Consider the following 71,296-nt stretch of genomic DNA (forward strand, 5'->3'; position numbering starts at 1 on the left):
CATCAGCGTCCGTATATATGCCCTTTATATCTGAAGCTGTTTCGATGATGATTACTTATGGACCTCTGTTAAGGATTTTCTGCTAGAATATAAGTGTCTGCGATCTTGAAATATTCCTCTGTATTTATTTTCTCCCGTTTTCTCCCATGAATAACAGCTATTATTTGTCGGGACATCCTATGTTTCCCCAAATGGTGGGTTTATAGGATTAGGATATAATGCGGTATAAATAGGACTATTTATAAGAATGCTGTTGTCTGGATGAATCGTTCGTAACTGGTCGATAACAATAAGTGGGAGCAGCGGGCGAACTATGTCCTACCCGGTCAGGCTATCTGCACCCTGTGTTATGGCATAACAAGACAAAGTCAACCGAAACTGCCAGAAGCATCAACCACAGTTCACAAACAGCAACATCTGACTCAGCGCGTGGCTGCAGCAATAATCAAAGAATTTGTCTAATAAAAAGTAGTCGTTGGTTAAATATTGCAAATCGATACTGTGGAAGTGGTAATGCTGAACGGTCAAGCGCTGACCGTAAAACAGCATGTGACGTACCTGGGAGTTGAAGTCGACCATCAGCTGAAATGGGATAAGCAGTTCCAGAAAGTGAAACGAAACATTAATTTCGGTATCCAGAAGATCAAGCGAGTCAGAACCGGTCTCAGCATCCCTCAGCGAGCCACCCTTCACCACGCCTTCGTCGAGCCGTACATAGATTACTGTGCACTGGCTTGGTCCACGGCGTCTTCGGGAGAGCAGAAGGAGCTGAAGAAACGGCAAGACGCGGCCTTGCGGACCATCACCGGCGGCAGTTGTCGGATAACACCGCAACTGTACGAGCAGCTGGGCATCACACCAGCGACCGACCGATGGCGGCAAAGGAAGCGGTATGGCTGTACAAGATACGTAACCGGAGCAGTTTTAATGTGCCGTCTTACATGACCAACCTGCTGCCATTCAAGGAAACGAGTGCGAGGTACGAGCTTCGCCGTACAGAGCGGATCGATGCCACCACGCGGCTGTGCATCGGGAAGACAACCCTGAAGATGAGGCTGAAACAGTTGTATGATAAAATAACGGGAAAAATGTTTACTAAAATTGTTGATGGTAAGACTAAAAAACTACGTGGGGAAGAGGTGTTCGGTTGTGGTTCTATTGAACTTTACCTGGCTACTTTACGTTCAAATAATCTGCTGTAGTATTATGTGACCTCGACTGTTCTACCATCTGAATGTTGTTATGTATTTGTTATTTTTTCTATTATTATCTGACCAGACTAGCGAGTGCCTCAGGGTTTGTCTGCTCTTGAATAAACTAAAACTAAACTAAGTGCTTTCGCGCTTCGATCTAGCCTTAATTGCTTCACTGTATGATACCTATGTATTTTTTTCGCTTATTCGTAACGCACAATTTTGTTTTTATTTTCTTAGGTTACTTCTTTGTTTTGTTCGAATTTGTTTGATTCGAATTGTTTATTCGGACAATGAGCAGTTTAATGTTACAGTAATTTACGGTATTGGGAAACTATCAGACTGCCGGAGACGAACGTTCAATAAAGAGCCTGCCGATGACATACAGATAAGAGGCGTCAATGAAGTACTCGTACGGTAGTTTTCTCGTATCGACAACTCTGAGCAGTAGTAAGTCTCAACCTTGATGACCTTGATACAGCGCTACCGGCTTGGCCACAGCGCAGCATGGCTTAATTTACACGCGGAACAAGACTGACCCTGCAGTTTGGCTTTTTTATCATTTATAACTCTTTGGCAATTTCGCGTGGCACGAACTGATTTCTCTGGAATTCTTGTTGCTGCTTTAGGTTCCGAAACAATTTTTCTATTACCGCTTGCACAAACTGAACGCTTGAGTTCCCACAATTTTTAATTACATAAATAAATACAAATATAAAACTATTATTATGTATTTATGAAACTATGCGTGATAAAAGCTTGAAACGTTAAATACCGCAGTTGCCGGAAACTCTACAACCGAAGATAACCAAACGCCACGCAGATAATTTGCACGAAACACAAGAAAATAACTGTTTGTACAACTTTGAAAGAAATTAAAACATTTATGTGCGACGGACTGGTAGCCGCTTCATCACTGAGCTTTTTCCTTTTCTCTACTTAATAAATCGAATAATATTCGAATTGTTTTGCTGATCTGCGGTGCTGAAAATTGGAAAAAATAGTACCACTGCGTAAACACTGTTTTATACCGACAATTTTGCAGCACGCAAAATTAACTTGCTCTCCTAAGTTGGGTATACAGTATTTAAACTGGATGCATAAATTCAGTTGGGTTAGATTCAAACGGCGGGGTCCGAAAAAATATGCGACTATGCAAAAACCATGCAATAAAGAACATTTTTGCGACAGGAATACAATGTCACGCACGTACCTCTAAATGGCGCATGTACGGCGGAGATCGGGCCAGTCCGGCTGGCGATGCGCAGGACGGACGGTGTGTGTGGCCGCAACGGCCACCGGGAGCTTGACCAAGAAACGGAAGGACGGCAAGGACCCTACATAAACCACGCACAGGCTATTGAACTAAGACGCTGTCTGCTGTAGTGTACAACGAACCCCAAGTAACAACACTGACTAATAAACAAGCAACAGTTTGTTATGTGCGCCCACACGGTGTGTTGCCAGTCCGTTTGATGGATGCTGTGTGCGGCGGGACGACCACACTACCTCCTACCGACCAATCGGAAACAGCAAGTTAACCTGCAACTGCCGTGATGCCTAATGGCCACGCCCCGGCCCGCCGAACTTTGGTCAGCGCACGACACGATGCGTCAGCCAGATTGCATTATTCTCGACGCATCTACTCGATCCCAGCCGAAAAGGAAAACAACGCTAAAGTTATTACAAAATGTAACAGACCTTACTGACCTCAAAGATACAGACTTGTCCATATAAAACCGAAGGAATCCCGATATGCAACTGCTGATTAATGCTTCTAATAAAATTTAAAACAATGTTTTAAATTTTATTTAAAACAATGTTTCCGATAAAATTTAATTGAATAGGTCGATATTAAACTGCGGCCCAAAGTACGAGTAAGAAAAGAGTGCATGCGTGGTGACACTACATGAGCCGCATTTATTATTTAAAAATTTAAAAAAAGGCAACATTCCTATTTACATTTGCTACAGCTAAGGATACGCAGCTTAATACTACCACAGCAGGTTTTCTCTGGCAACCTGCAGAGCACAACGCTGCGGAAGCTCATCGGACGCGACACCCTATTTTCCGAATTTTCCGACCAAAAAAATCGGTTGATATTTATTATTAATAATAATTATGGCGAAATGCAGCTGGTGTAAGATTAACAATTTTTCGCTTGCCTCTGACTCAGAACGACAACGATAAAATCTCTGGTTGCTCCAGATATCTCTGCAGCTCTAATAGAAAAACTTGCCGGTGCCTCGATTCTCCCAGGTCGTGTTTGTATCAGCGGCGGCCAACATCACGCGTATCGTGAGCAACGCTGAGTCAGCTCCATTAAGCGTCGGTAATAGCGTTCACCGCAGCATTCCATAGAAAACAGATTCCGATCAGCAGTGAATTCTTATCAGTCAGACTGCCGCCTAAAGATCTGCAAAATTAATGGTAGAAAGCATCGGTGGACGAAAATATCAGCCGGCACTTTTTCCTGGATGAGCTTACCACACAACCGACAGCGAAAGTGGGAATTAATTGCTGATGATATTTCAGTTTAACTGGCCATCAAAGCTCTGTAATTAGGCCGCAAATTTACTCGAACACCATTACAAAATCGTTCGGCGATAGATCCGAATGAGGACTGTTTTTAAAACAGGATCAACGTTCATACTGTTACTGTACATTATTATCGTTTATTTGTACGTATAATATTATTTTTACTTTTCGTTGATTACATTAATATTAAATTTTCGAATTAAATTGGTGCAGTAAAAGAACAATTATCAACAAGGCGAATGGACGCCGACAGAAGAAGACTCGCACGATCGTACGCATATTACTGTAGTGGCTCGCACATCTTGTACCACAGAGTTGGTGTACGGGAAAAATGTGCATCCAATATACACACTCTAACCGGGCAAAATGCACGCCTACGAAATAATGCGTGATTTGACTTCAAGATGAATTCTCCTTCTGAATCTGTCCAGAATCAAACATTTGCTTTAAAATTGTAATTCACCTTAGAAAAGAAGCTCTGTATCTGAGAACTCGAATTTTTCTGTAGCTGTAGAATGTTGACGCTGAACGTACCCCTCACTCTGCAGGGGCACCCCAAAAACCACAACAAATCAGTGTTTGAATTCGAGCTGACAGCAAAGATTTAAGTGAATGGCTGCTTTTGAGCATAAATTTAGTTAATAATTATTAGAGCTCTAATTTTTTTAATATTCAAGAAGGTTCTCCAGACCAGAAGTTGAGAAACATCAGAAATTTATCAATGCACGCCAACTGCGAATCGTGCGTTTTGCCCGGTTATAGTGTGTATATTGGGATGCACATTTTTCCCGTACACCAACTCTGTGGTACAAGATGTGCGAGCCACTACAGTACCTTATCGGCTAGCTTCAAGCGTACCGGTACGTACCTGATATGACGTGCGTAGTAACTTGTACGTGCTTCCTACGCCGTACGCGAGCGTACGGATATACTTTGTATATAATTCAATCAGGCGGTTACCTGTGCCGTGTGTTGAAATAGACACAAAAAACAATTATCGTTAATACGTAGTGTAAAGTTGACTCACCAATATAGTGCACGGCAAGTTTCCCCGGGATCTTGCGGAGATTCAGCCACTCCAGGTGGACACCTGGCGGTGAGATGGCGTAAACTAACGCGGCAGACGCCGTCACCACACGGATGATGGTCCAATTAATCCGTCATTTTCTTTGGGCCGTAATTTCCGCAGCGACAGTGGGTGACGACAAACTAGAATCGGCATTAGCGCCTGGGATGTGGCTATAACGCTGCTCAGGCTTTGCTGCCATTTCTGATTTGACGGCCCGCTCAGTTCTTTCTCCTCATCATGTTTCCTTACGGCTTAATGTACGTCTGCAAACATTGGGGAAGACTCAAAACACACAATTATGGTTTTTGGACAGATATGAGTGAAATGTTGCTGCACTGGAGAACAACGCGCAAAGAGCGAACTGCCGGTACAAGCCAAATGATCAATTGCAAATAACAGCAGCACCCAAAACCTGCCGGTGTCGGTGAGTAGCGGGAATGGCGAGTTCAGCAGTAATTTAGTTTCAATTAATTCTGAAATAATCCAAGTATGCAAATGCTGTATGCGTTTCCAGCAGGCATAACTGGTGTGGACAACTATGCTCACCCAAGGTCACCTTGAAAAACACAAGAAATAGTTATTCCTCAGCCGTTGGCGTCAGCTTTATGCGCAGATGTGTTGAGAATTTAATATACATTCCAGCTGACATAATATTATTCTGTATTGCGTGTAATGTTTATAAGATGCACATTATTATGTCATGACTCTTCTATACGGAAAAAAATCAACATGATAATGTGGAAAGCTAGTATTCAATCGCAATAGTAAGAATCTGGCTAATTCTTGAGCAAAAGACACTGTAACAATTTATCGACGTTTGATAGCCTCACCGATCACAGCGGTGCAGGTTTCGATGGAGGACATTTCTCGTCTTCCGCCGAACCATAGCCGCCTTTATATCGCTTTTGAGATCGAACCGTTACAGAAATTTCTATTTATCATTAGAAATCTGAACAAAGGTCACGTTTTCTGCCATGTAAGCAGGCAATAATGCTGTATGTATGGGGAATCTTCATATACAAAAGTGAACTGTAGGAAATGATCGCGGCTTCGCAGTGAGACTTTCTGGGCAGCATGCTGGCATAACAGAACAACACATGGCGCTGCAGACACTGCTCCTACAAACAATAAATTCCACTTACTTGTTAAAGTACATTATTGTCGTTATCGGAAACTTGCATTTATGTACCGGAAAACGAAGCCGTACATGTAATAATTCCATTGCTTTTTGCAGAACAACTGATTCCGGATAACTGAATAATTATCATAAGTGGGAGAATTGGCTATACATTGTTTGACTATGCATATCGCTATTTTCCGTTTTTTGTCCTTTTAACTGCGTGGCAAGAAAAAAACATTTGACTAATGTTAACTGTAATTATTTTCATAAATTTTATTGAAGCTAACATTATTTTGAATATCCAAATGGCGCTGCTTTGAATTTAATTGATCCCTGTACAAGGAATTATAATCACTGGGTAATGTCGAATCACGTATTTTTAACAGGCATTCATACATCAATGTATACAACGAAATCACGCACGGCTGCTAATATACTACTGTAGTATACTGTTTGTACTGTTTGTATTGTACTGTTTGTACATACCGCCGATGCCGGTTATGTTGTGTCGAAAATTAATGGAGTCGACAAATCTAATTGAACAGCGATTCGCTGCATACCGATTTTCAAAGAGGCAATCTGCACGTCATATTCACACGTTCTGTTGCACGTTAAGTATTTCTATACATTTGTTTTATTATACCCATTCCGCTTATAGAAAAACAAATAAAAACACATCGAAGTTCACTCAATCAGCACAAAACAGCCTCGGGAGGTCTAAGAACAGAGAACAACTGATCTAAATTCGCTCCCGGTGGAGCCGTTCCCTGAACGGAGGCCGCGTTCCCGCGCTGGATTTCTATGCTGATCCGTTGGCGTAGATACTCTAATGCTCGTGCCTCGGCAGGGGATAAAAGGTGGCAGTGGCACCTGCAACTGGCAATTGCCACTGGCAGTGGCAGCTCACTGGCAAGCGATAAAACATGGCAGATGCCACAAATATGAAATTCCTTCTAAAGCGACTCGGGAACATCAATTTTAGCAAGATCTCAACGGCAATATTTCAGAAAAGGTTATAAACTGCTTGATGTATTGCCGCCCCCACGACCAGGCCCGCGTTGGAGGGTGCGGTAGGCGACCACCCTCTCCCCTTTTAGATTTTGCCGCCGGGGGCGGCAGTTTCGAATTTTCACCGCCGGGAGGGCGGATATAAAGTATAGCGCCCCTTCCGCCCCACTAGTTTCTGGCCGCCACCCTGACGATTTTTGGGAAAACGCCGCCCCCGTACTAAAAATCCCCCAGCGCGGGCAGCTGCGGCCACGACGACGCGTTTCCTAAGATTTTTATGGTTCCTGGTTCTCGATTTTCCTATGTCATTCTTAGGTTTTCCTAGATGTTTTGAGTTTTCTTAGGTTTTCTTAGGTTTCTTAGAAATTTTACGGGTCTGTGCGTTGTTTGCCTTAGCTTTCTATGGTTTCGTGGTGTGTAATTCTACAAAAAGCACTCCAAAAGTAATTTTCCCTAATTTCCATCTCCTGTCAGAGAGGCATGCAGCTACATCTACCCATCCATAGCTTCTGTCCATCTTGGTACAGACTTACTTCGTTAAGGAACGGAGGAACCCACACAGAAGATGACTTCAGTTAATGAAAATCAAACAGAAAAAAATTCCCGAGGTGTCCATTTGTGCTTTGTTTGATATTAGATAGAACTATTATATAAACCCATGCTTTGCTGTGAATCGTAAGGAATCCTCTTTGGAACACGAATTTTTTAACGCCACCAATCGAGCGATAAAATTCTGAACAGTAAGAAACCGTTTGTACCTATTAGTCTTTTCTCAGAAACTAAGAAATCGTGAAAAAGCCTCAGTAACGCAAGTCGACCACAAAGTAGAAGGAAAAATAAAACTGTATAAGAGCATCACCATAATAGTTAGCCCTCTCATTGTCCTACAGTACCACTTCAAGCACCGGTGCCAGTGCCACTACCAGTACCATCAAATAAAATTACCATTTCTTACTTTTTTTAAATTTCTAGATTTCAGTTCTTCATATTACATTTCGTAAAAAGAAAGCACTAACGTTTCTGGCAATTGCCACGTTTTATCGTTTGCCAGACACCTAATGGCAGATGCCACTGCCAGTGGCGATTGCCAGTGGCAGGTGCCATTGCCACCTTTTATCCCCTGCCTCGTGCCTCGCCGGTTTCTTGCCGAATCCTCCTACCCACTTCCGTGAGCAGGCGCGTAGCTTCCGGTCCGTTGTGTCCTAGCGTCTCGAAGCCCAAAGCGCTGAACAAGTAGTCATGGGTGATGTTCTGGTACTTGGTTACCTTATCCAGTTCAGCTTTTGCTGCCGCTGCTCCAGCTCGCACGGATGTTGCCGCAATATGCGATAGGGCCACCGTACACACGCAGGTTACGTCCCAAGTCAGCATTCTTCTTCTTTCCCACGGAGCCAACGTGACGCCATCCGGTCGTTTGCCATTCGCTCGGCACAAGCCTGCTGGTTCAAGTTCTGTTTCGATTCCGGCTGATGCGAATGCTCGTTTACAGACAACGTTCAGGCTACTGTGCCTGGGCTTTCTGCCGCGGCTTTTCTTGCAGCTAAGGCCATGGTAGCCTCGGGCGACCACCCAGTCCCCGCAGACGCAACGGTGTGGAGTGACGATAGCTGCTCCGAGGCGAAGCCCAACAGCGATTCTCACGGTAGGGTCCGTCAGCAGATTTCCAAGCGAGGCTGCCGGTAACGTCTCCATCAAAGCTCCATTCTCTTTCGTGCTTACGCCGCGCAGCCGCGCCTGACTGGATAGGTAGGGGCCAGTTTTCTTTACGGTGTATATTAACGATTTTCCAAATGGGATTAATGCAGAATGTTTTGCGGATGATACGATACTGTACGGTATCGGCAGCACGAAAGTGGAAGCTGCACCGGAATTGGCCATCCAGGTCAAAAATGCAACGGCTTGGCTTGCAGGGAACACTCTTTGCATCAACGAAAAAAAGTGCAAATTCATGTACATCTGTACTGAATCAAAGAACAGCCAACCTTCCCCAGTGCTGACGATCAATGGCCACCAAATGGATGAAGAAAAGTGCGTGAAGTATCTTGGTGTCTACATCGATCGCAACCTAAAGTGGAGCAATCACTTTGATCACATACTGCGGAAAGTCAACTACGGTATCGCAATGATAAACCGCGCGAAAGACGGCCTGGACATGCCTCAGCGTAGAGCCTTTACCATGCCTGTGTGCAGCCACATCTTGACTACGCGTCGGATACGTGGTCTCCGGCATCTTCGGCTTTACGTGGCAAACTGGACAGGGCACAGCGGAAAGCACTGCGGGCGATTTCTGATTACAAGGAGCGGGTTACACCCGAGCTGTATCAGAAACTGCGCATCCTGCCGGTGTACGACCGTTGGAAGCAGTCTGAAGCGGTGTGGCTGTACAAGATCTACAACCACGAAGCGTACCATCCACCGTCGTATATGGTCGAGATGATTAATTTCACGGACATGGGAGCGCGTTACAACCTTCGGAATCCGACGAGAATTGCCGCAAGAGCGAAAATGAAGATCGGAGAAGGCACACTGGCCATGCGGCTGAAGGACATCTTTGAGCGCATTAAGAAAGTCAACATGCAGATACTTAGTGTTGATGGCATCGGTTTTTTCAAATTTGCTCTCCGAACTGTAGATCTGTTTTGAAGTTATTCATTGTTGAAGTCTTTTTTTTTAGCGACCAGACGTTGAAGTCCTGCTAAGCGGGTTGTCTACTCTTGGTGTAATAATAATAGTAATAATAATAGGTCATCCTGAGATTCAACCCGCAGCATTTCCACAGCCTCTGCGATTAGAGGTTCATCCTAGAGATGGCAACGGCTAAAAGCCGAAGCCGTTTGAGCCGCGGCTAAGCCGGCTTCGGCTGAGCCGGCTCGACCCAAAATTGAAGCCGTAGCCGATGATAGCCGAGCCGATTGAGCCGGCTCGGAGTCTCAGCCAGCCGCGAGCCAGCCGTAAGCCGATGTCGGCTAACGGCTTGCGCATTGTGCGCGAAAATGTGTTGGAAAGTTTACTTTTAGCTCTTTTGGCCCGTTCGAAGCCAATTTAGAGACTTGAAAAATCGATGATCTTATAAAAAAGTTCTGAATTTTTGTTTCGGAGACCTCTTTTTCCAATAAAAACTGATCAAAAACAGTTTTTGCTTAAAGGAGAACAGAAAAAAGTGCTTTTCAGTGAAAAGTACTTGTGTTTTCCCGCGCTAGAAAACTATCGGCTAAGCCGGCTCGGAGCCGGCTTAGCCGGCTCGCGTTCAGAGCCGAGCCGTTAGAGCCGGCTCAGGTAGGTGAGCCGATACTTTCGAGCCGGCTCGCTATTTTAGCCAGCCGCAGCCAGCCGATAAGCCATTAAGCCAGCCGTTGCCATCTCTAGTTCATCCCATATTTTCTGTAGATTGCGGATATTGACATCCGGCGCATCCCTTTTTGTAGTTGTCTGCCACTGCTCTACTGCCGCGCTGCAGTATACATCCGGGTGAAAGTCCGCGATCTCGGATGCCAGCGTCGCGATTGAGTAAGCCGAGGCCAAGAAGGCCGGAAGGGCTAGCTTCTCAATGCTGCGAATTCCGAGACCGCCTTCGGATATCGGCAGCGATGCTTGCGTCCACATTTGGTCAGTGATGGCAACATTTGTGATTGTGCACAGGCTTTCTCGGATAACCGCGTCGAATGCTTGTAACAGGCCGCTATGCATGTAGCATCGACCCGTACGTAATTTGTACGTCATTCTCACTGGTCCCATGCTGCATCTCAACAGGTATAACGCCTGGTGGGCTGGTAGCAGTTGTAAACGCTGCGTCATTGTTTTTGCAATCTCAGTCGCACCGACAATAGCTCCCGCCGTAGCATCATTGTGTAGCGGCGCCAGGCCCGTCGCGAGACCCCTGTGCAATCTTCAAAAAAATCTCCTCCTACAGTTTTCATCGGAAAATTTTTCTGAATACACCACTGGATTCGTCGTGAAATGCTGAACAAAACGGTTGAGGCCGATTTGTGAAATTCACATTTCCCCCTAGACCCCTACTACGGGCGGTCCCCAATTCGACAGCCTGACTTCTGGGGAATTCCCCCGTGCACTTTCAAAAATATACTTCTCCTACAGTTTTTATCGCATATTTTTTCTGAAAACATTCCTGAACTCGCCGTAAAATTCTGAACAAAACGGTTAAGGCCAAATTTCAAAATTCGTTCCTGCCCAATCACGTCCACCAGGGCGGTCGCCTATGTCACAGCCCAAGTTTTGGGGCTTTCCCCCCTGACCCCTCAGAAATAGAGAAACCGTTTGCGCTTGAAATACAAATTGTGTCACTGAAAAGGCTCGAGAAGGTGTCTTTGACTGCCCATGGGGGCCAGGGGGGAATGCCCCAAGAACTAGGCTGTCGCATTGGCGACCGCCCGCAGTAACGGTCTGGGGGGAAATGCGATTTTCAAAAATCGGCCTCAACCGTTTTGTTTAGAATTTCACGACGAATCCAATGGTGTATTCAGAAAAATTTTCCGATGAAAACTGTAGGAGGAGTTTTTTTTTTGAAGATTGCACTGGGGTCTCGCGACTTGCCTGAGCGGCGCGCCCAGATACTGTAGCTGGTGTAATTCGGGACACTGCAGATCAGGAAACACATCAAGGAATGCGGCTGTTACTTTTCTTCTGTCTTCTTCCGACCCTCCAAGAACGATCAGTTCGCATTTACCGATGTTCAACAGCAGAGCACGGTCACGCAGTGCATCCTTCAGCAAACAGAAGTCGTCAAAGACATCGTCCGGGTCACCACCGAGTACATCGTCATCAAGGAAATTGGACTTTAGGTTCTTGTGTGGCTTAACCGTAGACAGGCAGTACAGTAGCGGGCCGAGCGGGTCTCCTTGTTGGATGCCCGCTCTAGAAAGGATTTGGTGGGATCCGTGCAGTAAAGCTGATGGGGTTCCATAGCACTGCCATACAAAACGGTAATACGCCGGCATATGTTCTTCCGTAGATTGTAAGATGCAATTTCGATCGAGAGAGTTGAATGCATTTTTCACGTCTAGCTTTAGGAAGACTTGTGGGGATTCCAGTTGAAGAGCATGCTCGATGAAATACCGTGCACCGTGGACTGCTGCTTCGACACCGCCTTTTGTAGCAAATCCTAGCTGCTCGGGCCGTAGCATTTCATTCAGGTGGGTGCATCTATATGACACGATGCGGCATTCATCTCTAGTGATGACAGGCATCACGAAGACCACAATGTAAACGAGAATCCCATCCCAAGTAGTATGCTAAAAAAAGCAGCAAACAACTAAACAAGTTGATAAACTAGCACTTTACAGTGCATTCACAGCATAGCAGTCACGCTCAGTTGACTACAGATATACAACGAAGTCCAGTTAAGTGTATCGGAACCAGAATAATAAAGGGCTAAGCATATGGAATGTAAGGGTTGTGATATTGTGTCCCAGTCTGCTACCAGGTAGGTCGTCACACTGATGCCTGCCGCTGGATCTTCGTTTCGCGGGACAAAAGCCGAATAGCGTTTGTACAGCTCACACTTCTCAACCACATTAGGTGCATTCTCGACCTTCTTCTCGATGACCTTTGCGGCCACGCAGATCCCGGGCAGCAATTGGCACACCGCCTGGCAGTCTCCTGGTTTCAAATTCCTCAACAAGGAGCTGCGTACCTCATCGACTAGCTCCGCTCCGGCGGGCATCGAGGTTTTCTCGAAGGTTCTCAAGATGCGATTGCTGCGCAGAACGATGGTGTTCTTCGAGGCGGCATGGCGCGTATATCGGCAGCCCCTAACGCTTGCCAGTACATCGCAGACTTTGTTTTCTAAGTCAAGATTGGCCAGGACACCGAACTGGTCGATTAGTTCGACGCAGGCCTTCTTCATCTCAGCTTCGTCCGTTAGGTTCGCCAGCTGGAACTGCAGATTGGTACAGTTCACTCGCCAGCCGTCCAGCACCGCGGTCTTCCGGAATTCTGCCAGCGAAACAATCAGTGAGTGAACTAAGCCTGTTCCATGGTTTTAGTCGACTCACCGATACTATATCGACCCTATTACCTTACCGGTTACGTTATGAGGGTTTTTCCCGGGGCAGTTATAACGGCGCCGCATCTTCTCAATGTCGTAATAACCCAATCGTGGCTCGTACAGCCACGGACTGAGATACCAGTCGCCCGGTATTCCCGATTGCTTGAGGAGCGTATCAAGGTTCTTGCCCGTATTATCCTTTTGACCATAATCGTTGCGACTGGCATGCATGATACTGCTGGGATCGTAAGGAAAGCGCATATCGTCCTCGAAGTAGGACCGCGGTATTATTGTAGTCGTATTAAATTTTATGGCCTGTGTCCAACTATTCCTCGAAAGAGCCTGACCACTTGACAGAAACCGCCGTCAGATCCAAATCTAGGCAAATCACGGCCTGCGAAAGGGTGTCTTTATGCGTAAAGCATTTTTACTACCGGTGGTCAAGCAAAAGAGCTTTCTCATCTCCGAGAGTGCTGCGCTCCAAAAAATAAGCGGGTGATGATGTGTGCAGAGCTGTACAACAAAAACCAGTCGGCTTACCGCTTTCAGGCTCTCGCTCATTATCAGGTGGTTCTGCTACGTGCTTCTTTGTACCGGCAGACCGATTGTTTTCCAAGGATTTTTATGAAATTAAAACCCACACCCACGTACCTGCCATTTGTCTGCTTATCCCCCGTCACAGTAGTCGGCAGTGACTCGGCACAATAAATTGTAGTAATTCTGTCTCCCAGCGATCGTGTAAACACCATGCAGCAGTTCACCGAGCTACCGGTGCATTGACGCATGTCGCATGCTGCCGGTGACTGCCGACTGGGCGTCAAGTCGTATTAAAAGTGGAGATGGAAGTCAATTAAAAAGCAGCTGAAGACCTTTTGCCATATGCCGTCTCAGCAACGAAAAGATAGGTAGTAATATAGAAATCAGAGTGAACACGGCGATTCACACGTGCGCACCTTCATAACGTGACGAACTCGAAAAATACTTCTGTTGTTAGCTTTTTGTGCCTGATATTTACTTTGTTTTACTGCCGACTGACTTCGGTAGTCTGTGAGTGTGATCATTGCACTCATATCATAATATCATTCAACTTTCAATGAGATTCAAGTGCTGTCATACCGGCAACCGGTGACTCAGCGCCAGGGACTGAAATAGTGGAAAATCAATGATGGACGCCCCCCTAGGGGGGGCGCTTCGCGCCCCCCCCCAGGGGGCTGCAAATTTTTGGCCAAATTTTATTGTTCAATAAATATCATTCTGTATAAGGTAGAGCACGTATGGTTAGTTATCTGCAGTTTCGGGACATCCGAACAGCTGCAGTTAGGCGCTTAATCACATCGTGAGGTCTGATCGGCAGTAGTTATTTAGTTGCCGGCTTTACATTTTATCAATAAATAAATCATTATATAAAAATTTTTTTGCCTGACAGACCCCCCTTAATGTTTCTCATTTTTTTTGAATTTTACAAAGATGGACATTGTTTTGATCAATAATGGACAAAACTTTTTCAATGATGGACACAGTGTCCATTAATGGACGCTATTTCAGTCTTTGCTCAGCGCCACGCCGTATATACTGCGGAAAGCCTGAGTTCTACTCCAGTGTTTGCCAAGCCGTTTCACACGCCGTGGAGAGCTCACCCGAAAACATTATTGTATTTTCAAGAGTACAGTTTAATAAGCGGCCGATTTCGAATTTATTTGTCAACAAGGAGCACTACCATCCAAATCAAACTGGACACTTCCTCTCTAAGTACTGGTCCCGTCAGCGCCTATTTCCGCAACAGAATGTCGATTCAACCTGCGTGTTTTGGGAGCACTTGCCAGTGTGAACACGATGATTGGGACTTCATTGGAAAAGGAAGCTTTAGCAAAGTTCACAAAGCCAAAACCACGGAACGCGGCGATTATGTTGGACCTGAGGTTGTTGCTGTGAGATGTTTCTATATACACAAGAAGAGGTTTTTGAAGAATCCAGAAAACTATGCCAAGCTGCAGGAGAGTTTTGAAATGATGGTCAAGCTGAAACACGATCACTTGGTGGACTACCATCAAATCTCCATTATCCCCCCACATTGTAGTTGCGATGTGGAGTTAGTCATGGACTATTATCCTGGTAAGAAAGTGTACACATCAACTTTCTACGCAAGTGAGTGATGGTTGCTATGCTGAGCACATCATTCCCTTAGAGTAGTGTCTCTTTAATGAGCAATACCCATCAAAGTAAGTATCATATGTAAGTTGCAACCGCGCAAACACCATATGCAGTTAAAATATTAAACGTTGAAGAAAACAAAAATTTTCTCTTTCATCCCTTGAGTTAAATTTGTGCAGTAATTATAATCTTTCATGCGTGTCCCTTATTTAAAGCCAAACTAAATTTTTTCTGTTTGGATGATAGGCAATCTGTATTCTGTAGCTTGGCGAATCACGTTTTGAAGATATATTATGGGTGATTTAACGGAATACGAATGCCGAATTTGGTTTGCCGTTGAGGAGGTGAATTTGTTCGTTGTCCGATTTTAGCAGGCAACCTGAAAATTAAATTGGAAGGGATGAAAGACAGCGGAATCCTTCTGAATGTTGGAGATGCCCTCAGTCACGCACAGGACCTGGCTGACGGACTGGCGTTCCTGCACGAGTACGGCATAACTCACGGCGATCTGAAGCCAGAAAACGTGCTAATCGATGGCTCCAACGCCCAACGCGACATTCTGCGCATATCCGACTGGGATGGCCTCGTTACACTGCAACGCTGCAGCGTTACATCGCTTGATTACGAGCATTTCCGCAGTAGCGAGCGCTACATGTCGCCGGAAATGTTGTGTGCGATAGGACCATGGGAAAACCTCACCACGTGGCCCTCAATGCCCGGCTCGGCCACCGACGTCTGGAGCTTGGGATGTGTCTTGCTGCAGTTGATCCGCAGTATCACGGGCGACTACAGAGAAACACTGCAGCATCCGGTCAGCGGAAAAGTGCTGGGTGCGGCTGAAGCGATCAGCGACGTGGCTTTTTCGAAAGCGGTAAATGAAGGGTATATTCTTGTCGTCTGTGACAACGCGCCTGTGCCATCAGAGCTAGCCACGTGCACTCGCAACTGCCTGTGCTTCGCCAGTAGCCAGAGAATATCTGCGCGGCAGCTGTTCACTCAACTGTCCCAGACCAACGAAAATAACACACAATCAGCGTGATTGGCTTACGGTCCATGATTCACACATACAGACTGCCTTTCGCAGACCTTGGTTTTTTTATAATAACTTCACCTGGCAGCGGCTTCTGACAAGTGGACAAATCTTGTAAAGAATTCTTTACTGGGCAAGCGCCAGACGATATAACAAATAGAGTACTACGTAAGAAATCTTGTTTTCTTCGGAATTTGTATCACTTTAATAATCACAGCTGTTTTTGACTATACATTTAGTTGTCTCTGTTCCTTCATTTTTGTTTTCCCCCATTTTGCATTTTAATAACATTAGCCCACAAAAATCATACAGGATGACGACAAAACAATTAGAAAAATGGTCAGTGCTTCAGGTAAAAACGAAGAGATATGACAGTTCGGCTCTCGCAGGTCCCGAAAATAGAATTTGTCATATAACATGTTCAGCAGGAAGCCAGAAAGTGAATTTACCAATAAGACAGGAAAAACATATTGCAGACGTAACAAATGCTACTTGTCAAAGCACAATATTATACAATAACAAATACGAATAGGAGTTTGTTATTTGTTACAAGGTGAATTTAAGTTCACAGGATCATTTTTTTAGCAATCCAGCACGAAAAGTACTGCGGATCTTATTTTGCTGAAATCTTTCGACGATAGCATTGTAAGCAGCTCCTGCGCGGTCACTCGCTTGTCCGCATCAAAGACGAGACATTTACGGAGAACCTGTTGAACGTATTCCGGTATCGCCTTGGGCACAAGAGGTATAAAACCGTCCATAACCTTGTATGTGTATTTATGCGCAGGCAGTCCTTTTGCGAATTCAGTTTCGCCAGCAGCGTTACCCAGCTGTTCCGGGGGATTCCCGAAAAAGAGTGCTGATAATCGTAGATACAAACAACCAAGACTGTAAACGTCGGTTTTCTCATTCGGGTTTTCAGAGTGCAGTAGCTCCGGACTTGCCCAGAGCAGCGTGCCCTTTCGTGAGCCAATGTCAGCGGCCCCCTTGTTGTCCCCAGCATAAACGGCGCCGTCCATGTCGCCAATCACCAGGCTCTCCCCTCCGTCATGGGCCAGTTGAATGAAGACATTATCGGGCTTAATGTCGGTGTGGATGAAATGCTGCCCATGTACGTAACAAAGTCCCTCAGCGAGATCTCGGAAATAACCCTGCAGGATCTTTTCGTCAAGACTGGAGCCAGGCTTCGCCAGGTATTCCATTTTTTTAGCCAGGTTGCCTGCGAAATACCATCGTATAGCCATATTCACATGCACGCTTATCACCGGCACAAAGGTTAACGGGTAATGGTTTACGATCAAGGAAGCCGCGTTAACCTTTCTGCCGAACTGCATTAACTTTTCTGCCGGATCCGTACACCTTTCTGCGGCGGCATCCATTGATCAGACATTGGCACAACAATAACCTTTACGGCGGCGGAGTTCACGCTCATTTTGCTGCATGTTACAGTACATAGTTCCTATATTTGTTTCTTTTCGCCTTCCGGTTTTTTTTTTACAAATTTTTATTTACGAGGTGTTTTTTTACAAGGTTTTCGCATTCCGGACACGTTTGGGATATGAATGTTGGACACTTCCCGTGTTGGACAACCGGAATTCGCGTGCTGGACATCAAAGCCACGGTATTCTCTGCTTTTTCCCACACCGAAAAACCTGGTAATTTTTTATTAAAATCGTGAATTCAAATGCCGAAAACCAATGAGGCATTTTCTACGCGTTGCTCTACATGATAAAAAGTTTTAAAGAACTAACTGTGATAATTATTATTTGTAAACAAACTGGTACATGACATTGGTAAAAAACGATTAGGTTGTTGGTGTGGAACAAAGCATGGAATACAGTGGATCTAAAGCCGCTGATGTCCAACACGCGCATTCAGAATGTAAGCGTGTCCTGAATAAAATACATCAGAGACCTTTCTGTATCTTCTGCAACCTGCAGCACAATGAGCCTGAAGGCTGATCAATGAATGCCGTCGGCAGAAAGGTTTAAGCAGTCCGGCAGGATGATTTACGCATCGTAAACCTTCCTGCTGGATTTCGGCGGAAAGGTTTATGCGGCGCCTTGGATTATACTGTAGCCGCTAGATGAAGTGGGACCACAAAGATTGGTTTACGGGGAATTGGCGCTTGCAAATGTGTATATTGGCTGTGCATTTGTTACACGAGCGGTGAACGCATTTGCAGGGGCTATTTTCCCGTACACCAACTCTGTGGTCCCACTTCATCTAGCGGCTACAGTAAACCTTAAACCAGAAAACCTTTCTGCCGGCTACACGCGCTCGACCAATAACTTACGGAAAACTTTCGCAATTCCAGCGAACATCCTGATCAGATTGATGCATTATACGGCGTGTGAGACGAGGCTCACTAGCGTTCACGTCCGTGGCGCTAGGCGCTACGCCTTTGGATTACGGTCTGTGTTGTGTCTCGCTTCTGATTGGCTTGCGCTTTATTAGTGGGCGCGGCTTAGCACGTGCTGCACAGTGTTACACACTGTTGAATTGGCTCTACGATTTGTGATCGAGCTGCGCCGATCGGTTGTTGATTTTCTGTGCTCCAGACTTTCAATAATATTAAAAGTCAGCGATTACGGTGCGACGTTTTGTGTTTCCGCATAGTTCGCGAACCAGATCGTTTCGCTCACTCCACAGGATCTATCCCGTTTAGGTCTCTGTCCCTGGATCCATTCTGGATCTAGCTTTAGATGGTAGCAGAGCCGACAGCGGTTCTCTGATTGAATTGATTTGATTTGTCAGGCATATTTGGCCTGTTATTTGAAGTGTTATCCGCGACCAGCAAGGCGCAGGTCTATACCACAGCAAAGTGCACACCACAAGCGGTGCAAGTTCCTCATCTGACGTGGATTTCCAGCTTCGGTTTTCGGTACGGTATCTTCAGCGAAGAACCGTGCTGTTTCCTTAGCTGTGCAAGAGTGCAAGAGTTTAGTCGTCAGTGTTCCTCGGTGTAGAGTCTTCAGCGAAGACCTACACTGGTGTCACTGATACTCGGCAAGGCTTCAGCGAAGCCTAAGCCGTGGGCCACAAGAGGCGAAGCGCCGAAAGGGGCGCACGGGGAAAAGACAGATCAGACTCCTCCAAACTGGTTGTAGAGCACTACTGTTGCTACGGCACAGCCGGCACAGTATTAGATTAATAGCGCGAGGCACGCTACGGAACAGCGGCGACGCGGGAGCGGAGTTGGAAGAAGAATCTGGATCATTCGGATCATTTTCCCCGTGGAACGCGGAACGGACGGACGGTCAACAGGTAGAGAACCGTTATTAATTACGGGATTGGATAGATGGTAAAATTGGCAATTTCTATTGGTCCGTTCTGAGCTGAGCATAGACGTAGGCGGAGTTTTGCACACGGCGCGCATGTCTGGCCGTTGACCGTGACGTCAGGCAGATATAGATTTTTAGAGGAGCAACGTAATTGGTCAGTTATCTGAGCTGTGATTGGTTGAGATTTGAACTGAATAATTTGAGCTAGCCGACCAATAGGAAAGAGGTAAACAACCCGAATGGGGATTTTCCGTTAAATTTGAGCGGTAAAGGGAAATTTGATTCGAGACGAGATAATTGAGACAGAAAGTGACCTTTTGAGTTTAGACAAAGGAAAAGTGACCTTTGATCAAATTGAGCTAGAAAGTGACCTTTAACTTGAAATTGAGCTGGAAAGTGACCTTTTAACAAAAATCGAGTTGGAAAGTGACTTTTGAGTTGAGTTGAGGCGGAAAGTGACCTTTACTAAAAAAATTGGAATTGACCAGATTGACCTATTTGAGCGACCTTTAAGATTCAAAACTGACGAACGGTGACCTTTATCGAAGTGAAATTGAACCGAATAACGGTACAGCGATATCAGCAGCTGTAGGATTTCATTCGCTAACGTGTTTCGAACTGTAAAAGCTGTTTCGAAGTTTTGTCCGAAAGCGACCTTTTAGGGCAAATCTCTCGAACTTTTTATCGAAAAAGTGACCTTTAAACGGGACTTAGCCGAAATTTTTCAATCGAAAAGTGACCTTTAACAGGGACTTAGAAAAATTTCGGAAGTACAAAGTGACCTTTAGGGCACCTTTTAAACCATACAATAACGTGTGTGTGAGAACAATTGACAGGAGCGTCCAAGTTATCCGATCAACATGGACAAAGACCAAGAGGAACCGACATCCAACAGCAGTCAAGGAAGCAAAAGCTCCCGCAGCTCACAGCAAAGTGCACCGAATCCGTACAAAAAGGACTTGTACCCGTACTCACGTCCAGTTGGACATGAGCGGAACACTCGAGCGCCTAAGGCATTCGAGAAGAAGGATTCACGAGGCTCTGATAGCACTTATCAGAAGGCGCTCGAGGCGGTCGCCAACCAGGAAAGTTCCAGTGACGACCAGAAGCACACTCCCGCGTCTGCAGCGGGAAGTTAACCGATGAACCAGAAAAAGGTCACTGGTGAGGATGGAACCACAGGAAAGGAAGCGGAAGCAGTGGGGGCATCACAGCTGGATGCTACCACTGTCGGAACTGACGAGCAGGATAAGAACGTGAACCTGGCTCAAAGGGATGTTGGACAGACAAAGGTCACCGAAGAGGAATTGGCTGAACTAGGATTGGATGACCTTTCACTGAACGATAAGACTGCAAGCGATGACCTTTGGGCAACTCCAATGGTCTCAGATGAATCGAACGAATCATATTTCACGGATGATGAGACGACGATGAATATGTCGTTCCAAACTGCAATGCGACAAGCCGACCGGGCTGAAGAGATGACACCGTTCAAAGAGATACCGGGGCATCTTATCGAACGGACGCAAACAGGAAAGGTCATCAACGTACGTCCACCGTCACCGAACAGTCCCACGACAACTTTGAGGAGACGCGTTAGTGAATTGGAAAATGAACTCGAAGTAAACGAACGTCAGGCGGACAAGCGGAAACAGGAATATCGAGAAAGGCTGACGACACTTGAGAACCGCCTCTTCGACATGGAGCAGCAACAGGGCGACCTTCAAAGTGCCGCAGACGGCTGGAAAGTCAAATACGAAAGACAGAAGGAATTGGCAGATGAATATTTGAAAATGGCAGATGACAGAGAAATGGAAGGTCATCTTGCAGTCAATGACCTTAACGAGAGTATGTCGGAAGAATCAGCAGAAAGGTCACGGCACTTAGCCGAATTGAAGGACGAATGTGACTTATTGAAACAAAAGGTCACCGAAGCGGAAGCTAAGAGAGACGAATACGCGGCCAAACTCGTTGATGCGACTCAACGGTTGTTGACAAACACTAACGAGGTGTTTAAGCTCAGAAATGAACTGAAGCTGCGAGACGAGAGTATCGGAACCCTTCAGAAGGAATCGCAGGATCATCAGAGAAGAGCCGACGATGCCGTTAAAGTCGCCAAAGATATGAGAGACCTCACGGCGACCGAAGGCGCACGCTTAAACAATGCAATTAAGCGGGTGATGGAAGAAAACGAAATGTTGAAAGAGGATAACAAAAAGATCACTGAAGAGATTAAAGAGCTGAAAGAAGCTGCACAGACGATCGCCGAACAAGGCATGAGGTGGGAGCACGAGGCACACCTCTTGGACGTAAAGGTCACGACGCTCGAGCTTAAAGACAAAGAATGGCAACAAGCGGTTCATCAGAAGACACAGGAGATCATCAGACTCAACACGGAGTTGATCGATATGACGCAAACGGCAATGACGAGAGAAGACGAGGTCACCCAGATGAAGAGTCAGCTGAAAGCAGCAGCAGAAGAATATACGAAATTGGAAAGAGAAGTGACTCAATTGGCCGAACACATCAATAAGATGGAACAGGAAAATGAAAAGGTCACGAAAGAAAAAACCTTCCAATTACATGACCATACGCAGAAGGTCAAACAGGAAAACACTGAATTGAGGAGAGAAAGGGATGAGCTTACCCTAAGGAACAGACGCCTAGAGGACGAGAACAAGGCACTCCAAACGTCAAACAAACACAAAGATGAACAGCTGTTGCGATACGAAGCCAAAACAGCAACAGTGGAATCGCCCCCGCCCAGTTACAGCAAGGCGCACGAAACGGGCACGGGCAAAAGCTTCCATTTCGAAACGCCCTTACGAACTGGCACCGGCAAAGGAAATGTCAAAGTAGAACAAGACGGTGAAAAGGTCAAAGACGATAAGGATAAGGAACCACCATCAGGTTATTCACACTCGAGCCGAGGTGAACCTTCACAATTTCCCCCACATATCGAAGTCAACGCGTTCATCGACGAAGGGCGACGGGACAGACCCCCTAGTCGACAGGAGCGTCCGAGGAAATCCCGCTACGCAAAGCAGAGGCGAAACCAAAACGATGATGAGAGCAGCGAAGAAGAAGACAACTTGAGAGGGGGATTCGCATTAGCGAAAGCGCTTGATTCCATGGCCCGGAAAACGCCTTTGATGACCTTTGATGGCAGCCGTGACACCATCAATGGTTGGACAAGATTGGTGAAAGAAACCCAGGATACCTACCAGCTTACTGATAAGCAAATAATGATTGAAATAGCCAGCGCGGTAAAAGGGCCGGCCAAAGGTTGGTTCGAAGGAGAAAAGGACATAGCATCAGAAGACGGAATTGAGTACACAGTCAAAGAATGGATGGAGAAATTCAAAGACGAGTATGGTGACCGAGACGAAGAAGTCTTAGGCTTACGAGAGGCCTATGCAAGGAAGTTCGAACTCGGAAAGGAATCACTTGACCAGTACTACCAAGCGATGATGCGATTCAAAGGAAAGAGAATCATCACTGAGAAGCAGGCAGTTGGCTTCTTAATCGAGGGATGCAAAGGAGACAATGAACTCTATAAGGCATTGCGCATACAAAAGTGTAAGACGCCGACCGATGTAAAGGACTTTTTCCGACACTGGGCAACAGGAGATGAAAAGTACAAGGCGCCAAAAGGTCAACGTAATCAGGAATACGTGACTGTCCGCCAAGGCCAGGTGGAGAACGTACCGCAACAGAGAATGGCAGCTGCACCAATCCAGCAGCAAATGGAATTCCGTGCAGAAACCCCTGTAAGAGAGGTCACGGAAAGAGTGACCTTTATCGATTGCCAGACGGGGCAGCCAATAACATACGCGATGGTGGCGGCGATACAAGCGGCGGCCCAAGTGAGGCCAGCACCCCAGAATGTGGCACCACCGAACGTAGCGACACCACAACAGGGAATGCCAAATGGAAACTTTGGCGGAAATGGATATGGAAACGGAAATTGGAATGGAGGTCAAAGGAACTTCCAGAATCAGGGACAAGGTCAAGGTCAAGGCAACTTTCAGCCAAATAGAGGAAACCAGAATAACTTCCAGCAGAACCAGGGGTCACGGACGGAATTTAAGTTTCAGATGATCGATGGATGGGTTGCAAATGGTGTGCAGATGTGCCAGTATTGTATGTACGGCAACCACCAAACCCAGGGATGCAAATTCGCCAACACACCACCGGAACAGAACCCGAACCTGTTCGCCTTTAACGAGTGGCAACGATTGCGCGGGCTCGGTGGTTGGCGCCAAGCGGTCGCGAACGGATACGACCTAATCACACAATGGTACCAAGTGAAAGCGACATTACCGTGGCGGCTTCAGAGGAAGGAACAGAGGCTATGGCCGCGGAAATTGGAATGGCGGCAACCGAGGCGGCGGAAACGGAGGTGGCCAAGGAAACTACCAACAGGGTGGTGGCAAAAACAATGGTGGCGGCCAGAATAACGGAGGCGGACAAAATTACGTCCCGGTAAACAACGGCGGAGAAGGAAATGTGCAAGGAAATGTACAAGGCGCGCAACAAGGTGGAGCGCCGGTTCAGGGAAACGGGCAAGATCAGTAGGCGCCGGTGAGCCTACTGATCGACCCGACCCTAAACCACCGGATAAACGGGGGACGGAAAGGTCACCACTGCAGAACGGTACTGCAGTGAATGTGACCACTGCAACGGCTATAAGGATGCCGTCAGCGCAAAAAGAAAGTGGACCGGCTATATGGATGCCGCAACCACAGCAAACGGCTATATGGATGCCGCCACAGCAAATTGAGACGGCTAAATGGATGTCGTCATTGCAAAAGGAAATTGAAACGGCTATAAGGATGCCGTCACAGCGTCAAAACGAACTGGTTATCGGGAAACCAGTACAAGCGGATAAAAGGTCATCACAGATTGATACTGTGAATGAAAACGCGCAACGGGACCAAAGGTCACCGCAGAATGGTACTGCGAGTGGAAATTGTCGTGACGGTAGCGCGACACTGCGAACAGCGCAGCAAAATGAAAGGTCACGGTATTGCAGCGAAAAGGTGCTAGCTGAACGCCGGGCATTACGCAATGCGAAGATTCAACAAGCGATGTTGAATCAAAAGAAGCCGCAGAATAGCACTACAGAAGAAGATGAAGAAGTGCACCATTCGAAATTCCGAGAGTATATGGAAGAAAAGGGTATACTGAATCGCCAAAGGTCACCTTCCGTGGGAAAAGTCGGAGTGAAAAGTAAAGGAGCTAGTGCGAACGCTAAAGGTTACGGTGAAAGCGCCGTGCCAAAAGGTCAAGAAACAGACTTGACACTGCGAACAGCGCAGCAAAAGAATAGCGAACTGGCACAACAAAACTCCGATGATTCACTTGTGGATGCAGTAACCCTGCAACGGAAGGAAATATGGCGAAAAGTGGCCTACAGACCGAATGGGAATCACGGGATGTGGATACCCATGACACCGAAAGCGAAACAAAAAGGTGGAATGTCACAAGAAGATTACTGGGACATGCAACAGTTACGCACACAGGGCGAAAGGAAAAGATTAGAAGAATTGGTTACCGGGAAACCAGCAGTGTTTAACGCAACCGAATACAAGAATGCACAAGCTGACATGAATAATCCGCGAAATGCACCGCCAAAAGATAAACCGCTGAATTATGGAGAACAAGTTCCCATACAAAAGCTGTCAGGCGGCGGATTTGTTATAAAGCGCAATGAAAGGTCACGGGACTTAGCGCAGAATGAACGAAAAGGACGGTCAAATGAGATGGCGCAAATGCAACAGAGTAGCGCAGCGGAAAGGCCACGGGATTTATCAAAAGCACTGCAACAGGATGCCAATGACAAGTCACCGGCTCGAACGGACGGAATGTCTTCGCAAACCGATCCGACGAAAACGAATAACGAAGTGTCCGCGAAGGTGATTGAATGGATGGCCCAAAAGGGATATGATATGGTTACATATGAAAGGTCACCAAATGAGACGAAAGATAGCGAAGCAGATGAATTGAAGCGAGCTGACCAAATAACAAGTGAAGTCATTGAAAAGTTGCGAGATAAAAGAAATGAAAACTGCAAAGAGGAATTGATCCACGAGACGGTAAACGAAGTGACTAAAGGTCACGTGGACAGCACAAAAGCAAACCCGCAAGTGCAGAATAACGAAAAGGTCACCAGCGGCAAAATGGCTGCAGAGAAGCAAGCGGATAAGAAAAAACCGCAGAAATTCTACGATGTCCGAACTGACGTGCCACACAGGATTGACAAGTTGAGGGAGATACTGAAAGGTCACAGCAATCCGGCGAAAGGACAAGCGCTTCCCGACACGGATCCGGGACCAGTATCGCTAATTCCTGTGAAATGCAAGATCCATACATTGAAGATTCAAAATGGAAAACTGCCCAAAAGAATTGAAGCGTACACTCATGAAGTGAAGGTGGGAGACATAAAGGTCAACGCAATGTTGGACACCGGCGCTGAGACGTCGCTGATCAGCAAACCGTTTTGTGAGAAGAATGGACTTCATATGCTCCCATTGCCACCAGACAGACTGGTGAAGATAAACGGAATTAGCGGAACGTCAGGATTCATGGTGACGCATTACTGCGTAGCACCAGTGACCTTAAGAAAGAAGACCAGTGAACATTCGTTCTACGTCCGACCGAAGTGTGACGACGTACAGGTGTTATTGGGATTTGACTTCTTAGAGAAGAAGTTCGTATTGATGGATAACGAAGGAGAAGAAGAGAAGGAAGATGACCCAAAACCAGTTGCCAAAATTCAAGTCGGAAAGGTCACCGAACTTGTAAAGCAGACGAGAAATACTCAAACGGCTAATAAAACGCTAATCCCAGTACCAGAGGCACCGGGAAAGGCAAATGAAATGAAGACGAAAAAGGAATTGTCACCATTTGAGCAGTTGAAATTGATCCAACAGGAGATTGAAAAAACACTAAACCGGACAATGCTGACACAAAAGGGAAGAGAAAAGGTCATCCCAGTACCAGAGGCACCGGGAATGACGAGAGTGCAGCAGAACGAGATTAGCCAACGGACAATCCCAGTACCAGAGGCACCGGAGAAGAAAAGTGAAAGTGGAAATCTCAAACAAGCGAACGAGAGGAAAAAGGAACCGCTAGCGCCGGATACGGATGAGGCGATCATATTTCTCCCGGACGGGAGAAGTATGATCGCAGATAACGGTGAGCAAGGAGTCACAGAAAAAGAATGTGTCGAAAAAGTTATCCCAGTACCAGAGGCACTGGGAAAGGAAAACGAAAGGTCACCAGCGATAAGAGTTGCGAACTTGGAATCAGAGCGCACTTCGAACCTTTTCGAACCACGACCTGCTACCGAAAATGAAACCGAAGAAAAAGATTTGCAAGGAGTACCAGAGCGTACCCCGAATTTTTTCGAACCTCGATCTGCTACTGAAAATGACGAAAGGTCACCAACACTAGAAGAGATAGCTGCCACACAGAAAGAAGCGACAGCTGCAGCGAAAGAATCGCTTGTGCCTGGCATGGAGTGGGCAAAGCCTATCCCAGCACCAGAGGCACTGGGAATAAAGACGGCTAAAGTCAGAAAGGATAAAAAGAGTGAAAGGTTGCGGATATCGAAACGAATAGCCGAAGAAGAGCAGATGTTCCTGAGCGAAATTCGCAACAAAGCACTTGAACAATTGAAAGGTCACCAACTGAACAAAGAGTCAGAGACTATTGACATATCCTCCGATGAAGCGAGTGTAATAGAAATCGAAGGTGAGCAGAAAGCCACGACACAGGAAACAGAGGTCGTCAATCCGCAAACGAGCAGAAGGATATTAACTAAAGAAGAACGAATGGGGAGTTGCGGACACGGTTACTACGAGGATCCGTGCAGAGTGCAACCACAATGGGAATGCACTGAATGTTGCCAAGACGCCTCCCAAGATGACCTTTCAGAATGGCCGAAATGTAACGCCTCACTGGCAGATCTTAAAGGTCAAGTCCAAAAGAAAACGAAAAGCATCATGCGAACAAACGAAATGTGGAAACCACACATCGAGCGGTATCATTGGAATAGATATCGGACTTGGTTGTCATGTGTGAAAAACTTCATTACGGGAAGAGGAAAATGGCTGAACCATTGGCAGCAACGAGTGGATGACGGAATCCAAGATCCTCTCGACCCGGTATTAACCGAGCGAAAACTTGAAAGAGAGATAGACTCAATGAACGAGGAAGTACAGCTATGGGAAGAAGCGAGGATAGAACTGTTCTGGGACTTTCGCATAAACCATATGTATAAAGGTCAAGGGAGAACAGTCATATTCCCGACAGGACTCGGTACACCGGTATACGAGTCAGTGGTGGAGTTCTGCAAAGCACTAAAAGAAAAAGACTGGGATATATTCGATAAATATTGGACGAAATTTGAAGCGGAGATTCCTATATTCGACATAAAGGAAATGCGAGAGTTGCAAGTAACCCGGAAAAGAAGGTTACCGGGGTTAATAGAAAAGAAAAAGGTGACCTTTGCACCAGATCCGGATGGAGTGGAATACCCAGAACGAGGTGGTGATACGTGGTGCATGTACGAAACGATTCCGAGTGATGACTGGGTCACCGAAGAGCTGATGGCAAATTGTGTTTTCGTTGGTCCCAAACGACCTAAAGGTTATGAAACAGCCCAACAGGATGAAGTGGATAAGGTCACTGTACAAGAAACCGAGAAGGAGGACACGACCAAAGAGATAGCTGAAGGAGGATCGAATGAAACAGAAGGAAGTTCAAAATCGGCCTTCGACGTTGCACAAATGTTAACGGACAGAGGAGAAATGTGGAAGAAGTTTAAAGAGGAGGTTGAAAGGATATCGAATGACCAACAAAACCCAGTAACTGAGGCAAAAAACGGGGAAAGGTCACTCGATAACGGTGAGGAATGTCCGCCGGTCGAGTTGACCGAAAAGCCATTAACGAACCTCGAGCAAATGGAAAAGTCAAAATCGGACGAAGAAAGGCCAAACTCCGATCAGGCGGAAAGGTCACCAACGAGAATCCGAGTAGCAAGGAGTCACCCAAGAGTCGCTGCACGAAATGGGCGAAAGGCAAAAGAAGGGGACAAACCCCTGCTCAAAAATTCGAAAGCAAAAAAACTTAGCGATTCGCGAAAAAACGGAAGTGACCTTTCATCAGATGATGAAGGAGTTGATGAGCGTCCACTTGAAAAGGCTGACAAAGGTCAAGCCGCTGCACAGGAATACGAGAGCAGCGATTCGGACTCGGAATGGACGAGTTCCAGTGATAATTCAACGACTTCGGAAGATTCAGGCGTCAGTGACCTTTCAGAACAAGAAGACTTGTTGGATTTGGACGAAGATGACGAAGTTAACGAAGAAAAAGAAAAAGAGATAAAAGTCAGAAGACTGAGAATAGAGAAAGCAAGACTGTCAAAACAGGTCATTAAAGTCTACAGCGACCAACGGATCAAATTGAAACCGTCAAACTGCACACGGGTAAAGGTCAAGATGGGAAAATATGCACCAGCTCAAAACAAACTGATGTGCAACCGTTGGCAGGAGTGACGGACCATAGAGGAAAATATTTTGAAATCGTCATTGCGAATCACAGTAGCAAATACCAGATTGTGAAGAAAAATCAGCTGCTCGGCTACGTGGAGCCGTATGAACATATGGAAAACGTAAAGGTCAATGCTGGGACAGTAAAGAACGTACTCGAAGACCCTGAGGTGGATGATACAACGAAAGCCGAATTGACAAAGATAATTGGAAATCTGAAATTAGGACCTGACCTCACGGAGGAACAAAAGAACGACGTGTATAACGCGTTCTGGGAATTCTGGAAGGTCTTACCGACATCAAAGAAACCGTATGGAGATGTGAAAGGAGTCACTCACGTTATCGATACGGGAGATGCGAAACCAATTAAATGTAACCCGGCCAGAACGAGTTGGACAGGCCGCGAATTCATATCGAAGCATATCGAAGAGATGCTGGCACAAGATGTAATTGAACCGTCAGATGCCGAGTGGAGCTTTCCAGTCGTGCTTGCTGTGAAAAAGAACGGCGACGGAACGATGGGGACCAGATTTTGTGTCAACTATATTATGCTGAATAAGTTGACGAGGAAGAACAATTACCCGTTACCGAATCCGGACGAGTTACTTGATGCGTGCGCAGGAAATAAATACTACGGAAAAATGGACTTACAAAGTGGATTCTGGCAGATCCCGATGGATCCAGCGTCAATCAACAAAACGACCTTCGTAACGCAAGATGGAATGTATCGTTTTAAAAGAATGCCATTTGGAGTTTGTAATGGACCAGCGACATTCCAATTGTGCATGGATAAAGTACTGTCGAAAGCGAAAAGAAAAGGCTGCGTTTTCGGGTACATTGATGATGTGATTTTCGCCGGAAAGACTTGGGCGATCTTTTTGCAGAATTTGAGGAATGTATTGATGAGCCTAGTCGAAGCAGGATTCACGATTAAACCGACGAAATGTGAATTTGGAATGAGACAAATGGGATTTCTGGGTCATATACTCAGTGAAGACGGAATTCGAATGGATCCTGAAAAGGTCACCGCAGTCTCAGAATTTAAACGACCTCAAACAGAAAGACAGTTAAGGTCATTCCTTGGACTGGCGAACTATTATCGCAAGTTCATAATGGGATATGCACAGAAGACTTGCCACTTGTATGAATTACTGAGACAAGATAAACAAGTGAAGAAGGACTGGACAAAGGTGCATGAAGAGGAATTCAACAGCCTGAAACAACTGCTATGTGAAGGTCCGGTATTGGCAAAATTCGACCCGGCGAAACCAACCGTTATTGAATGCGACGCGAGTAAAGAAGGAATTGGAGCGGTACTGTCACAAGACGGCCATCCGATCGCGTACGCGAGCCGCGTTTTACACGGAGCAGAAAGAAATTACGGTGTAACAGAATGGGAATGCCTGGCAGTGGTCTTTGCTGTCAGAAAGTTCAAGCCATTCATCGACTATGCGGAATTCACCGTAAGAACGGATCACCAGGCGCTGACCAACCTATTGAGGTCGGAAACGAACAAAGTCGGAATGAACCCGCGTTTGACGAGATGGGCAATGGCGTTACAGGGTCACCAATTCAAAATTGAATACAAACCGGGAAAGTATTGTGACAATGCGGACGCGTTATCAAGAGCGCCGATCGAAGGGCCAACGTGTCATGAAGAAGAATTCGACGAAATTCCAAATTTTGAAGATTATAAGAAAGAATTTGACACAAAAGAACCAGCGATTGAAATTGGACAGCTATTCTTACAGATGGTGGAACAGAGGGAAAAACGGTTAAAGGTCACCTCAGCTACGGCAAACGAGTCGGCTGAAACGGAAGCAAAAGTGAACCGGGTAAAAAGTTGGTTGCCCACCGTGAGTGACCTAAAGGTCACCGGACTTGAAGTGGAACCAGAACCTCAAAATGGAAAGGTCACCGGACTTAACGCGGAATTCGGAGATCAAAATGGAAAGGTCACCGGACTTGACGAAACGGTGGAAAGTCGGAATGACCTTTGGGAAAAGGACAAAGTGACACAAGCGCTGAATGAGTGTCCGATCAAGTTGTTGAGATTCCCAAAACAGACAAAAAAGAGGTACAAACCGTTACCGCGGTGCAAGGTCATCAAGGATTGGAACGAACTCAGTACGGCAACAGTCCGTATTGTTAACTTACAAGGCGATGAGGAGGAAGAAGATGACTCGAACTTGCAGTTGCGGAATAAACAGCTGAAGGATCCCCATCTGGCGATGATAATAGATGAATTAAAACATCTACCAGATGCCGAAACGCGATCGAAATTTGAAGTTCATTACCAGTTATGGAATGGCATACTGTACCGAGTAAAGGATAAAAATGGAAAACTTGAAAGGTCATATGTGGTACCGTTGTCAATGCGAAGAGCGATAATCCACGCATTGCACGATGAGAAAGCAGCGGGACATTTGGGATTCGAGAAGACATTGACAGCAATCCGATTGAGATATTATTGGGATCGAATGAGTACCGATGTAAAGAATTATATAACTGCCTGTCAAGGATGTCAGTTTCGTAAGACACCGAGGAAATGCCCACCCGGGAAATTGCAAGAGATTAAAGTGGGACATCCGTTCTTCCGAGTTTACGCGGATCTGAAAGGACCGTTGTTACCAACGAAGAAACGCGGATATAAGTATATAGCAGTATTCATCGATCAGCTGACCAAATATGTGATAGCAGTACCGATGAAGACAGCAACGGCGAAAGAGTTTGCAAAAGTGTTCGTCAAGCACGTGATACTGGTGCACGGAGCACCGCACATCCTACATACGGATCGTGGACGACACTTTACAGCTGAAGTGTTGACAAAGGTCACCAATGTGTTTAAGATCAAACACACATTCGGAACAGCATATCATCCAGAAGGTCAAGGCCAAGTTGAAAGACAGATGCAAACTATTGCGGATGGCTTGGCGCAATACTTGAAAGCGGGGAATGAAAGAAAGTTCAATAAGTACCTCCCATATGTCATTTCGGCGATGAACAGAGTCGTACACGCCACGACCGGATATTCAGCATATTATATGCTGCACGGCAGAGAAATGACAATGCCGGAAGACGTGGTCACAAAAACGAATATACCCGATGATTATGGAACTCCAGACGAATGGGTAGAGACCATGAAGAAGAATTTGACCTTTGCCGAAGAAGTGGCGAGATGTAACATCAAAGATGCGTACGAAAAGAACGCGGAAATCTATAACAAGAAGAAATCGGAACCGAACTTCAAAGTCGGCGACCTTGTGTTGATACGACTTCCAAAGGATACGAAACAAGGAAAGAAAGAGAACCAATCGGACTTCAAATCGAAATATGACAAGGTATGGAAGATCATTAGCTTCCCGCGAGCAAACGAAGCGGAGGTTATTGAACAAAACCCAAAGAAAGGAGCGGACTTGAAGGTGGTCTCGATCGATCGCTTGAAGTTATGGCACCCGCCATTGCCGGATGAAGACGCAGAGCTTAAGCCCCAAAAAGAGACTCCTTTCGAACCACCTCCCCTACCCGAAACGGATGAAGCTCGGATGAACAAGAGTGAAAGCGAAGATAAACCAATAAAGAAAAGAGGAAGAAAAAGGAAAGAAGATAAGGATTTTGAAACAGCAGTTACAATCAAGTTAAACACAGAAGCTGGAAATTTGACAGAAAGGTCACCAGGAACTGAAGATGAAGTAGCCGAACGCGCTTCGCAAAAAGAACTTGAACCGAACCAAGATCCTTTTTTCGAACCACGCACTGTCACCGGAGACGTCGATGACCTTTCGAAGCGGCAGATAGGCGCCGAGATACCAGAGCGCGATCCAAAATTTTCACCAAACCCGAATTTCGAACCACGCACTGCTACCGGCAATGAAAACGACCTCATAAGAAAGAGAAAAGAGGAGATAGAAGCGGTCAAATCAAAAGCTGAGCAATTGGGCCGTGATATAGCGAAAGCAATTGACGAGCGACAAGTCAAACAGAAGAAAAAGAAAATAACTCCTACAGAATTGCTGACCCAGCAAGGTGAAGTGGAAGATGCGGCCGACAAAGAACTTCTTGATCGGATAACTAAAAGACGCAAAGACAAATAACCCACATAAACATGAATAAGGGTTCACTTCATTAAAAATAGGAGTTGGGAAGCTGTGAAAAGGTCATCATCGTTATGACAGCTAACCATTATTGTTTCATTGTTACAGAAGGTAAGCTCAGTTAATGGATAGATTGGAACGCCAGAATTCAGAGAACTCGGATTCGGAAAGTATTGGAAATCCATTAAAGGCATCGACCCCGAAAAGAATGGAAGGTGAATACGGATACGACACTTCATATGGCGAAGGGTCGAAGTCGTCAGCAGGAACGGCACAGAACGAGCCAGGCCAGGGAGGTTATTATGGCAGCCCGCAGTATTATGTGTATCACGATCCGGGACAGCAGACGACTTATCAGGACACAGTAAACTGGGTGCACCACGGCTTACCTGCCGGAACCCAGTATTCGGGACAAATAACGAGCGCCCCTTATCAACCGCATCCAGGAGCGTATACCCCACCGATGGGACCGCCGCAAGTGATGGGACCGACAAGAATGTTGATGCCACCACCGCAACAGACTACACCAAGTAGATTTATGGGACATGGAGGATTTGGCGGAATGTTAACGACCCAGTCGCAAAGGTCATCTCCGATATTGCCGCCCTTCCCAGAATCGGGAGGCCTATCACTGTTAGACATCGGAACGCCTCGAATGAGAACACCGCAGCAACTGGGAGCGCAAAGATTTCTTAGAAACTCGCCACAAAAAGGAGGGAGGCGAGGAGGAAATCGATTTGATTCACCACGACCGCGAGGCGTACTACCGTCGCTGGGGCCAAATTTGGAGCAGGTCGGACCAGATGGTCTACGGGCAACGCCCCCGGGTGAACCAACGGTGCACGATTACTCACCAAAACTTCCGTTGGACATGAAAGAAGATGATGCGCGACTGAACGTGATAGTCGGCAACGAAGAAGGACTGACAGCCGCTGATACAACGGCCATTGGGGACTTTAACCGAATGTGCCGGGATCTCTATAGAATTCACATGCGAGTCGAGGACGAACATGCATTCTACGGAAGGTTGATGAGTCTGGATGCGATCATTAAAGCGGTCCATATCGCGATGAAGGAAAAGACTAAAAGCATCGAAGTGAAACGTAAAGAGTTAGCGATCAGAATCGCCTCGATGAAACAATATCATCCGGCTCTAACCAACAGAAAATGGCCGCCGATGATCGAGAAGATACAGATATTTCTTAAGACAATTCCCAAGGAAAGGGAACCCCCAGCAAGCAGCGCGGCGGGGCCATCACGGGCATCAGTCGAAGCACCAGTAGAGGAGATGTCGGACAGTGCTCTCCTGGAAACAAAGAGAAAAATTGAGACAGAATTAACCGAACGAGCAGAAAGGTCACGGGCTAGTTCAACTGCAGGATCAGTACGCGGACGTACTAGTTCGGTTACAGAGCCGTCTAGCGGGACTGTAAAGAGTGGAAAAAGAGTAAGGTCACCGACGACAAGTCCAAAGGAAAGTGACAAGAAGGAGCGGCGAACGAAAAAGGTCACGACGAGTAAACCACCGATCCCAGTGGGTAGAAAGAGTGCACCACCCACGCCGCCGGACCCTGAAGCTGCTTCAGTTCGACTTCCAAAGTGCCGGACTTTTACAGTCAAATACACTGGAACTGACCATAACGAACGAAAGGTCACCGCTCGGATCGTTGATAAAAGAACGAATAAGGAGATCGAGTCATACAATCCCCTCGCGGACAAGTCAGTCAAAACTGAAATTGGAGAAAGAGCGAAGACAGAAGTTAATAAGGCATTACAGTTCATTCCCCCGGAGGAACGTCATAACCCGAGAGTCCTCATTCAGATGATGAAGCACGTGGTGTCCAAAGTTGCGGTCGAAGAAAACGCATGGATCCGTATTAAGGTGGGCACAAATGACGACCACTTAGCATATACATACACAGTGGACGGGAAACTGCTGACGAAAGAGAGAATTCGGCCGAAACCGACAGCAGACCCAGACCCGAGCAAGCGAACATTAGACGATTACGAGTCGATCCTGAAATATACCGATGGAACGTGCAGAAAAGTGACGCTGACAATCCACTACGGCGATGGGACAACGGAGTGTATAACCGCGGTAATTGTTGACCCGATCACAGGAGATCCGATTCCATACGCTCCATGGGACGTGTCAGAAGAAAGCGCCGAGCACGCCAATCGGGAAGCACTTGAACAGTTGTGGAACTTAATACCAGTAAGTCAACGTCAGGATCCTCTAGTTCAAGCGAATACGCTGATCAGCATGATGCGACATCGAGCGGAGATAGACGAAGCTCATTTCCGACTCACAAGAAAAATGGAAAACGGAGCGTACAAGACGGTGTTTTATGACGCAAAGAAAAACCCCTTATGGGAGATCGTCACACAGGGACAGACGAAAGAAACACCACACTTGGAAGGTCAGGCCCTAGACCCGGCACAAGAAGGTGGAGCCGGAGAGATGGCAGAGGCCTCTGTAGCCGAAAAGGCAGGAACGGAGAGTACCCGGAGACCATCGGAACTGGAAGAATCAGAAGAGGAGGAAGCTAACGATGATTCGGCAGAGGAACAGGCCGACGAAGACGACGACAGGGCCGAGGAGCCCGAGGAAGATAAACAGCCCCCAAAAGTGGTCGTCAAACCGAGGAAAGCGGCTAAACTAGAAGAGGCCATGAACCGTGAGAAGGTCAAGAAAGGTGAATTCCTAAAGAAACGGAAGGAAGAAGAAGATAAGAAGAAAAAGAGTGGTGATGAAAGCGAGAGTACGAGCGCCCGGAAGAAAAAGGGAGAAAGAAAGAAGAAAGACGAACCGTCGTCCCATGATGTCGAGATATTGGATGAATCAGTCGGTGAAGCGGAAGAAAGGTCATCCGTACCTATTATCCCAAAGAAATTCGTTATCGAATCGGCGACATCAAAGTCAAAGGTCACCGAGCCTGAGCCGTCAACATCCAAAGGAAAGGTCATAGCTGTGAAACAAATTGTTCCAGTTGTCATCTCGGCATCTACTCCGAAAGAGCGTAGGGAAAAAGGAATGCGAGAAAAGGCAAAACGAGAGACGTCTCGTGAATCGGAAGCATCGGAAGTGAGCCTTCCAAGTACTTCGACGGTTAGTACGAGGTCACACATGGACCCGAAAACGATTAGACCCAGAACCGCGGAGCCAGGAAGCCTAGCGGAGGCTCTTGAGAGAGGGAAAAAAGCAAAGAGCGAACCAACAAAGTTGGAAAAGAAAGGAAAAGAGGCCATGAAAATCGACGCATTGGCAATGGCCAATTACATCGAACCGGATGGAGAAAGTAAACTCGATTACTCGGGAGATGAAGCAGAATTCGAAGATCCAGACAGTGATAATATGACCACGATTGACGAAATTATTGATGCGTTCAATGGAGCGGAGAAGCACTTTACACGAGTAAGAACCACATCAGTAACGTCCAAATTCAGAACGGGTTTAAAGAAATACCTGAGGAAGGATAAACACCGTAGTTTTACCAAACAGAAATTCGATGTGGTATTGGAATACGCTCGGAATGCGGGAAAACTTCTCCAGAAACATCCGAATTTCGCGTATAAGGCTAAACTATTCAGACCGTCAAGCTCGGACAAGTCGCTGACGACTCCAAATGAAGACACCTCAATGCGAGTAGAAAGGGCAGTCGCGGGAATGACAAGCCCGTTGGGGTCAACGAGTCACCGGATCAGCCAATACATTAACGCCGTGTGGAATGACGGAAAGGGACTGATAAAGGAAATCGACACGGCCACTGAACGCGTGTTGCCCAGGATGATAAAACAGAACATCCTCTCTACAACAAACGCACATAAAGGTTACCCGATTCGATATACGAGAGTAGGCCTGATACCGCCGGAAAAACAAGTCCACTGTCATATGTCCGAGAGTCAGGAGATGGATAAGGTGCCATCGAGTGGAGATCCAACAACTCCCATACTGAATCGGATCGCGCAGTTAACAGCGGAGGAAGAAACAGTTCGGGTTAAAGCACAAGCACCGAAAGTGTCGAAAAAGAAGGGACCCATGGATACTGAATCGGAAGAAAGTGACGATGACAAATCAGCCCCAACGCCTTTGGAACCGGCGACAGAAAAGCCTAAAGGTCAAGAGACATCTGGAACTGTGACGGAAGAAACTCAACCGAAAGGTCATGGGACTTCAGAAAAACGGGAGAAAGAAAAGGTCATGCTCCCAATGGACAAGGCAGCGGCAGAAGCAGAAGCTGCATCTGCGCGACAGGTGTACCAGAAATCATTGTTCACACCATTGAAGGAGGCTTTTGAGAAAGAGCGGCCGAAGTCAGCAGATGAAGTGGGAGGTCACGAGACTTTACCACAGAAGGAGAAAGCTGATGAACCGAAATCGGCACAGTCATCATCTGGTTCAATGGCGAAATTGAGGATTGACGAAATGGAGACAACTGACCCAACGGACTCGGCAATATCCCCCCAGAAAACGGAGACTAGCGGTACAAAAACGAAAGAGCCGACAGATTACACGTTAGGAGCACCGTTGGATGTTAATAACCGGACATGGAACGAAGTCCAGGCGGCGATTCAGATTAACAGAGCACACGAGATGCTCGGGACGGAACTGAAAAGACAAGTCGCCGAAAATTCTAAAGGAAGATCGTCACTCAGCATGAGCGAGCGAGTCCTTAAACGGGCGTATAAGGAAGGAAAGTTGGGATGCAAATATAACAAGGACAACAAAGTTATTTACTACCTTCCGAAACAGGGCACGGACCGCACACCCAGACTTAAAATGGAGCTGGAGGCCTGGAAGATAGCCATCACAGATGTGGCTTTGGACGCCATTGGTGGTACCAACGGAGCGTCTTGGAATGACCTTTCGAACTTCATGGCCGTCCATTATGAACTGGGAGAATTGAACATTGAAAACGATAAAGAGTGGATCAAAAACGCCATTGAAGCTCTGATCGCGGAGAATGCACTGCATATTAATAAGGACGGCCGAGTGGACTTCAAACCGTATAACCCGCCGGCGAAAGAGTCCGAATGAAGGGGACGAGTGTAATAGGCAGCGAGTAATGAACCCTGCTTATTACAGAAAAGCATAAAATAGTTAAAAACGAATGAGAAAAGTTTTGCGGAAGATTGAGAGTGAAAAGGTCAACTCGAGAAGTAGCAGCAATAAGACTAATAGAAAAGGTCACAGTAGTCAGAAAGTGCTGATAACGTGAGAAAGGTCACCACGTTATAGCGATAGAGAGGGATACAGGAGCTAGGAAAAGTCTCAGCTCAGTAACGGAATAGGCGTAAAAATGCTAGAGAAGCCTTGATAATGGATAAGATGGAAAAGATTAACGTGGAAAAGTTACTTGATGGATTGTTTTCTGATTGCAGATTCAAAACGGAGAAAATGGCACAGAAAGGTCAGGCCACTCCTAAAAGCTCAGGATCCGCATCGGAGATAAACAGATCTACGGGCTATAACCCAAAGTGTCCGGACTGTTTAAGGAATAACAGAAAAGTTGATAAGAAGTTCCCGTGCTACACATGTGTTCACAAGTTGGGGGACCCACACATCGTCTCACTCGTGGGACTTATGGAAGCCAAACGCGGGAACATGGATGTCTTTCGAAACCTCATCAGTGCGAGGAATTACGGCAGTATCCCAGTTGAAGAACGAATGCTACTGGAGGATCGTTACCGGGAAGCGATCCAGAATAACGAAAGTGGATGGGACGAGACCTTGGAGCCGTTAAAATGCCCACAAACGGACGCATACCGAAAGAAATTTGAGGAGGAACAGGAAAAGATGCGGCAGCAACAGTTGGAGGACGAACTCCGGGCAAAGATCAATGCGGCTAACCAAAAGGCGAGCGAACAGGCTGCACGAGAGGCGCTGCCAAACCCGTCGAGTTCAAATGTACCGACAGCCAGCCTCAACGAAGATGAAGCACAGCTGACACGTCAGTCTCTGATTATTCAGATTGATACGCTGACGAGTGATCCGGCCGCTATGCAACAGGAACTATTTGATGCACTGTTGCGGGAAAAGTTGAGACTGCAGAAGGGTTTCGCTCCGGCACCATACATAAGGAAGGCAGTTGAAGAACGTATGGAGGAGCTACGCAAATCCCGTCAGAATGAGAGTAATGTTCTACAGGCGCTCAGAGGATTCAGACGAGATGACGTGTTCACACGGCCCCGTTCCCCTCCGCATAGAGAAAGGTCACGCGGACATTCAAGGGAACACGAGCGAATCTCTGAAAGGCGGAGCGAAAGGTCACGTGAACATTCTCGTGAAAGGACACGGGATTACCGCAGCGAAAGGTCACGCGAACGTTCCCGTGATCGCGATTACCGTGGCGGAAGAGGATGGGTGCGCCATGGAAACGAGATAACTGAGACAAGCATTCAGCGGAAAATCGATACGGCAAAGATCTTGGCCGCGACAAGAGGACGTGAAGAGCAACGGCGTGCGGAGACTTACCGTACAGAGCCTGAAAAGAAAGGTCATCAGGTGCCGTTGGAAGTTGGATTCCGCAACCGCAATGTTAGAATGTCAACACCCGAAAGGTCATGGGATAAAAGGCGCGAACACACGCGAAATCGAACGCCAGACCCACAGGATAAACGATGGCAGGAAAGAGCAAGGTATTATGCGGGTTTTGAATCTGGCGCAAGCAAAAGGTCATCGAGCGCAGAACGGGAAGATTCACCCCCGAAGTATCAGCGGATGGAATCAGTGTTCATGTAGTGGAGTCCGAAGATGATATGATGATCGGTTCAGCCGCGGTCGGCGAAGAAATGGTCCGACAGTGATTTCGAATGAACGCGAACCCCGATACAGTCGACATGGTATATGATATGCGCGACACCGATGAACAAAAGACGGAAATCTGCCGATACATGGGGATTGAAGACGATTCGGCGGATGCAAATAAGATTCACACAATTCTCAATCAGCTGCGTCACTTTTTATTCGATTCGGGCTATGCGAAAGAAATTAAAGAGGGAGTGGAACAAGGAATTTTCCGTCAATTGTACATTCCCCGCGACTCAGCAAGGGATTGTTACCTCCCTATCCGACGAAACGGATTTACATAGCCTATTGGATTTGAATTTGTTGGACGTGCCACTGGATACGACTGACCCAATCGGGATGACACAATTCTATTATAGAGATTATCCCGAACGACAAGAATATGTGGCTCAGTTTGTCTTACGACATGTGAATCCAGCCTTCAAGTTGCTTGCAGCAAGAGCATCGATCGGATTACACTTGGATCCTAAAGACCATGCCGCAAGAAGGATGGGGCAGAAGGTCTTCGCTGCGAGATTGGCACACTATAAGACACAGAACCAGTTGGTGTCAAATACTATGAAGGACGATATCCCACCGCTCTTCCGACCTCACGTGGCGAAATTGGGAGAACCGATGGAACATGTCGGGATAGCCCATACGGCGAGAAAGGCGTTGAAAAAGTGCAAGATACGAATGGAAAAGGGCAATCTTACACAACGCCATGCCTCCCAAGTGGAAGAGAGGATTAATAAGATTAAAGACACCATGGGAAGCGACTACGTCGAACCTTTTGACGGAGTTGAAATGTACATCGACGAGTTCCTTGTAAAGAAAAGCGATCGGCGCCCAGAATGCGCTCCTAACCAGATTGGACGACGTGGCCTACGGAACCAGCAACTCCGCGATAACCTCGCCGACGTGCAACGGAGATTGGCGGATGACCCTAACAACCGGAGACTCCGGTTGGAGGAAAATGACGCACGCCATCGAGTCGAGGCGGTTAAAAGAAGTCGCCAAGGTAAAGGCCGTGGTCAGCGAGAAGTTGACCCGGAAAAGGTCATGGCAGTTGATTCCATGGAACCAATTGACCGGACGTCTGACCGTAATCAACCGGAAAACGCTAAGAGGCGCCCGCCAAGAGATGGCGAGGGCGACTCAAATGAAATGGAATAGTGTTGATCGTCAGGACCAAACTATTAAAAAGGCGTCAACGGCATATGTCGGTACGCCAGAAAAATGGAACAGGGTGTTGTATATAAGGGCGTTATGACTTGTTTACATAAACCGTATTCGTGTATTTGTTGTTTTCAGCATTTATAGCACAGAATCAGAAAGGATAAAGAAATCATGTGGAGCATCGATTGGGGTTGAAATTGATTCGGTCTATAAAGCCGGCCCCAAAGGAGTTGCTACGGCAGTTAGCCGGCTCTCCTCCTTACGCGATTCAGTGTTATAAATTGGCAAGAGAAACTACGGTAATCAAGCCGGATCTCTTGCATACGAAAGTGGGCCACAAGCGGCGAAAAAGAGAAAGACAACAGGTGGAAATATTAATGAGGTGAATTTGATGCGGCAGCCAGCCGGCCTCATTAGAGTTGCTACGGTAAACTATGCCGGCAATCTCTCCGAGCGATTCAGTGTTGAAAATTAACGAGAGAAATAGCGGTAACCAAGCCGGATCTCTTGTACCGAAGTTGGGCCACAAGCGGCGAACAAGAGTTAATGTGGAATGTGGAATGTGGAAGTGGAATGTGGAAGATTAAATGTGGAAGCGTCGTGGGGTTAATTTAATACGGTAGTTAGCCGGCCCCATCAGAGATGCTACGGTAAACTTTGCCGGCACTCTGGCCGCTCGAGGCATATTGAAGTTGGATGTGCGACGGAAAGGTCAACTTAAAAGTTTTACCAGGGGGGCAAGCGAAGAAATGCTTGAAAGTCGGTACAAATCGGCTAAGTTCCTCCATGACCTTTAATGGAAGTTTGAAGAAAAGTTGGATGACCCTTGGGATCATTACCGCCCAAGAGAGTCACCGTATCGGAATTCAAGTCGCATGACCTTTTGGGACCATTAACCCATAACGAGTCGCACATCTCAACGGATCATCTCAATAAAGGATGACCTTTATCAGGGAGGAAGCGAATTACGCTTGTCTACATGACGTCCCTCCATGACCTTTAACGGATCTCATTTTTAAGTCGTACAATTGATACGCACCGTATTCCAAAGATGAAGCAGTATTCCTAAGTCGTACTTGATACGCACCTGATTCTCAAGCGGATTGTGATTACAAGTCGCATTGCGGATGCGCGGACTTGCTCAACGGAGCGGAATGGGCCAAAGTGCAGAAAACGGTGGACAGGACCTGTGACCTTTACGAGTCAGAAATGGAGGATCCTAGTCTACATTTGATTAATACTTTTGTTGATCTTTTTAACTGTTGATCTGTTTTGTATTAGAATTGATATGGAATAGTATTTTTTTTTATAAATGGATCTCTTTATTCACATCGTATTAAATGGAATTGTGCCTTATGGAATTGATGTGATAAATGGAATAAGAGAATTTGATGTTTTCGAGCACGCACAGACACCGGCGACCGTCTTTTCGTGGATTCGGGAGTGTGTCCAGCCTCAACGGAGCTCGGCATCCCCCCAGAGGCATGTGAGACGAGGCTCACTAGCGTTCACGTTAGTGGCGCTAGGCGCTACGCCTTTGGATTACGGTCTGTGTTGTGTCTCGCTTCTGATTGGCTTGCGCTTTATTAGTGGGCGCGGCTTAGCACGTGCTGCACAGTGTTACACACTGTTGAATTGGCTCTACGATTTGTGATCGAGCTGCGCCGATCGGTTGTTGATTTTCTGTGCTCCAGACTTTCAATAATATTAAAAGTCAGCGATTACGGTGCGACGTTTTGTGTTTCCGCATAGTTCGCGAACCAGATCGTTTCGCTCACTCCACAGGATCTATCCCGTTTAGGTCTCTGTCCCTGGATCCATTCTGGATCTAGCTTTAGAGGCGGAATCGTACAGGATCTCTTCTCTAATTTACTGCTACCATTTAACGTTTTTTTTCACTACTCGGTAATAGTTATTAAACTTCAGATTATACAAACATGATCATTTAGCGGCTGTGAGCATGATCCCAGAATGCCCTTTTCCAGTTCGTTTCTTGTTCTGGTGGTAGATACACGTGTGTAACCGGCAAAATCGTCCGGACGGATGAACCGTCCGCCGGACGCTTTCGCCTGTGAGCCGGCAAAAACGTCCGCCATAAATTTTATCCACCCAGTTTTTTCTGCTCTCCTTGATTTTGTGAATCCCGGACTGTACATTTGAGGGCGGACACTTTTGCCGGACTGTATTCCGGGGGTGGACGTTTTCTCGGACCGCCGGACGGTTTCGCCGGCTTACAGGCAAAAGCGTCCGGCGGACGGTTCATCCGTCCGGACGATTTTGCCGGTTACACACGTGACCTACCATCGTACAACGGCATCACAATCTCGACGGATAGCTTTTCTCCCAATTGTTTCACTGAGAAACACATGTATCGGACAACGTTTGGATGGTCCATTTGCAGCAGTTTATTGAAGCGTTCCAAAAGGCTTGTTAAGGATGCAGTATCGCGTTCTATGAGGTGGACCACTTTAACTGCGACTGAATCACCAATCATCACGCTACCATCCAAATTTCCTTTCGCAGTGACCGTGCCTGGGAAAACGATGCCGAAACGACCGCTGCCCAGTATTTCCCGTTGTGAATAGTGGTATTTGAAGTCGCTGCCACCTTGATACAAAGTTGTGGCGTCCGTTTCCTGACCATCTGATTAAGTGTTAAGTTTAACACTCAGGTAAAGCAATGACATAATTTGTCGCTAATTATGCAAAAACGCTGGAATAAAATATATTTAAATACGAGTACATGCAAATAATTTGGCTATCGAATGCAAGAAAACGATGCAAAAACGTGCTTGGGACAGCGCGAAAGTGAAAGTTGTCGTGCATGTACCCGACTTCGGTATTATCTATTGGGTTCCTTCCCTTAATACAACGTCAGTAAAATGAGAGCAGGATGACAATGGACCAGTGGCTGACACTAATCTATGCAATCGTAAAATAATACCCAGGCGGGATTAATGAGGTGGCAAGCGTACATGGACAGACAATAATAATATTATGGCTAACTTTGATTGCAGGCGATTCGTCAAATTTCATTAATTATTTGACGTACCTTTCTGAGATGCCTTTGGCGTGGTTTTACGACCAGTGGAGTAGACGTCAGCCCACAGCTGCAAACATAGAATCCTGCATCGTCTGTCTGAATAAATAGCTTTACTCTACAAGTTACAACCAATAATTTTGCAATGGATGTACGGTAGAAATGGCTAAATGAAAGCAGTAAACCTGTTTTAAGGGATTTGGCCCGGTACATAGCACCAAATTCGTGTACATCCACGGCAACCTTCGCTGTCGCGCACTCCCAAATACTTTTTTGCATTGCTTTATGGTATTTTGTAGCCAAAGAATTGTATACGTAGTAGTGAAATCCGTTTGCGCGCGCAACATCCGGTTGCGGAGTTATGAGGGTAACAAAATTCCAAAAAGTTTAAATGCATTCAGGTGTACCAAAAGTCTCATTATGGACCGATCCCTTTTAAATTTTGGACGTAAATGCACATAACCATGAAGATTGTTTTGGTACGGTACCAGACTTCTAGGATTTTTTTAAATTTTAAAATGAATTTTAAAATTTTTGAAATTCATTTTAAAATTCGAAAAAAATTGTAGAAGTCTGGATCCGTACCAAAACAATCTTCATGGTTAATGCATACAAAATTGAAAGGATCGGTCCATAATGAGACACATGAATGCATTTAAACTTTTGGAATTACCCTCATCCGCAACCGGATGTTGCAAACAATTTCTAACTACGTATACAATTCTTTCGGCTACATAATACCATAAAGCATTGCAAAAAAGTGTTTGGGAGTGCGCGACTGCGAAAGTTCCCGCCAATGTACACGAATTTAGTGCTATATACCGGGCCAAATCCCTTAAATAACTAGACAAAGAGAACAGACCTAAAATATATACTGCTGTTAGTGCTGTATATATTTTGCTATATACTGCTAAACCCACGATTACATACACTTACCTCACATGCGCAAATGCAAAGTAAAAAGGATAGTGTTTGCATAATATCCTACTGCGCCGTCAATTCTCTCAATAAAAACAGCAATTTACTGAAACCGGGTAATTTAATTAACTGGCAACGGTAGCTCAAGTCAGAAAGCGTACAGTACATACAATGCATTAATATGCAGAACATCAGAACTCACTTTCTGTTATATGGTAATTGGATCGTCCGTGCACCACCCATTTATCTCTGATTGTCCACGCCAAACCACAAGTGTAGCTGGATTCCAAGAGTTTTCCGGCAACATTGTCCCTCATCGGTTTCGGAATTTCTTCCGTATTGGCATACTTTCACCGAAATTCTAGCATGATGCGGATAAGAGCAGCGTGGTGTCGCCACCAACCACTTGAGGATCTAGTGCCCACGCAGCAGTACATGCCGACTCCTGTAGTTTCGTGTTAACACATCATTTTCCATTACACGGTTTCACTGGTAACGCCAAACATGTGTCACACGCGGCAAAATTGTTGGAAATGTGCTTGCACTTAACTTTGGCGAATCGCATGGCATTCAGCGAATAATCCTTCTGGTCAAGTGTAGAAAATTCTTGTTAACTGAAGGCGAACGTTTCTTCCAGCTCTAAGCAGGGCGCAATCCGAGGGAGGGAAACCGAGAAACGGCTGAAAAAGGCACCGATGGGGGAATCGAACCCCGGCTACGTCGTTAGATCCGCGTAGGCAGTACCACTGCACCACGGCGCAATACGTTGAAATCCTTTGAAAGATTTTGTCGCTGTACGTGAGCCGCTTCTCTCCTCACACAGCCAATCATTGAGAACATATGGATTTCCAGTTGTTTGGGACAAAAGCAATCGAGCAAGACATCATTTTTCGGTTCTTATTTCGTTTGACCTCCCATTTTGTTTGGTATACCAAACAGCTAAAATTGTGCTACTTCGCCCTATTATTCGCGCTTCAAAGAGGGAATTTAAATTTGTTTGCTTTATGGGGTCTCTGAATTTGCCTGTAGACAAATTACGGCATTGGAGAAACTATCAACTATCAACTGTTCCTCTGCGGGGTTCAGAACACAACGAAGGTCGGCCGCTGAGAAATGTTTCCTTTATTCCTTGGTATAGTTATAAATCTCCTCGGTTCTCCTCTCTTGTCTGCCGCTGTAGTCCCGATGGTCAACGAGAAGATAAGCCAACTGGGAGTTGTGCGTGATTGCCTTTTGCTGCTACCTAAGTACCAAGCGCTGCTTCTGTTAAATAATTGCTTAGGAGTGCCCAAAATTGTCCAAATCCTCCATTCGTTCCCAGCATGGATGTTCCCTTATGATCTTGCTTGGCTAGACCAGGTGTTCCGCGACGCAGTGGAAACCATTACCAATGTACGGATGGACCACCCGACGTGGCTTCACGCCTCAATACCCGCTCGTTTTGGTGATTTGGGGAGCAGACGCACCGAGGAACTAGCTGCCTCTGCCTATTTGGCATGGTTTCTTCGTTGCGCCCACTGATATCCAGTCCGATGTCCGATATTTACTAAAGGTGTAGACGAGTGTAGCGCTGCTGATGATATTACTGTACTTCTTCATAGAATTCTGTATTAGAATGAATGCTCACTTGGCAGTTGCCTTGTGATGATTTTGGGCTACTTTGATTAATTCTGATTTTGATGTTATTTTGATGATAAAAGTGGAAAAGGTGACTCAGTTCTCGATTATTTTGTAAGATATTCTCGTATAGCTGGATTCACTGTTTTACCGATCATTTTATCTTGATCATTTTGTGTTAACATTTTCACGTTCGGTGCAGTGCACCGGGCGCACTACACATACCCGTAATAAACCTCAAAACTTGCCGTTTATACATCTACTGTTTCATAAAGCTTCCTTGAGTTTTTCCCTTAGCAGGCATCAAACAAATTCCGTTCAACTGCTAAAATTACCCATTGTTATTAGAATTCTGGTCTACCGCAGTAACCGCACTTATCAAGTAATCCCATCATTATGCGCTTTTTTAATCTATCCGATGATTTCGATCACAACAGTACTGATTTGCCTACCGCTACTGCCCTTATCTCCGCTTAGAAATCAGAATATTATATTCTCCAATGTTTATTTTGTTTTTAATGTATTATCCTTTATACACGACAATGAACTTGCTGAAATAGCAGAATCACTTTAAAATCCAGCTCATTTCATTTTCCTCATTTCACGTTTTCTCATTTCACACCGGAAAGGTGGAAACTGTTTTCGTGTTAGGGAGATCGCAATGTCTCGCTTATACAGTACTTGTCTGTATTGCTGCTCCGCGAGCTCCGCTCGCGCCGCAGCTTGGCGTCGCCTGCGGCTCCGCCTTCTGTCACAACTGAAACACTGCTCGCGTTCAACGAAAATGGCGTAGTAGATAACGAAGCATTCGACCATGATTCGCACCACATCCTAATACAGCCATAAAATTTGACCGCTAATCCGCTACTGCATAAGCGGTTCCACAATTATTGTGAAAAAGGTTACTGTCAAAACACCAAACGTGCAGTTTTAAGAAGGCAACTGCACCCGCCCTTGGAAGCGCTACTTTAAAATTGATCAAACCACTGCGGAGGACAGCTACTTGAAAAACTGGGGTTTTGAGTTGTCCCATACTCGCGGATTCAAGCTTCTTTGCCTGGTCATAACTTATTCAGCTCTTACCGTCTTTCCAAAAAAATTCTGGTGAAAAATGTATAAACTATGGCTTTAGCATGATACATGTCATTAAACAATCATAAGAGTTCCACCCAGAAAAGCGGAGCTGGAAGGACAGCGTTTTGGCTGTCGACTCAAGACAGTGATGGGGTGGTCGGTTTTGCAGTACTTTTCCCATTGACTTTCTATGTTAGGTTTTCTTAAACTCTTCTTTTAAACTTCAGACTTTTTTCAAAAACTGATTCTTGTCGCGCCATCTGCAAGCCTGGCGCTATCGAATGACATATGGACACCTAAGTTTGGTTTAGGGTGTCGCTCAGAAAAGGGATCTTTGTCTGGAATTTGCTAAGGCTTATTTTATTAATATATAGAGATAAGAACGCTGTTTCGTTTAGTTTCATATCTCTCTAGCGCTACTGCGGCTGGGAGACGTTGACACAGTCGGCAAATGCGGTACCAGCTGTCTGCTGGAGAACCGTGTTCCGCTGCCCTTCCGGTTCACGCTGACCTACATCGAGCTCTTCAATATCTGGGTGGCAGGCGCCATCCACTGAAAACCGAGAAACGGCCGAAAAATGCACCGATAGGGGAATCGAACCCCGGCTACGTCGTTAGATCCGCCGGTAGGCAGTACCACTGCACCACGGCGCAATACGTCAGAATCCTTTGAAAGGCTTTTTCGCAGTACGGGAGCCGCTTCTCTTCTCACAGTAGTAAATAAAGAACCGCCGATTGAAAATAATCTCTTTTCTCTCCTCGTTTTTTCAAATTCTTTCCACGTTTTGGCTGCGCGGTTCTGCGTCTAGCATCGTGCAGAATAACTGTGACCACCATCCATGAATCGTACCTTAACAAACCAGTGTCCGTCTGGAATGAACTTCCTCTGCTACCTATCGCTTACGTCACGTTTGACACTTTTGCGGAAGCTCTAAAGGGTGTGGAATGGAACGACGTACCGTCAGCGGGTGTCTTCAGAGCTAATGTTTAGCATAATGTTGTTCGCTCTTGTAACTTTAATTATTTGTGCAGTGTTACTTAATAATTAAAATTCAACTGAAGTTTTAAAACGGTTGCGATCCAGTTAATCGATATTACAAGGCGATTACGTGCGTAAGTGTCCTTGCTTTCCTTTTTCCCACGATTTTATTTTGAAAATGTTTTGAAAATTTGAAAATAATTAGTATTAACGTGGGTTTTGGTTTTATGCATCGACCCCAGCGCGATCGTCTCCCTTCCTTTTTCAATGATAACATCAACTGATCGCAACCGCAGTAAAAAATATTCACTTTTTCTTGCTTTTTCATGTTATGTATATGACCTGTTGTTTGTTATACATGTATACTGACCTACTTGTACATGTTTTTCACACTATTACTTCACTACGGAATGACTTTGTGGTGTTTTCAACTACTGCTTCACGATGTTTTTGCTATATTCTGTACGTGTATGTTTTCTTACCACTGTTTCACTGTCTGAAGCTTAAAGGGGGCAACCGCTCCGTGCAAGGACAATAAACTCCATTATTATTATTATTATTACATTATTATCAGGTACATAGATAAATGCATCAGATAAATTTCGAAATAATTATTGGTGAACCTGTGAATGCAATGCTTCACTTTATGACAACGCATTAGCTTACATTCGATTCTAATTTGCTGTTCTCGTTTAAGGTTTACTCGAAGGTCGAACGTCCGCACACGTTCAGGGCAGAGCCCAATTCAAGGCAGCAGACACCCAGAATAACAATAATTCTCCAGAATATGCAGCATTCAGATCAAGCTCTAAACAAGAATACAGTCTCTTGGCGGCAACTAGGAAGTTATATTGCAAATGAGCCAATCTACCCAAGAAATCTGCGGCTTTCGGTGCTGGGAGTTATATGTAAGCGCTTTTCGTATAAGAACCGCTTAGAAATTTCATTATTATTTTGCTTCGATCTGCTTTGACATCGTGATTATTTCGCCAAGTGCAAGCAAGACACACACAGTTCAACGCGCTGATGTTACACGTGGGCATTTACCCTCTACAGACTGTATGACTGAAATTTTTGTCCAATTTTCTCTTACAAAGCTGCTTGGAGATACCGGAAACGGTAATGAATCGGAAGTATAAACCGGCTTTGCTTTCTAAAACTGCTGTTTACGGGTACCTGCTTTTCTTGCCATAAGCACATTCGGTCACTGACAGCTTCCGCATCATTGAGATCGCTCAACATAGCCGCCTCAAGTTGTTTTTAAAAGCGGAAGTAAAAGCACTCAAACGCATCAACTTAGCTTGATTCCGCTTCCATAATACAATCTGATCGCCGGATCGCAGAAGCGTAAAAAAACTGCAGTAAAATGTATTGTCTGGAGGAAGTGTTTGTAATATCGCTTGTAATAGGATCCATGTCTAACTGTGCTGCCGACACAATCCCAATAAAGTATCCGGGATTTCCCGAGCAGAACGTCAAGGCTCACACACGCAGGTGTTTCAACTACGTCCTGCCGCGCTGCAGTTCGCGGTGGGCGCAGTGTGCCTGCAATAAACCCGTCTTCGATGTCAGCCGCATTCCAGATGACGACGATCACGTAAGGATCGGAGGAGATGACACTGGCGGCCTCTGCGGTCCCAGCTGCCTGTTGGATACCTTCCTTCTGTAATGGGTTGACTACCCATACATAAATATACGTGCCGAGAGGGGCTAAACGAGATCTATATGAATATGAAGGTACCGGAAAATGAAGAACCTAACGAAATACAAATTTATTCCCGATTTCCAGCCAGGCTAAACACCTACTGCCAATACCCCATCTCCTGCCATCTCAGGCTCATATCTCTCCGTAATCTCGTCATACTGACATCACAACGTAACAATAGCCCTAGGGTGGCTGCCCATTACACCACCCCTTTCTTGAGCGAAAAAAAAACAGAAGAGTAATTAACGAAATAACTTTAACAAAAGAGAACAACCTGTACACGGTAAAACGACTGCATAGCAACACACTTCTTTGCCTAAAAGCCACCACGGCGACGACGGCGCTGGCCGGTTCCCGTTTCATCCTCGTCATCCTCCTCGTCGTCATCTTCGTTGTCCTCTCCCTGGTTGCCATATTTGGCGTCGTACTTCGCCACACAGGCCTTCTCCTTCGCAGCGAGATTGCCCTCCAGCTCAGCACTCCAGTCCACGTTTTCCCAGTCGGCGTTGGGGACATACTCCGCTCCGGCATGCTCGGCAGGATGGCCAGATCCCAGGCTGCCTCCTTCCTCCAGTTCGCGACGCTGTGCCTCCTGCAGGGCGAAGATGCCTTCCTCCACGCCCGGCATATCCAGCATGGCAATTATGTTGGCCTTCAGTTCCGGCAGGTTCTCATAGTGGCCCTTGTACAGGTGGTTGCGCAGGTAATTCTGTGCGTACACATTACCGTTGCGGGCATAATACAGCTTGTCCCAGTTGCCCGGTCCTTTGCCCTTGGGCTTCCGTCGCTGCACCCTGCCGGGGTTGGCGTTGACGGGGGCCAACATGGCGATACCTGGAGCCGAACTGGCAACGCGTGGAGCCAATTGTCCACGTACAGGATTGGTCGGAGGTCCGCGAATCATTCGCGGAAACACCGGCGCTTCTCCAGGCTGTGGAGCCATAATTGGCGGATGACGCGGAGCAGTGTGTTGGTGGATCGTCACCAGCATGCTGTCGTCCCCGCGCTCGCGGACACTGCGGTCCAAATTTGATGGCTGCGGAGTCTCAATGCGCAACGATCCAGCGCGATTGGCAATACCAGCTGTAGGCGGATGAGCCAAATTGGCAGAGACTTGAGCCGTCGAGGGAGAAACGGAAGGAGCCAACGGCGGCGGACCCTGAGGAGCCAGATGCGGCATCCCCAACTGCGCCATCACTGGCACATCTGCGTAGTGCAGATACTCGGATACCAGCAGGCGGTACACACTCTTCATCCCAGCAGACATCAACACGAAGTTGGATGGCTGCTGCAGCGCCAAATAGGCCGACTTTCCGCCAAACAGGGCAATATGAAAGAGATCTCGGATCTCCTGTGGCACGCCAGCGTCGGCTTCCGGGAATCCCTTGAATGTGCGGGGATTGTACACGCCCCACTCGTCAGACATTTCAACAACGATGTTAATAAAAAAAAATATCGTTAACTCAAAAAGTCAAAAGACGTAAACTGAAAACCTTCGTTTAAAATGAAGTTCCCAAAACAACTGACGGCGTTTGCAAATAACTCTGCTTGCCGATTTTGGCTCGCACGTGCGCGTCTGAACGTGCTTTGTCTGACTGCGGTCAGGTCGACTCCGCCCCCTAGTGGCTTTTCCGTCATTTTCAGCCAATTGGGCGAATTCATGTGCTCAATTCGCGTTCACTCAAGTCTGTATGGCTTTTAACGCTCCTCTCGGGGCGGTTAGCCAGTCTGGCGATATTTCACCAATACCGTTATATTCTGTTAATAGATCGGTTAAATACTAAAAGTTTAATGATATTGTAATGCATTACGTCTTATTCGCCAAATTTGGCTGAAGGATTATAAATACCCCTTTCTTGGTACTTAAATTAAATAATTTATGAGTAAAGGTGAAGGATACCGTCATAACGCTGACGCTTTATAGTTTACCGAATTTATTGGTCATTATGGCGATACAGAGCCAACTTGGTATTTTGCGTATCTGATAAACAGCCACTGGGCCTGAAAATAATTTAACAACGCACAGTGACTTGGAAAACGCCGAATTTGGCTGGAACTTTAATTGTGCGTCCGGTACGAGTCGTAACAGGTTTTACTGAAAACCGCACCTGATTCTGACGGTTCTGCCGGCGTTTTGGCTTCGCAGGGGACGTTTCCGTTAAAGTATGGGTGGGGTCCTGATCCAGCGCCTCGTCGGCCACCTGGGCGGTGGGAACGTCTGGCATTTGCTCGCCCGTCGCGACTTCTGGGGCCGCTTTGGCAGTCTGATTTACAGCCTCCGGGTCCTTTTGCGATACGGCCTCCGGAATTTCGCCTGATGGCCTCGGAAAGAACGGCTCGATTCTATCCACGTTATAGTTGTCGATCTTCTTGCGTAATCCTGGGATCAACTGTATTCTATACACGGTGTCAGCCACTTTGGCAACAACCTTATAAGGACCCGAGTATTTCTGTCGTAGTTTGTCCGCTTTACCGGCCTTGTGGGCGTATTCTCGGACTTTTAACAAATCCCCCACCTCATATGATACCGCTCGCCTATGGGCATCCGTTATGGCTGCATTTCTGTCCTGAACTATGCCAATTCGGGCCCTAGCAATCTCGTACGCCTGTTGAAGTCTGTCCGCCATTTTATTAACATAATCTGGCAAACTATCGTAACTTTGCTCTTCCGCGCCTTTTATGATTGTATCTACCGGCATCTCGGATCTGCGCCCAAACATTAATTCAAATGGGGAAAACTGGGTGACCGCGCTCGGTAGCGTTCTGCGCCGACACAATAAATGGCAAAAATTCGTCCCAGTCTTTCTGGTCTTCGGCCACGAACATGGCTAGACCCTCGGCGAGTGGCGACATCTGTCGCTCGACCTGGGAATTTCCTTCTGGGTGGTAAGCGGTCGTCTTGATCTGCTTCACCCCTACTAAACTGTTAATCTCACGGATTAGCTCGTTCTGAAAGTGTCGCCCCCGATCCGTTAGAAGTTTTTTTGGCGTCCCAAACACGAGTATAATGTTATGTACATATCAGCAGAAGCGTCTTTCAATGGAAACGCCCATATAAATTTAGTTAACGCATCTGTTATTACACACACATGGGCGTAGTCATTACGACTCCTCGGTAACGGCCCCAATAAATCCATATAAATCGTATGCAATGGGCCATGTACTGGCAACGATTGTAGGAGGCCAGCAATCGGCTTGCGTGTTATCTTACGCATTTGACACTGTGGACACGTTTTTATGTATCGCTCCACATAATTCACCATATCAGGCCAAAAGAACCGGCTCTTTATTAAACTACAGGTTTTATCTATGCCCTGATGGCCAGCCAACGGTATATCATGGCAGGTCTTCATTACGTCGTCTCGTAGCTGTTTGGGTACGACTAAGCAGTTAAAAGTTGCGCCCGCATGGCGTCGCTTACGGTACAGAACTCCATCGCGGAAGAAGTAATACTTCTGCACCTTCAAGTAGTCGCCGTCCGTGGGAGAATCCATGATGCGGATAAGTTTATGGACTGACTCGTCTTCTTCTTGCTCTTTTCGCAGCCATTGGGCGTCCTTCCATTCATCGGCCTCTACCGTTGTGGAGTGTACGTAGAACGCAGGCTGTCGGTCACATCCGGTTGCGCAGGTGCCACTGGAAAACGGCTCAAGCAGTCTGCGTTATTGTGGGCCACCCCCGGGCGGTATTGAATATCCATGTTTAAAGTATTCAACAAGATCGCCCAACGTGCCAGACGGCTATTATTACCCTCATAATTACGTATTGCCGTTAAGGCGCGGTGGCCTGTCTTAACGGTAAAATGATTAAATTCTAAATACTGTCGAAACTTCTCGTAAGCGAAAACAATTGCCAACAATTCGAGGTGCGCTGCCGGGTAGTTCTTCTCTGCCGGGTTTAGGGCGCGGTTACAAGTACTGACGATACGGCCTTCCTGGCTAAGGATAGCGCCGACGCCTATACCACAAGCGTCCGTCTCGACTATAACTGGTTTAGCGGGATCAAAACGCGCCAATACGGGCGGGTTAGATAACAGGTTTTTAATCTTATTAAAAGCAGGCAAGTGGGCATCTGACCATTCCTTTTTAAAATTCACGTTCTTTCGCGTTAACGGGGTCAACTTATGCGTGGCATATGTCATCTCGACAGTAAACTTACGGTAAAAGTTAGCCAAACCCAAAAAACTTTTTAACGTAGCCGCCGTCTCTGGCACCGGAAAATTCACAATACTGAACGTAATGGCGGGATCAACTGCAATGCCCTGTTTGCTTAATATATGCCCCAGGAATTTGATTTCGTTGAATGCCATACCACACTTCTTCGGCTGGATTTTTAAACCGGCATTTTCCAATAGGCTTAACACAATATCTGCGCGCTGCAACCACTCATCAAACGTATGGCCAAAAATAATTATATCGTCAATATAGACTAGTGCCATAACCCATTTCACGCTCGCCAAAATAGTGTCCATCATGGCTTGAAATGTGGCCGGCCCGTTGCAAAGCCCAAAGGGCATTCGTAAAAACTCAAACAAACCGTCCTGCGTGCAGAATGCCGTTTTGGCGCGGTCTTCTGCGGCGACTGGTATGGACCAGTAGCCTGAGTAGCAGTCGACACTGCCGTACCACTCGCAGTCGCCCATGGCGTTTAAAAGATCGTCAATGACTGGTAGAGGATATGAATTCTTTACTGTCACTGCATTTAACGCGCGGTAATCAATGCAGAACCGGACACCTCCTGATTGTTTCTCAACCAGCAGTATCCGGCTAGACCATGGCGAATTTGATTTACGTATTATGCCTTTGGCCAGCATTTCCTCAACCTCTTGCATCACCAACTTACGCCCGGTCCAGTCGTAACGCCTCGGTGTCTGCTTAAACGGCTTTGCGTCGCCCGTATCTATTTTATGAACTTCATCTTTAACATCGCCAACCGGCATATCTTTAGTAGGAAATATATTTTTGTGTTTAAGTAAAAGTGCCATTAGGCGATTAAACTGAACCGGTGTTAAATTAGGGTTTACTTTGACCTCCTTTAACATCTCCTCAAATTCCTTATCTGCCTCCTCTGGCTGTTTCTGACCTACTAATTCCATTATTGAAATTGATAACTCCTCTGATATCTCAAAGAAATTTTCAAGCGTGCCAATTAACACACCTTTACGAATTACGCGTGATTTATTGCTGACATTCATTATTGCCAAAGTGATGGCGGAATTATTACAGCTCACTACAGCGTTACCCATCAACAGACCTGCGGTGGAGACTGTATTATTATTAGGAAAAAAATATGTAATCGCCATTAGGCACAAATTTATTTAATTTAGATTTGACGGTGAACACTACTTCTGACCTCGCTGGTACTATCACTTCCTTGGACGTGTAAATCTTAGCTGGCCGAGCCAAGCTACACTGCCCGCGGCATCGTTCGACGGCCGTTCTGGCGACAGGTCCACGAAAGCCGGACAGGCGGGGTGATCAGTCCCGTTGTCCAAACCAGTCACTTCCGGATGGCACGCTGGAGCAGGGTGGTCCGGAGCGGCGGTTACCTGTAACTCAGAATACCGTGTGGTGATCTCATCAAACAATGGTGACCAGTCGCACAGACGTGCGAGCTGTTTCTTCATGTCCAAGTCAAATTTCTGACTCCGATATTCATTATCTAAGCGTTCTTCCTCTGCCTCGAGGTCTGCCAATTTGGCCTGATAATATTCCGGCTCATCGAACCGCATTCTGGTATCCTGCGGGTCACAATAAAACGCCAGACTGGCAACGTTAGCGTCAGCCGGTTTAAATTTAATTACCGTACTTTTGCCATCGAAATCAATAGCTAATGGTTTCCCTTTAAAGAACTTCATGCCTAATATGAACGGCAAATGATGACTATCTTCTCTGACGAACACGTTATGCGGCCAGATAATATCACATAGTTGAATACGTAATTTTGCATAAAATCGGACTGGTGCCATGCGATGGCCTGAAATGCCGACAACCGACCAAGGAGGGTAGCCTTCTGGCAATACTTCGATTTTAATATCGTTATCAATGATGACTATCTTCTCTGACGAACACGTTATGCGGTCAGATAATATCACATAGTTGAATACGTAATTTTGCATAAAATCGGAATGGTGCCATGCGATGGCCTGAAATGCCGACAACCGACCAAGGAGGGTAGCCTTCTGGCAATAATTCGATTTTAATATCGTTATCAATACAGAACTGCTTAGAGATTATCGAAATACCAGCTTCCGTATCTATCACAGCCTCTATTGGCACATTATTAATTTTAATAGCGTAACGTAGATCAGTAGTATAAGAAAGTAAATTACCACACTTATCCTCAGTTAAAAATCCGCTAAAGAATTAACCACAGTGGCGTCCTTTAAAGCCGAAGAAATTATCAACTCAGCCTTATCTGGAGGTAGTCGATCTTGACGCACAGCATTCCCTCCGTCTACTGTGCCGGTCCGTTTTTTGGGCCGTAAGGAGAATTTCCCGATACACCGGTGCCATTCTTCTGGGCCATGGCGTAGTTCCGGCGCCGTTCCCTCATTTCCTCAATGCCCTTTTGAATCGCGGACGGAAGGGTCATAGGATCCACCGTTCGATAGGGACACTGTGGTTGGGCGTGGTCCGGTTGCACACAGAAGTAACACCGGAAGTCTGGGTTCACCGGCTTCTGTGGCCGCGGCTGCTGAGGCAACGGCGCAGACGGGTAGGAAGCCATCGGGGAGTACGCCGTCGGAGAAATCTGCGCATAAGGAGCCGAGTTGGCATAAGAGGGTCCGACGGACTGCATAAATGAGTTCGTGCTTCCGTATTGAGGTAGGCTTGGCTGTGATGGTCGTAGCATGGGAGCCGATAGCATTGGCGCAACCGGTTCCGCTTTCACCGCTAAAAACGGCATCTCGCTCGACTGTCCCGCGACACTGTACTGAGGGCGTGGAGGTGGCCGCACGACCGCGTACGATGCCGACTTTCCACCATTTGGCGGTCGTCGTTGTCCCAACATGGATCCCGATGTCGGTAAGATTGTTGGGCCGCTACTCTGATCCTCCATTGGGCGTAGAGTGCGTACTACTGCCGCCACTTCGGACGCTGAGTTTGGCCTACTAGAGATGATGAAATTCTGCATCATCGGATTATGGCGAAACGTCTGAATCAGGTAGTGCACCTGCCTAGCTGGCAACATATCTGGATCCACATCAGCCATTAAATCACACACATGATCCACAAAGTCATCTATATCACTTGCGCCATCATAGGCGATACGTAACAGTTCCTGTTCCGCGCTGAAATCTCGGGCTGCATTGTGATACCTTGCCTGTAAACGCGCCATCCAGTCATTCCATGACCATTCATCTACGCCGTGCTTGGCAATTAACCTCCCGTAAAATCGCTCGGCAGCGCCTTGTAGAGCAAAGCTCAACTCCGAAACCATCGTGGTATCTGACCAACCATTATGCTTCGCTGCTGCCTCATATTTGGCCAGAAAAATCTCAATACGTTCATCCTTAGTGCCTTTGAATACTGGCGTTCTGCGGAGCGGAGCGACTTCTCGTACTGTATGCCGAATTGGCTGACTTACTTCTGGCCAGGGAGGCGATGCGTTTCTGTTGTCACGTATTGTTAACGGTGAGCGTTGATCCGGCCCAGACTTCATTGCTTGCAGCTCGTTAGCGAGTGACGTCACTTGTGCCGTTAACAAATTGACTTTGTCCGCATGGAGCGCTTCTGCCTCGCGTAACTTCCCATCCAACTGGCCCAAATATCGGCTGACGTTCTGATCGGTTTGTTGTTGATCATTCTTGATATCTTGAAGAAGAGCCATAATACTGGCGAGATCCGTAGTAGGATTCGACTGGGAGGCCGTATGGTGCGCTGGTAGTCGCTGTGTCATCGGCGCATTAGGTGGCGCTACAGTCGGCCGCGTGCGCGCCACGGGTGCGCGATTTCGAATAGGTGGCGTAGCGGACGCCGGTAAGAAAGCGACTGACGGCGGGCCACGAATTCGGGACTCCGCTGAGTGGGTTTCCGAAGTTCGTTCCCTTACACGTCGTGGCGGCAGATTATCATGACGGTATACGTACTCTAGGGCGGATGTTGGCAAGTATCGCGCACCGCTGCCGACTTCTTCCACCGGGGAACCATCGCTGGGTCGCCGCGGGTATGCCGGTGTGTGGCTGGAGGAACCTCTATTTTCCCCGTCTTCATGACCATTCTGGTAAACAACGGTGTCGCCTTCAGGCGCAAACATGCTAGGTGACGCACAAGGTGACACTACAGGCGATCCCGCCGGAGTGTACGTGGCCTCCGTGATAGGACTGGATGTACGTGAAAATTCCTGTTGCTCCAGTAATCGATGATAAATCGTCTGATTAGGATTAGGGGCAGACATGATGACAGCCAAAATGAAGGCAAATTATCGATTAATTATGACGAGAAAGTACAGGTATCCAAGAGAAAATGCCACAGTGCCACATTGCGGCGATAGATATTCGTAAAGAAAACGAACGTAATTCGAACTGTCCCGAGAAGGTTGTTAAAATTAAAGATTTCGATCGTTCAGGAGCGCCATATGTAATGGTTTGACTACCCATACATAAATATACGTGCCGAGAGGGGCTAAACGAGATCTATATGAATATGAAGGTACCGGAAAATGAAGAACCTAACGAAATACAAATTTATTCCCGATTTCCAGCCAGGCTAAACATCTACTGCCAATACCCCATCTCCTGCCATCTCAGGCTCATATCTCTCCGTAATCTCGTCATACTGACATCACAACGTAACAATAGCCCTAGGGTGGCTGCCCATTACACTTCCACTGCCGCCTCGGCCCGGTGTGGCGGCGGTTCTGCTCCTCAATATCTGGGTGGCGCCGGAGGATGCGCCCTTTCCTGTCGGCCGCTTCCTGCAGAACATGCGGCCGACACTGCGCCTGCTGCATCTGACGGGAATCCATCTGCCCACGGTGACTCGCGCGACCTTCGCGGGCTTTTCCAGGCTGGAGCAGCTGAAACTGGAACGCAATCGGTTGTCGGTCATTGCGTTGGACGCTTTTGCATCTCTGACGCCATGGCAGAGTGGATCGGCCATACCTCCGCTAGGCAGTTTCTGGAGTGAAGGAAACGTCTTTGTCAAATTCGACTGGTCCGTGTTCAAGCCGGTGGCGGCAAGCCTCAGGGTAAATATACTGTTGTTGGTGGTCTTGGATTCATATGACAGTAATGCATTTAGAAAACGGTTCTTCGCTGTAACATGTACAACAGTCAACAGTGCATCAGTTAAAGCTGCCGCTCCTTCCAGTGCGGAAGCTGCATGTATCCTAATTATCTCCTGTAGAGCTACGATATATGGAAACATGTGGTGTCCTAAAGCGGAAACATGGGGGTACCCATTTAAATATGTAGAATACTGTATTTGCCACTGTTTTCTTTCAGGATGTCATCTCGCAAATGAACGACATTAAGGAGATCTACTTCAGCCACTATTTCACGATGCCGTCCGTGGAATGGGTCGATCTATCGTACAACAGTCTGGAGTACATCGACGACATCCTTCTATCCAGTCTCTCCATTGCCGAAGTGAGACCCCGTCTGCACCTAAGCGTCAACCGCTTCTGCGTCAGTGACCTGGAATGCCGCTGTTCGGCGTTGGACAATCTGTGGACCTTCTTCCAAAAGGCACCGCGTAAAAAATCGTTCGTTACTTGCTGCTTCCTCCGTCCGTCGGATGAGTTGACGTGTGGCAATTACACCATCAGCAGCCAGTTTTCGTCGTACGAATCCAAGTTTGTGTCCTTGTGGGGCCAGACAGACGCAAAGACCTACTTTTCCCGCCAAGTTATCAGTCTGGCACACGCACGATCCAAGAACATTACGGCAGGCGACGATGGCGCACCAAAAAGCTTAACTGTCTAATCAGACACCGTGTAGAGTTTTCAAAATTAGTTAAATCTATCTTTCAGTAATTTGCAACAAGCACTGTGCAAATGCAGTTATCCAACTGTGGTTGGATAATACGAAATAAATAAATCTCTTTGTGCCTTGACAATGATTTGAATAAAGATTTGTTTTGTTTTCCAATGTAGGACATTGTAGTAAATACTGTGGCACATGGTGACATTACGGCGAAAACGAAATTTCGTATTAATTTAACTGCATACTGATTCGATGCCTTTACAGCAGTCGGATGCCAATTCCTCTAAAGAAGGAACTCATAGTACAAAGCTCCAGAAGCTTATTTGGGTTGAAATTTATGGTAATGTTTTATGTATCAGTTATGTACAATGTAATGTTTTATGTACAAGTTATGTAAAATGTAATGTTTTATATACCAGTCCACATAGACAGAAACTGAACCGCAAACCTAGATCGAGTAATAACTTGTATAAAATATACAAAATGGCTGACTAGAGAAACTTACCTTTCATTACAAGAATTCCTGCACTTCAGCAGAAGGGTTATTAGATGAATGATACGAGATTCGCCTAAAGTTTGGAGCAAGCACATTTTGAACGTTCTTGCCGCTTGTTATACACGTTTGTGTGGCCGGTAAAACCGTTTAGTGGAAAATGAGGTTTTAACACGAAACTACAGGCGTCAGCATGTACTGCCGTGTGGACACTTGTTCCTTAAGTGGTTGGTGGCGACACCACGCTGCTATTATCCGCATCGTGGTCAAATTTCGGCAAAACTGTGCCGATACGGAAGAAAGCTAAAACCGACCAGAGGGAATGTTGCCGGAAAACTCTTCGCATCCAGCTGACGCGTGCGGTATGGCGTGGACAGTCAGAGATGGACGGGTGGTGTACGGACAACCTAATTACCGTATAAAGGAAAGCGAGTTCCGCATATTATTGCATATATTGTTTGCTTTTTGACGTGAACACCCGTTGCCTGTTAATTAAGTTAATTCTGCTTCAGTAAATTGTTGCTGTTATTATTGTGAGAATGACGGTGCAGTTGGATATCATGCGGATACTCTCCTTTTTACTTTGCCTTTGCTCATGTGCGGTAAGTGCAGATAATAGTAGTTTTATTTTTTTTATCTGTTTTATTTTTGTCTGTTAACTGCTACCTTTTAAGCATACCTATATCCATTGCAAAATTAGTAGGTGTAGAGTAGAGCTGTTTATTTTGGTAGACGATGCAGTATTCGTATAACTGCAGCTGTGGACTAATGTCCACGCAAGTGGTCGCAGAACCACGGCGAAAGCATCTCGGAAAGGTACGTTAAATAATTAACGAATTGTGACACACCACTTGCGGTCAAAATTAGTTACGCTCCGGCCTGTTCATGTACGCTCACCACTTCATGAATCCCGCATGCGTTTTTACTTGTGTATGAGGGTACGGTGTTTTACGGAAGACTGAAGGATTGATTTGTTTAACTAGTTTGAGTAAAGCCGCCAAAATTAATGGTCGTTTTTATTTGGTTCCAGCGTTGACTGCCTAATAAGCGGCAAATATTGTGAATACTTTACCAACGTGTTAACAAATTATTTAGTTGCTCGGAGAACCGACGACACGTTGGTGTACCAAGGCGGCAGTGATTTCAAATATCACTATGGTAAGCTGGGTAAACTGGGCAGAGGCAGTTTCGGCAACGTTTACCGAGGCACCGTCACTGCGAAAGGGACGTCGGATGACGGCATGCTGATTGGTGATCCAGTCGCAATTAAAGTGGTAGACCTCAGCGAACGCGACGCTACATCCTTGGCTAGTGATATGGAGCGTTTTAGCAGACTGCTGCAAATGGACCATCCAAACGTTGTGCGATACCTATACATTTCAGCGAAGCAGTCGGGAGGAAAGCTATCCGCCGAGATTGTGATGCCGAAGTACAAGGGTAGGTAAAGAGACTTAAGAGAGAGTAGTATTCACCGATGGTTCACCTGAGCAAGCAACGAACAAGAAGAATGCATCCTGGTAATCATGCTTACAGCAGCTAAATGTTTGTGTGTGTATTTGTAGCCTAAAGGCGCGATACATGAGCAAAGGTCAATAAGTCGAAAGAATCTGTTTAGGGTGCATTTGTGTCCCAAAGAGACAGAAAAATCATTCTACTAATGCTAATTAATTATTGATTCTCCGGAAATTTTCCGTGTGGTATTGGTCGATCGTGGATGTGAATGTGGTAAAACGATGGTATTTTATAGATGACGATATGTCCCAAAGGATGCGTGGCCTGGAAAAGCCTGGTGCCAGCCTTGACAAAAACATTCTTCAGGGTTATTTCCGGGATCTCGCTGAGAACCTTTGTTACATACATGGGCAGCATTTTATCCACACCGACATCAAGCCCGCTAACGTCTTCATTCGATCGCTTCATGATGGACGGGAGAGCTTAGTAATTGGCGACATGGACCACGCCGTGAATGCTGGGGTCAACAAGGAGGCCGCTGAAATCGGTTCACGAAAGGGCACGCTGCGCTGGGCGAGTCCAGAGCTTCTGCATGGGGGGAGTGAAGAGATCAAGGCAATGATTGAGGAGGATGGCCTTGTGTTCAGAAATCCGGATCAGAAAACTGACGTCTATAGCATTGGATGTGTGTATCTACGATTATCCGCACTTTTTTTTCGGAATCCTCCTGAACTGCTGGGTAACGCTGCGGGCCACTCACGACCAGCTAAAAGTTTAGAAGACAACCAATACGGTTTCTGGGTTGTGAGAGGTTATATACCGCTTGTTCCTGAGTCGATGCCGCCGTACATTCAACACGTTCTCCGTAGTTGTCTCATCTTTGACGCGGACAAGCGAGCAACCGCGCAGGAGCTGGTTAGCATGCTGTCTTCGAACAATTTCAGCACCGATTAGATCCGCTCACACTGTACTTATATGTTGGATTTTGCTAACTGATCCGGTGATGACGTGCCGACCGTGTGCCCATCTCGCACTCGTATGTGTTTACCGTTACTGTTCGTTGTTGTGCTTTTCGCACGCAGCAACAGAAGGCTGTCAGCAACTGCTGCGCCTGTGATGTCTTTTTGTTATCCTCATTAATTGTACCGCACTTCCTGGTTTCCTGCTGTAGACATTATATTTTCCATACGCAACAGATCCTTGATGGCATACTTTATTGTTTTAATGTAATCGCAAAATCGTAATTTTTTCTGTCGTCTTCCATTAGCATAGCGTGGGTGGGCTGCTCCATGTGTAAGACATTAATTTGTTATTCCAGTCTTTGAATTCGTTAGAAGGCAGCAAACGCCGTAAATATGCCTTTGTGGAACGCACGCGTTCCCGGTTTTACCCGGTGGCAGTCGAAACATTTGGTACGAGGAGGAGTAAAGCATCTTCGGTAGCGCGTTCGAATGTCAAGACTCTTTGAACACTGCTGCGTTGAGTGTGCAACAGCATGATTCACTTAACAGCGAACTGCGGAAGGCTGGCAGTTCACATTTAACTTGGCCACTGTCAATCATAGCACTCATCCACGGGTGACGGTCACGTTGCATGTAGATGGGCAACCTTACACGGGTGGCTGTTAAGAGAATCATGCTGTCGCACAATCAACGCACGGTGTTCAAGAGTCTTGATTGCTTCCTGCCATTCGTTTCACTGGCAGAAAGATTCGCGAAGTGACAGGAGAATCTCGATTTACTGCGTTTCTGAAGCAGAGAATAGTTCCGGCTGTAGTAAAAGGAAAGGCTGCTGTTGTCGGCACTATGAATATGCTTCCTAGAAGGTCTTACGACAATAACGATTTTGGATGTTTTTCTAACGTTTAAATTCGAATTATTTTAAGTAGTATTACGCGAATGCATTTTTTGTTCTATTGATGGGCTTTGGCTACTCGTATCCATTCGTATTGTCCAATCGTATCCAATCGTATCCATTCGTTGGAATGGATAGGAGTACGTTTCATTTCGAAACAATCCTTGTTATGGTAACTTTATCGTTTGCCGTAGAAACATGTTAACCCCAATTTCGGTAACCGCATGCTCCGTATACACCGTTCGGTAACCGTATACAGTAAACATAGATGTATGTCTTTACGCATGCACCAGCTCTAGGTTGACGTAATTTGGCCCGTTAATCTGTGTACTGTGTAGTGCTCACCGCTACGAACCACTGTGAAAAGATATAAAACTCGTGCCGTGAATGCACTTGTTAGCTGTATTGCCAAATATTTCCAAATAAAGAAATTCTCTAAAAAATTTGTTCACTTGTCAAAAACCACTGCAAAGATCAGCTGATTGCCAATAAACGATTATCTGCGAAATTCTTCTTGCTAAAAGTAATAATTTTGGGGGGAAGCCGTTCATGGTCCACTGTTCTCGCTTATTCGGGATAAATGCTCCAACAACTGACGCGCAGATGTTCTCTGGTTATTGGCGATGCGCAGGCAGTTGCGAACACACGCGGCGAGCTCGGCAGGCACGGCCGCTGCATCAAAGACTACGGGAACAAACCCTTGCATTACCGCTACCCCGTAAACCCAGTCGCTGATGGATTGACTCGCACCCAGCACTTTTCCGCTGACCGGATGCTGCAGTGTTTCTCTATAATCGCCCGTAATTGCGCGGATCAACTGCAGCAAGACACATCCCACGCTCCAGACGTCCGTAGACGAATCGGGCATCGTGGGCCACGTGATGAGGGTTTCCGGGGGTCCTATCGCACGCACCATTTCGGGAGACATGTAGCGCTCGCTGCTGCGGAAATGCTCGCTGTTAAGCGAGCTGACACTGCAGAGTTGCAGAGTAACGAGGCCATCCCAGTCGGATATACGCAGAGTACCGCGTTGGGCGTTGGAGCCATCGATGAGCACGTTAGAGGGTTTCAGGTCGCCGTGAGTTATGCCGTTCTCGTGCAGGAACGCCAGTCCACTAGCCAAGTCCAGTGCGTGGCAGATGGCGTCCCCAACATTCAGAAGGATTCCGCTGTCTTTCATCTTTTTCAGCTCACTTTCTAGGTTCCCGGCTAAAATAGGACACCAACAATTTTACTTTCTTAATGAAAAATTTCATGTTAGATTAACCACGATAATCCGTCTTCGCAACTTCTTCAGTCGGTAAGAATACAGATGTAGACTGTGCTCATCCGAGCAACCAGAATCGTATATGTACTGTACGTACCACGATAATAGTCCATGATGAAGTTCACCGTTACGCTACCAAGTGTGGGTATAATGGTGATTTTATGATAGTTCACCAAGTGATCGTGTTTCAGCTTCAGCATCGTTTCGAATCCCTCCTGCAGCTTGGCATAATTTTCTCGATTTTCCACAAACTTCTTCTCTTTTATATTGAAACATCTCATAGCAACAACGTCAGGTCCAACATAATTGCCACGCTCCGTAATGCTGGCTTTGTAAACCTCGCCGAAGCTGCCTGATCCCATGAAGTTACGATCTTCGTATTGATACTCACAATTGCTCCCAAAACACACAGTTCGAAGCTGCGTCGACATTGTGCTCCGGAAACAGGCACTGACGGATCGCTGCTAAAAAAGCAAGCAATTGGTTTACTTTGTATGATGCTGCAGCTTTTCGTTGGGAAATTTATTCGAAATCGCCAGCGTATTAAACTTCACTCATATCAATTACCATTTTCCCGCTGGGCTCACTACGGCTTCGTTTATGAAGCGGGCTGACTAGCACGGGACTGTAATGCACGCTGTCTGCACTCACTAGATTTGTCGTGGCGCTGAGTCAGCGGCGGCACACGTGAAAGCACTTGTGTCACATTATTGAATTATACGACTCAAGAGCTCACAGACTGCAGACGTCAGCCTACAGCCACAAAAATCACTCTGATTTCCTGATTGCCGAGTCGTGATCAGATCTTTCGAAACAGTCATCTTATGAAGGTGCGCACACGGGAATCACGATGCTCTAATTTCTCTATTCCTACTGTTTCGTTCGACTTGACGTTGAGTCACCGGCAGCAAGTGTGATTGTAAACGAAGTAATGATATCAGGCTTATTATCAGCAACTGAGCGGTGACCAGATTGCGTTGCTAAAACCGCACGGCTAAAACTTTTTAGCTGACTCACTTCCCTCTGTAGTTTATATGATCTTCTCCGGCGGCAGGCGTGAAAGTACCCGTATCTTGGTGAACCATCAGCGCTTCCATGACCGCTGAGAGATCGAGAATTATTCGTATTACTAAAAAAGAGCACCTAGCGAGGGTTACTTTTTCGGTCTTACTGCTGTTCATAACAGATAATCGACAACTGAATTCGGGAAACAATAGTTTGAAAATGTCGTTTGCTGGCATGCAGTGCGTTGGCAGAGTACTGGTGCCTGTGTACGAGCGTTTCTCTTGCGTTTTTTCGTTGTTTCGACAGACCGGTCGTTTGCCAGGGACTTTTATGAAAATAAAATCCATTCCAATTTCCCAATGCACCAGCTACTGGTTCGCTTGTCTCCCATCATAACAGTTGGCACAATAATTCTGTCGCAAAGCGATCGTGTAAACGCTGATACATAATTCACCGAGCGACGGGTGCAATGTGCATTCACGCATGCTGCCGGCGGATTACTGGACGTCAAGTTGTATAAAGTGGAGAGGGAAGTGAGTCAGCAAATAATTTCTAGCCATGCCTTCTCAGCAACAAAGCAGAGACATAATTAGTAACACAAAATTCAGACTGGGCACATTATTTCCACGTGCGCACCTTCGTAAACTGACAATTTCAAAAATGCTGGTCAACACTCAATAATAGCTGACTAGTAGACCCCGCGCAAACTGCGCGAAATAAATCAGCGATGAACTGCTATTTAGGAAAACTACAAACCCAGGACTACAAAATTATTAGTTTTTGGAAAGTAGCAGTGAGCCTGCATCACACTTCACTAATTAATTGTTTTAAAGTCTTTTATTGAAAACAATTTCCCGTCCCGCTGGCTGCAGAATTTACCTTCTTAGACCCGAGAATTTGAAATTTTCCAAGAATATCTGACCGTTGAATTTGCAATTTTAAAACAACTTTTTAAACTTGCCCCAATCAGTCAGCAGCAAATTCCGGTCAGTTTTTAAGAACTGCATATAAGAAGAAGCTCTTTAATTAGTGGAACGTTTGACTCCTTATCACCCCTGTGATCCAGATACTTAATAAATTTCAGTCTGTCCATCGTGACGGGCCACTGACGGACACAATATCCAGTGAGACGACGGTACCTTTTTACTGTTTAGAATAAAAATACCTTCCAATGTTCAGTTTCCTCATACTGCTTACACACTAAGGCAAATTGTTTAGGTCGCATGACGTATGACTACTACTGAGTACAAAATTTCATTGTACGGTACAGGTTCTGCCGTTAAGTAACGTCGAAAACGTTTTGTGCCGGGGTGCTATAACTTTCGCTTTTTTCGGATTTTTTGATTCATTTGTTTGTTTTAAGTTGTAATATAGCGTTTTAGATTTTCATAAAACCTTTTGTTTCGACGTTCCTCAGATTCTTTCTGAAGAATATTCACCCCCGCTGCGGACATCCAAAAAGTCGAAAAAGACGTTCCCCCCTCTCTCCCGGAAAAAAATCTGGGCGCCCGTCCCCATGGGCGGTGTTTAGACTCAATTCCCACGCCCTCTGGGGCTGATACACGCTGTTTTGCTCGAACAATATTTTCGGTCGAACACCAAAATTCGCAAAAATTGACTCTCAGAGTCTTTAAAAAAAGTGTTTGCACGCCAGGAATCACTGATCGTTAGTAATCGCGGTAATTAGTGCAGCAAGGCCAGCACTTAATGTTTTTGCAAACCCAGCCACCCCGGGAAGCAGTTGAGATATTAAATCTAACCAACCCGCTGCGGAAAGCAGCTGTTTTATCTTTGGAATTTGAGTCGTTCGGACTCCAACTCGTTCCAACTTCGCAGGAGATTTCGCATGCTCAGTCTTTAAAAGTATCACTCTTACATTTTTTAAAAAACTAACTCTTGATAAAAAACTTATGAACTTAAGGCAATCGGATAACTTACGGACACCAGAGTTCCATCAAGTGTAGATGGAAGCGTTTCCTATGCTTTTCGTGACAGTGGTGGCGTGGGTAGGTTTGCAGTGGTGGGTTCTCCACTTTTCCCGTAGACCTTGTATGTTAGGTTCTTTTAAGATTTTCTCTGAAATTTTACGTGCTTTAAAAAAAACTGACGGGTTTCTGCAAATCTGGAAACTCGCGGCTATTGAATGACATATAGACAGCAAAGTTTGGTTCAGTGGCTCGCTCAAAAAAGGGAGACAGAAATGGAATTCGCTAAGGCTTATTTTATTAATATATAGGATAATAAGATTACGTATATTAATTTTTAATTTGGTTTACTGTGACTGACTTCTGCATTGCTGCCCTCGTATCATTTCAGTCAGGTGCAAGTGCCTTCATGCTCGCAGCCGGTGACTCAGCGCCACGTCGTATATAGAGGGAAAGCCTGACTGTGAGCTGCATTCCCGTGCTTCTAAAGCCGTTTTTTCACAATCGAAGCCTTGCAAATTCAATGGAAGTACCGTGATTGCTATGCCAGTATGCCTATGTACAATTTATTACGCCGGCGCTTGCGAATAAATTTATCAACAAAGAGCTGCTCTTCTTTCAGAATTTAATTGATCACTCCCTCCTAGCTATCGATTCCGTCAGCGCTTGTTTCCGCAACATAATATGTCGATTCTACCTGCGTGTTTTGGAAGCACTTGCCAGTATCAATACGATGATTGTGACTTCATTGGAAAAGGAAGCTTTGGCAAGGTTTACAGAGCCAGCATTACGGAGCGAGGCAACTATGCTGGGTCAGATGTTGTTGCTGTAAGATGTTTTTATGTACACGGGAAGAGATTTTTGAAGAATCCAGAAAACTATGCCAGACTGAGGGAAAGATTTGAAAAGATGCTGGAGCTGAAGCACGGCCACTTGGCAAACTATCATCAAATCTCCATTATCCCCACACTTGGTAGTGTAGATGTAGATTTAGTCATGGACTATTATCCTGGTAAGTAATAAATGTAAGTATATGTAAAACATTTTTTACGCAAGGTATTGAGATTGTTATGCTGAGTACATCATTCCCTTAGAGTAGTGTTGCTTTATTAAGTAAGCATTATCCATCAAAGTATCATAAGGTGCGACCTGGGTCAGACACTACATTGTTAAAATTTTAAACATATTGAAAAAACAAATAATCTCTTTCATCTCTTGGCATTTACTATATTCTCCGTTGCCTTTTCCTTATTCAACGCCGAAGTAAACTTTTTTCTGGTAAGTTGATAGATCTGCGGTATTCTGTAAATCTCGCGAATCATGTTTAAAGACGGATTATGCGTGATTTAACGCAATACTAATGTCGAATTTTTGGTTTGTCATTGAGAAGGTAAATTTGTTCGTTGTCCGATTTTAGCAGGCAACCTGAAAATTAAATTGGAAGGGATGAAAGACAGCGGAATCCTTCTGAATGTTGGAGATGCCCTCAGTCACGCACAGGACCTGGCTGACGGACTGGCGTTCCTGCACGAGAACGGCATAACTCACGGCGATCTGAAGCCAGGAAACGTGCTAATCGATGGCTCCAACGCCCAACGCGACATTCTGCGCATATCCGACTGGGATGGCCTCGTTACACTGCAACGCTGCAGCGTTACATCGCTTGATTACGAGCATTTCCGCAGTAGCGAGCGCTACATGTCGCCGGAAATGTTGCGTGCGATAGGACCATGGGAAAACCTTACCTCGTGGCCCTCGATGCCCGGCTCGGCCACCGACGTGTGGAGCTTGGGATGTGTCTTGCTGCAGTTGATTCGCAGTATCACGGGCAATTACAGAGAATCACTGCAGCATCCGGTCAGTGGAGTGGTGCTGGGTGCTACTCAAGCTATCACGGACCTGGCTTTTTCGAAAGCGGTAAATGAAGGGTATATTCCTGTCGTCTGTGACGACGCGCCTGTTCCATCGGAGCTAGCCGCCTGCACTCGCAACTCCCTTTGTTTCGCCAGTAGCCAGAGAATATCTGCGCGGCAGCTGTTGACTCAACTGTCCCAGACCAACGAGAACCACAAACCGTTAACGTGATTGGCTTACGGTCCGTGTTTCACACATAAAGACCGGCTTGTGGGAGTACTCACATCGCATGTACATCTTATTACTATTATTATTATTGTTTTTCGCTTTCTCCCACGTCACTGCGGTTGTTGTTTGCGATTCGCATGTTCTTTATCTTGGTAGCAGTGTATATGCTCCTCGGAGTCTATATAAGTTTCTGTTCTTGCTAATATTGGTATCAGACTTGCGGGTTCTAATCTTGAGACTTGTTTGCTAGCTTTCCAGTTGTTGTGGAATTCGTTGAGAGTTAAGGGAAGTGGCCCGGTACATGGTACCAAATTCGTGTACATGCACGAAATCTTTCACTTTCGCGCACTCCCAAACCCTATTTTCTCTTGTTTTATGACATTCTGTAGCCAAATGATTGGTATACACAGGCCTGAAAACCGTTTGCGCGCGCAACATCCGGTTCGCGAGTTGTGGCTGTTCGAAAATTCCAAAAAGTTTAAATGCGTTCAGATGTACCAAAAGTCTCATTAAGGACCGATCTCCCTCAAATTTTGCAAGTAAATGCACATAACCACGAATAACGTTTTTACACCGATCCACTGTTCTAGCATGTTTTTCAAATTTTAAAATGAATTTCAAAAATTTTAAAATTCATTTTAAAATTTGGAAAAACTCATGGAGGACTGGATCGGTGTAAAAACGTTCTTCATGGACATGCGCATTTACATGCAAAATTTGAGGGGAGATCGGTCCATAATGAGACTTTTGGTACACCTGAATGCATTTAAACTTTTTGGAATTTTCTAACGTCCATATCTCCCGAACCGGATGTTGCGCGCACAAACGGTTTTCACGCCAGTGTATACAAATCTTCTGGCTACAGAATGTCATAAACCGAAACAAAAATGTGTTTGGAAGTGTGCGAAAGTGAAAGTTTTCGTGCATGTACACGAATTTGACAC

At 46.1% G+C, this 71,296-nt stretch overlaps 5 protein-coding genes across 20 annotated transcripts in view; 3 read left to right on the top strand and 2 right to left on the bottom strand.

The window, feature by feature from the left end:
* Positions 1–5,765, bottom strand: part of LOC129583014 (uncharacterized) — a 6,820-nt gene extending 1,055 nt beyond the window's left edge. The window contains exons 1-7 of one of the 15 annotated variants that reach the window (XR_008689709.1): positions 5,347–5,649; positions 4,759–5,273; positions 3,681–3,748; positions 2,904–3,609; positions 2,407–2,530; positions 951–1,055; positions 559–896 (exon numbers count right to left, since the gene is read on the bottom strand). Coding sequence is in view for 7 of the 15 variants with exons in the window: in XM_055474686.1 (XP_055330661.1) it covers positions 559–896; positions 951–960 (348 nt within the window). In the remaining 8 variants the exon portion in view is untranslated. Of the gene's footprint in view, positions 1–558; positions 897–950; positions 1,056–2,406; positions 3,610–3,680 lie in introns of all 15 variants that reach the window. The other 14 variants (XR_008689708.1, XR_008689704.1, XR_008689707.1 and 11 more) reach the window with 14 other exon arrangements.
* An 8,782-nt stretch (positions 5,766–14,547) lies between these two features.
* LOC129582910 (uncharacterized) lies at positions 14,548–16,976 on the top strand. Its single transcript, XM_055474539.1, has 4 exons — positions 14,548–15,044; positions 15,455–15,954; positions 16,699–16,787; positions 16,901–16,976. The coding sequence occupies exons 1-4, from the start codon at positions 14,717–14,719 to the stop codon at positions 16,974–16,976; spliced, it is 993 nt and encodes a 330-aa protein (XP_055330514.1). The 5' UTR covers positions 14,548–14,716.
* A 1,831-nt stretch (positions 16,977–18,807) lies between these two features.
* LOC129582911 (serine/threonine-protein kinase fray2-like) lies at positions 18,808–39,790 on the top strand. Its single transcript, XM_055474540.1, has 2 exons — positions 18,808–19,380; positions 38,431–39,790. The coding sequence occupies exon 2, from the start codon at positions 38,447–38,449 to the stop codon at positions 39,788–39,790; it is 1,344 nt and encodes a 447-aa protein (XP_055330515.1). The 5' UTR covers positions 18,808–19,380; positions 38,431–38,446.
* Positions 39,791–64,302: 24,512 nt separating this feature from the next.
* On the bottom strand, positions 64,303–66,001 carry LOC129583085 (serine/threonine-protein kinase mos-like). Its single transcript, XM_055474792.1, has 3 exons — positions 65,908–66,001; positions 65,438–65,804; positions 64,303–65,282 (listed from the first exon to the last, which is right to left on the bottom strand). Exons 1-3 carry the CDS (start codon positions 65,908–65,910, stop codon positions 64,621–64,623), a joined length of 1,032 nt encoding a protein of 343 aa, XP_055330767.1. The 5' UTR covers positions 65,911–66,001; the 3' UTR covers positions 64,303–64,620.
* A 2,730-nt stretch (positions 66,002–68,731) lies between these two features.
* On the top strand, positions 68,732–70,745 carry LOC129583089 (cyclin-dependent kinase 7-like). 2 transcript variants are annotated; one of them, XM_055474798.1, is made up of 2 exons: positions 68,732–69,282; positions 69,688–70,745. In XM_055474798.1, the coding sequence occupies exons 1-2, from the start codon at positions 68,955–68,957 to the stop codon at positions 70,353–70,355; spliced, it is 996 nt and encodes a 331-aa protein (XP_055330773.1). In that variant the 5' UTR covers positions 68,732–68,954; the 3' UTR covers positions 70,356–70,745. The 2 variants fall into 2 exon arrangements, with proteins under 2 accessions (XP_055330773.1, XP_055330774.1); XM_055474799.1 differs by having other exon boundaries at positions 69,691–70,745.
* The last annotated feature ends 551 nt before the right edge of the window (positions 70,746–71,296 follow it).

The sequence above is a fragment of the Paramacrobiotus metropolitanus genome, unplaced genomic scaffold (assembly GCF_019649055.1).
Source record: "Paramacrobiotus metropolitanus isolate TYO unplaced genomic scaffold, Prichtersi_v1.0 Parri_scaffold0000009, whole genome shotgun sequence".
NCBI classification, from domain to species: domain Eukaryota; kingdom Metazoa; phylum Tardigrada; class Eutardigrada; order Parachela; family Macrobiotidae; genus Paramacrobiotus; species Paramacrobiotus metropolitanus.

What these genes read in the sequence shown, in the direction of transcription:
- LOC129582910 (XM_055474539.1), top strand. Translation starts at nt 14,717, where the DNA reads ATGTCGATTCAACCTGCGTGTTTTGGGAGCACTTGCCAGTGTGAACAC. An exon ending in ACGTGGCTTTTTCGAAAGCG is followed by an intron (nt 15,955 to 16,698) that starts GTAAATGAAGGG and finishes TCATTTTTTTAG; the next exon opens with CAATCCAGCACGAAAAGTAC. An exon ending in TCCTGCGCGGTCACTCGCTT is followed by an intron (nt 16,788 to 16,900) that starts GTCCGCATCAAA and finishes ATTTATGCGCAG; the next exon opens with GCAGTCCTTTTGCGAATTCA.
- LOC129582911 (XM_055474540.1), top strand. Translation starts at nt 38,447, where the DNA reads ATGGCACAGAAAGGTCAGGCCACTCCTAAAAGCTCAGGATCCGCATCG.
- LOC129583085 (XM_055474792.1), bottom strand. An exon ending in CATCATGGACTATTATCGTG is followed by an intron (nt 65,283 to 65,437) that starts GTACGTACAGTA and finishes GTCCTATTTTAG; the next exon opens with CCGGGAACCTAGAAAGTGAG.
- LOC129583089 (XM_055474798.1), top strand. Translation starts at nt 68,955, where the DNA reads ATGTCGATTCTACCTGCGTGTTTTGGAAGCACTTGCCAGTATCAATAC. An exon ending in AGTCATGGACTATTATCCTG is followed by an intron (nt 69,283 to 69,687) that starts GTAAGTAATAAA and finishes GTCCGATTTTAG; the next exon opens with CAGGCAACCTGAAAATTAAA.